At 35.3% G+C, this 60948-nt stretch overlaps 3 protein-coding genes and 2 pseudogenes across 3 annotated transcripts; 2 read left to right on the plus strand and 3 right to left on the minus strand.

Moving 5' to 3' along the window:
• Positions 1-891: 891 nt before the first annotated feature.
• LOC120158426 (proline-rich protein 1-like) lies at positions 892-1528 on the minus strand. The gene is made up of 2 exons (XM_039169268.1): positions 1330-1528; positions 892-1235 (listed from the first exon to the last, which is right to left on the minus strand). Exons 1-2 carry the CDS (start codon positions 1526-1528, stop codon positions 892-894), a joined length of 543 nt encoding a protein of 180 aa, XP_039025199.1.
• Positions 1529-3957: 2429 nt separating this feature from the next.
• Positions 3958-6428, plus strand: LOC120158346 (60S ribosomal protein L19-3-like). Its single transcript, XM_039169215.1, has 5 exons — positions 3958-4144; positions 4907-5029; positions 5426-5739; positions 5938-6002; positions 6088-6428. The coding sequence occupies exons 1-5, from the start codon at positions 4033-4035 to the stop codon at positions 6110-6112; spliced, it is 639 nt and encodes a 212-aa protein (XP_039025146.1). The 5' UTR covers positions 3958-4032; the 3' UTR covers positions 6113-6428.
• A 13275-nt stretch (positions 6429-19703) lies between these two features.
• Positions 19704-23450, minus strand: LOC120158458 (probable ethylene response sensor 1). Its single transcript, XM_039169286.1, has 6 exons — positions 23206-23450; positions 21635-22564; positions 21034-21402; positions 20687-20953; positions 20281-20402; positions 19704-20133 (listed from the first exon to the last, which is right to left on the minus strand). The coding sequence occupies exons 2-6, from the start codon at positions 22541-22543 to the stop codon at positions 19893-19895; spliced, it is 1908 nt and encodes a 635-aa protein (XP_039025217.1). The 5' UTR covers positions 22544-22564; positions 23206-23450; the 3' UTR covers positions 19704-19892.
• Positions 23451-31598: 8148 nt separating this feature from the next.
• Positions 31599-32619, plus strand: LOC120158427 (annotated as a pseudogene).
• A 295-nt stretch (positions 32620-32914) lies between these two features.
• Positions 32915-60596, minus strand: LOC120158428 (annotated as a pseudogene).
• Between the last annotated feature and the right edge of the window lie 352 nt (positions 60597-60948).

A 60948-nucleotide genomic window follows, 5' to 3' on the forward strand; every position in this document is an offset into this window, starting at 1 on the left:
TTAATGACGGAGCAACCAAAAAGTTTGATTTATAAGTTCAATGAGCAAATTAAAAATTTTAAAAGTACGGTGAGTAAAATAGGAATCATGTGAAAGTTCAGCTATCAAATTATTAATTTAACCTTACTAAATTTATAATTTACTCATAAATTATTGTTCCTCTTCAATGTACCCCGCTCTACCAGTACTTTTCTAACATCTGGTTTCTTGAGGATAGAAGAACTTACAGACGAAGATGAAATTGCAAGATTTGAGATGATGAAATCGCAATGTAATAGAGGATAAAAAGAATTTTAAAATTTCTAGAGATTAATCACAGTTTTGGTATGGATTTTAATCATTTATTTCAACGAGGAGTAGATAACTAGATGTAGCGGCGATCAATTGAAATCAAGTTGGATTGACGAGAGCGAATGAACTCGAAATATGGAGAACTGAAAGCATGGAATCAATATTGGATAGATTCCAGCAAATGGAGGAGTCTCACTTATTGACACTAATAAAATCCAAATATAGAACCACCAAGAAACTTCATCAAATAAAACCCAAGGTCAGTGCAGTTCAAGAAATTCTTGGAAAAATCGAAAAAGATGGATACCGATTTATAGACAAGCTTAAAGCAAACAATGGAATCAAAAGCTACAAACATTTTTGGAAATTATCAAAAATATTCAAACTTAAGGAAATGGAAGCTGAAATAAACAAGCTTGCTTGTTCAGATCTCCAATATAAATAATATGTATGAGGTATTGAGATTACACTTCAATCAGTTACAGTTTGGCAGATCTCTTCATGTTTCTTGATACGTTTAAGCTAGCCGATGATTCCCAATTTTCATGTTCAAAAGTTAACAACTTAAACAAAAACGATTATTTCCTTGTATCATTTATTTCAATATCCATCGGGGATTGATTTAGCCTCTTGCCGTGGAACGAAGAAGAAAGGCCCAACAGTAAACAGCTTGATGTTCTTATCATGCAGGCGACTGAAGGTACCAATAGGAGCACCAGAAATGCCTTTGTTGACATCGGTCGGAACACCGCAAGCCTCCGAGGGAGAGAGTTCAAGGAAAACCCTGCAATTTCTAAGCCTTCGGTTATGATCTTCGAGTTCGTAAGGAGATATTGTTGCAAAGAAATAGCCCTTTTCATCTGTTGCAGAACTCAGGATCGAAAATGACTCGGTTTCATACCCGTACTCATCGACGCCTTCGCAGGTTATCCTCGTCACAGCACCTACACTCGTAAAACAGATACTAACATGAATCTCAGCAAAATTTTAAACGGTAAATATGCAGCTTTTGTTACATGATTAGGTAATCAAGTTTACCTCCGAGCGGGGCGAGTTTCTTTCCTGATCTGCAATAAACCATGCCTTGAATGCCAATCACGGTGGAGAGAAGCCTTTCTTTTTCAAGATTTGGCTTCTCATCGTTATTATACTCAGCATCACTAGCCAAAACAGCAGCGGCCCAAGGTGACAAAAGAAGCAGAAAAAATGCAGAAAATAGGATATTCTTAAGAACCATTTTTAATATTTCTGAATCGAGCTATAGTTGCTCGGGGGGAGGGGTATAGGGATAGGGGCTTATATAGCTTTCTAAAGAAAAGGGACAGACAATCTTGTTATCCATTAGTATATGAAAATGATATCACTAATGGAAAGAATTGTCAGTCCAGCTCAGTTGGTAAGAGCGCAAGGCTCTTAACCTTGTAGTCGTGGAATCGAGTCCTACGGTGAGCAATTCATAATTCTGATTGTCAGAGGTCTTTCACGGAAACTGTTCTCAACCTGGCGTTGGGGACAGCCTACTATCCTACCTCCCCTTAACCCATTACATATGGGAATAAGGTCAGCTAATTTATATCAGTAATGGGAAAGCCCAGCTAATATTTCATTTAGAAAATTGTACTAATTTAACAAGTATTTGTTTTTACTGATTCATGAATGTTAAAACGTTTTATGTAGACAAGAAAATAGAGGCTTCTTCCCTTTCTCCATCAGCTCGTGAGCTCTTGAACATTTGTCGTAGCTATGTAATTCTTTTACAAGATGCCCACCACTCCGGTTTTTAATTTATTTTATATTATTGTTAGCCTAAGTTAAACCCACAAGATATCTCACTAACTATAATTTTTAATGGTTTGTTTATGAAATTGAGAAGTTGGTTACTTTCATTTTAATTTATCAAAATTTGATCATTATACTTTGTAAATATTAAAACGTTATTTCAAATATTGATAAATACATAAATTTCAACCGTAATTTTAGATTAATTTATTGCATATATTTATTGAAGCAGAACATGAAATTGACTTCCAAAACTGATAATTAAGAATTTTTTCCATAGATTTATTTTTTTTTCCCGTAGAATTAATTGTGTTGGAGCTTGACTAGTCGGCCTTGAGTTTTTTTTCCCCTTCTCTCTCCTTCGTTTTAACACGAGTTACATTATTTATTTATTTATTTAATTTTCTTTTTTATGAATATGGTGGATGATTTATATACTCTTATAGTACTACTTCTTTGTCTTCTTTTATAGCACATCTTTTCTTTGCTTTTTTTCTTTTAGAGTTGAATTTGATGTCGACTTTTTAGATCCAAACTTTGTTCATTTAGTTGTTTGCTTATTTATTTCCGTTTTGAAATTTAAAGTTAGATATTAACAGGCGCTCGTAATCATTAAATATAGATCACGATTAAGGTATATATTGTATGGTGTGTTAATTTATTTATTTTAGGTAATATGGGATCTGAGGGACTTGAAGCCCTTGCACTTTAAAAAAAACCAATGTGGTTCTCTACTTTTTTTTATACCCAATGTGGTCCTCCAAGTTAGAAAAAAACTCAATGTGGTTCTTTGACTAATGTTTTTCGTCGTTGACCAACTGCTCTATTATTTTGGTTGACATGGCACGTTAAGCTGGCCAACATCATATTTTTTTCGCTCAATCTGGTCGTCCTATTTTTTCTCTTCTATTTTGGTCACTAAACTTTAAAAGTTGTCAATTTAATCACTCAACTTTTGAATTACTCATGTTTTAATCATCATGATTTATTTTTTTAATATTTATGCGTGATGTGGCATTTTTTCTTTTCAACCAAAGATTTCTTCTTCTTTTTTCTTTCATTACCAGATTCAGTGAACCAAGATTGAACTTGTAAAAAAAATTGAAAAACAAACTACGGATAAGATATTTGACCGTGTAATGAAAGAAAAAAAAACAAATCTTTTGTTGAAAGTGAAGAAAAATGAAACGATAGGATAAAGGAGGAGTGTGGAGATTTGGAAATATATAAAGCATAGAGAATATTTTTTTAATTTAATTAATATTATTTTAATCATATATTAGTAAAACAAGAATAATAAATGCCACATCATATATAAATATTAATAAAATAAATCATGATGATTAAAACATGAGTAATTCAAAAGTTGAATGATTAAATTGAAAACTTTTAAAGTTTTGTGACCAAAATTGAAGAGAAAAAAAGTGGGCCAGATTAAGTTATTTTCTTGAGTTGGAGGGCCAGATTGAGAGAGAAAATATGATGTGGTCTGCTTAATGTGTCACGTCAGCACAAATAACGGAGTCGTTTGTCAATGACGAAAAACGTTGGTCAAATCATCAATGGTAAATGAATTGTTTCCTTAAAGTTTTGAATTCTAGTATTAAGAATGTCAAGAATGTGAGCGTTCAATATCAAATTGTTAAGAGTTATCTTTAAACATATATTATCTTGTATTTATCACATATTAATAAAAATAATAATTGACTATTTAGTTCAGCAAGATAAGCCCAATGAGTTCATTTCTTAACTAAAATTAGGCCCACAAAATAATTGTTTTAGGCTTAGGCTCATAGTCTCAGGTTCCATTAAAAGTGCAATTAAAAAAACCGACTTCTAACGCGGTCCAAACAAAAGTACCAGGCGACTGCAAACCCTAGGGTTAAAGCGGAGCTCATATAAATTGGCGCTATCATTTATTTCTTATCCTTCTCCGCTACCCAAGAGAAAGATAGGGAGAAAATGGTTTCTCTTAAGCTGCAGAAGCGACTATCAGCCAGCGTTCTAAAGTGTGGAAAAGGAAAGGTTTGGCTCGATCCAAATGAAGTCAACGAAATCTCCATGGCCAACTCCCGTACGTATTTGTCTTCTCTTTATCACTGTTTTAACACTTCTTCATTATCATTATCATAGGTTTTATGTTTAGATATATTTGATCTTGTTTTAGTTTCGGGTTGCCAAATATATGGTGGAACTGAAGCTCAGAGCACGTATATATATATATACATAAAATCAGCTACTAGGAAAATGAAAGCTAAAGCTTCAATTTCCAGGAATGGAGTTTGAAATTTAAATCTCAGTTTGAATCGCGTTCTTTGGAATTGTAATTTCTAATGGCAAGGTTTCGTGTAACAAGCGCATATGAGCCTTAGGATATGTAGGCTAAGTTTGTGATTATGCAATTCTTAATTTGTTTGCAATATTTGTTGGAAAAAAGATGACACTTTTAGCTAAAATACGTTCTCTGGTGAATACAACAATTAACTTAATGGATTACTGAGAAAAGAATTACTTTTATGTGTAATCGTTGTATACAGGGGAGTAATAACTGTCACCGAAGCAGTCTCACGTTAGTCATTCTCCAAATGAAAATTAGTTTGATTGAACAAAGGATTAATTCCTAGTTCCCTCTACTGATATACATGTACATTTATTTATAATACAACTCTGAAATGATTGATTGTAAGTTCAAGGTGATACAATCATCTGCTCATAAGAGAATATAATCAAGGTTGTATCAGGGGTATTTTGTTTGTACTTGAGCAAAACAAAAGGGTTCTATATATTTTCAATTTCTTATTTTTCTTCATTTTTGTACTTGAACCGGAAACTGCAGGCCAGAACATAAGGAAGTTGGTTAAAGATGGTTTTATCATCAGGAAGCCAACCAAGATTCACTCTCGATCTCGGGCTCGTCGCATGAAGGAGGCCAAGAGAAAGGGACGTCACTCTGGTTATGGTATGTTATCTAATTATGATCATGGGATCAAATGGACTCAGCGTTGTTTATAGATGCCGAGTACACGGTTGAAACTGTTGACCTAGTTACGTACTTGCACAGTTGCACATTAATTCCATGTTGGCACCAGAGCATATTCTTGATTGAAATAGACAGCTTTACATACTCGCACATTAAGTACCATGTTGAAATCACAGCATACTCTTGACTACTCATCATGTTTTTAGAGTTAGGATGTCCAAAATCATGAGGAAATAATCAATTAAAGTATCATTGAAATTTTTATACTGGTGGGAATCTTTTGCTAGCAATCTTAAAGTTGTGATGAATATTGTGTAAAATTATGTATTGAATTTAATTTGATTAGTTGGGTCTCAACTCATATTCTGATTCTAGGTAAGCGCAAGGGTACAAGGGAGGCAAGGTTGCCTACAAAGATCTTGTGGATGAGGAGGATGCGTGTTCTCAGGCGCTTGCTTCGTAAGTACAGGGAATCAAAGAAGATTGACAAGCATATGTACCATGACATGTACATGAAAGTCAAGGGTAATGTGTTTAAGAACAAGAGAGTACTCATGGAGAGCATCCACAAATCTAAGGCTGAGAAGGCCAGAGAGAAGACTTTGGCTGACCAGTTTGAAGCTAAGAGAGCTAAGAATAAGGCAAGCAGGGAAAGAAAATTTGCTAGGAGGGAGGAACGTCTGGCACAGGTAAAATTTTTGTATCGTCATAGTGTTCCTTGCTTTGAAGTTCTCTTATCGTTCTCTGTAGTCCTTGCCTTTTTTTATACTTTTTAATGATTCGTTATCTGCATGCTATTGTCAATTATGTTGAATAGATTCATACTCATTCTTTTTAATCTCATGTTAAAATGTGGGGTTTCATTTTATTTTTCTTAATCTCCTCAGGGGCCTGGAGAAAGAGATAAGCCAGCTGCAGCACCTCCTGCTGCCGCTGCTGCTCAACCAGTTGGGTAAGTATATTTCTGAGATTTTATTTATTTTCCGAAAATGATCGGTGTTCAAATGATGCATTTTTACCTTCTGTTTATTATTCAGTGGTTCAAAGAAGTCCAAGAAGTAAGGTGGCCTCCGGAAGATCAGTGAAGAACTTTTGAGCCATGAATTTAGATTTGAACCTGTCTAAGTAGTTTCTTGTCGAGCTGTTTTTTGATTAATATGAACTTGTTTAAGTTGGATCAAGGTTTATGATTTTGTTCTCACTTTCCCGGCTCTTTTGTTTTCCTATTTTTGACGTTTATTTTATTTTGGCAATGGTTTTATAGCTTAAATCACTCGTCCATAAATGCACCTGTAAAACATTCGTTGTCTTTCTGACTTTGAGGTGTTTATGGATTTAATCATATTAGTATTCTATAATAATTGCTCTATGTTTGGTATGGGTTGGCTAGCATTGATACATATTGGCATGGGATAAGTTACAAATTTTATCACTCAACGTTTTCTTACTAGTCACTCTTATTTTATTCTCACTCTTGTTGTAATCGTTAAGGTTTAAATTTTTTTATTTTAATCATTAAATTTTCAATGTGTTTAAATAGTTAATGATGTTATGAAATAATAGATGGCAGTATGCCCTTTTGAATAAGCGAATTTATACTATAATGATGTATTGGGACTATATAAAAAAATTCTTTTCCTTTTTGTTCTTATCTTTTCTCTTCATCTACTTGGATTTTGGCCATTGTTTGATGTGATTTATTCTATTGGTTATCGTCGGTGATGGTTAATGGTGATGAAATCTAAAGTTCTCTATCAAATTCGTTTCATCTTCTAAAATGTACTATATTTTATCTTCGTTTAATTGAAAAATATTTTAAATTTAAAAAATTTAACATAAGATTTGGTGTATGGTAAAAAAATTATGTCCACCAAGGGTCTTGCAGTAGAAGATAGATTTGGTGTTTCGATAGGATAATTAGGGCCTCTCCTCTGAAGGAAGGGGTTTTTGTAAAGTCCTTGGTTACGTGATGAGTGTGTAGGAGGAGAGACATTGACGTCAAAGGCGAACAATGCAATCCCAGTTTCCTCATTGATTCCAGATGCGAAAGTCAAAACTAAGGTATGGGTGGTGAGAACGTTCGATTTGAACACTGGGATCGGGGAATGTGGCTCTAGTGATGTTACAATGATTGTAGCAGATAAGGAGAATCCTATTCAAAGGGCAGAAAATGCAAAGAGATAGAGAAGTGTTCCAGTTGTTACGTCTGTTGTTGGGGTACCTGAATCTGGAAATGATGTTATATCAGCAGGCATGTGTTCTCAAGCAAGCCGGTCACAATAAAACTCTTAAGATGGAATGTCCGGGGGTTGGGGATGACCTGGACCGTTCGTTGTCTCCGCCAAACGTTGAGAGACAAATCCTTCCATTGTTTTCTTTATAGAAACAAAGTCGCGTATGGAGAAAGACCGTAAGTCATGTGGTTTATGCATGGAATAGAGGTTGGCACGTAAGGATCAAGAGGTCGTCTTTGTTTCGCATGGAAGCAAACGAGTGATGTAATGTTGAGATCATATTCTTGTTCGCAGATTTATGTTTTAATTGTAACAGGTGAGAATGGAATGCAGTGGCGGTGTACTGGGTTCTATGGTGCACCGAAGGAGAATTGTCGTTGGGAGTCGTGGGACCTTCTTTGACAGTTTGATAATAGTCCGAATGTCCCTTGATTAATAATTGGTGATTTTAATGAAATTCTATTTTCTTTAGAAAAAGGTGGACTTGTGTGTAATGAGCGTCAGATGGCTATTCTCCGAGAGGTGATTGATAACTGTAGTTTGATGGATATTGGTTATACGGGCACTTGGTTTACTTGGGAACGAGGTCGTATTACAGCAAATAATATAAGAGAATGGCTTGATCTGGGTTTAACAAACAGTTCGTGGAAATCTTTATTACCACATTGCTCTTTGAAGCACCTTACTCGTGCGTTTTTCGACCATTGCCCGTTGCTTTTGTACACGTCTTTTCACTATACAATTGTTCGTCGGTGGCATTTCAGATTTGAAGCTTCATGGTTGCTGGAAAGCTCAAAAGTGCAACGGTTATGGAATGAATCGACAGGATTACTTCCAGACAAACTTAATTATGTTAGTCATTGACTTGATGAGTGGTTTAAAGACATTTGTAGGACAAAGCATTTTTCTGTTACGGAATTAAAAAAGTAGCTGGCGAATTTAGTGGAATTACAGTCGACCGATGAGGTTTTGGGAAAAATCATTGACACAAAGTTGCAACTCAACTTTGAGAAGGATAAATCAAAGTTGTATTGGTGTTAGCTTTATCGATCAACCGAAATATGCCAAGAGAGAGTGAATTAGCCTTTAAAAATTTTGTGGCAGAAGCAATTGAAATTAAAACTTTTGCACGAGAAATTTATAATTGTTTGACTTCTTAACCAAGTTCACATCCACTACCTTAGCATCCACACTAAAGATTTTTCAAATCACTAAACTTGCTAACCTTTGAGAATAAGGTGTAACCTTACAACCATTTACAAAGTTTATACTCCGAAACCTTGTTTACACTCTTTCCACAATAGGAATTACAAATAAAGCAAACAAAAAGAAAATCTCACAAGACAAATGTGTTTGTAATAATTAAACACTCACTCAATTCACACTTGACCAAAATAAACAATGTAGTTCACGAATGTGTTATAATGAAAATATTGAAAATTAAAGCACAAAACACTTCTTTGATATTGGTATATTTGATCAATATGGTTCTTGCTCACCTTAGGATGTTTTGATTTTCAATTTATACCTTCTCTATCAATTCTAGTCATTGGGGATCATTATAGTTGTTACCTACAATCAAAAACAACATTTAAGGCACAAGAGATCAATCATTTAGTGAAAGAGATCGATCATTTTTTAAATAATTCGACCATTGCAAGAAAATGATAGATCCTCTAGGGAAGGTATTGATACTTTTGGTCGAGGGGTCAATCTTTTTATGAAGGGACCGACCCTTTTCCTCGAGGGATCGATCCTTTTGTGAAAGGATCGATCCAAAACCTACTGGAATCTAAGGGATCCATCCTTTTTCAAGGGGATTGATCCTTTTTCAAGGGGATTGATCATTTTGTTAAGGGATCAATCCTTTGAACCAAAAATGCTTGGAAACTCGACTTGGAAACGATCGAGTATGTTTTTGAAAATGTTTGACTAAATTAAAAAACATTTTAAAACATATTTTTTTCAATTTAGTTTAGACTTTGGATTATTTTTGATAAATTTTTGACAAATTTGATTAAGTCCAAAATTAATTTTACAAATTATTATTATATCAAAATCTTAATTCAATAATTACGAACAAAGGGCTCGTGCAAACTGTTAAAGCACAATAACACCGCCTTTTTTATCACTTCGCTTCCAATAGACAACGAAAAAATAAAATCTTGGAGTTAGAATCTGATGATGGTTCGGTTGTTGACACTGTTGTGGATCTAGAGGTAGTTGCCAGAAGTTATTTTTAGAATTTATTTACTTCTAATGTTATTCCACTCAATAAGAAAATCCAATTGATAAAATGGGTATGATAGAGTGGAATGGAGTTTTGTGTGGGAAGTAATGGAGAAAATGGGTTTTCGGCTAAATGGATCCAATTGATAAAATATTGCATTTGTTCAGTTTTTTACTCGGTTGTCATTAATGGTGTGACAGGTACTTCGTTTACTCCCCAAAGAGGACTAAGATAAGGCGATTCTCTTAGCTCGTATTTGTTTTTGATTTGCAGCGAATGACTTTCTTCTTTGGTTTGCTCATCCATTGATGCGGGAGTCTTGCATGGTATTCGGATAAATACATGTCCTCCATCGATTTCACTCCTCTTTTCTATCTTCGGGATGCAATGGCTAGTGTGGCAATCCAGATAAAATAGATCCTTCAGCTATATGGAGAGTACTCGTGTTAAGAAATTAATTTTGATGAATCTAGTCTATTTTTTAGTTCGACTGTTATTGATGATAATCGCACAGATGAATGGTGTGTTTTGAGAATCTCGAACGTCTCTAACCCGGAGAAATATTTGGGTTTACCATCATTGTGGGAAGAAATAAGAAAAAGGCCTTTGCGTATCTTCAGGACAAATTTCACAGCCGAGTACGGGGCTGGTATATTCAAGCCCTTTCATAAGGTAGTAAGGAAGTCTTTATCAGGTTCGTTCTTTGTTGCAGCTATGAATAACAATGAAGATGAATCACCTAGATGAGTCACCTACGTTCCATGAAATTAGGGGAAGGTTGTTATTCATATGTTGTTAGTATTGATGAGCTGTCATCATTGAGCTGTCAGTTTGTTAGATTAGTCTAGAATGATGATTGTATGTGGAGTCTTATAAATAGCATATTGTAGTATTGCAGGAAGGCATGAAGGAAATACATTTCTGTTTTTCATTTTTGTTTTACTGTTATATTAAGTTTGTTAACATGGTATCAGTCGCTTGTGCCCGGGAATCTGTGGGAATTTAGTTGTTTTCCTTATGGCCACTCCTTCTGCTGATTCCACCGGTGGCTCCTCTGAGTCTCTCGGTGGTAAGGTCTTTACCAACAAAAAGATTAGCATTGTTCTTGACGAATTCAATTTTTTACTCTGGAAGCAGCAGGTTCTCTTAGCAGCAAGGAGTCATAGGCTTGAGAAGCTTCTCACCGGTGCTCTCCAGCCTCCACCTGCTACGATTCTTGGGGATGATGAACAGGAAGTTGAGAATGAAGAATATGAAGTGTTCATAGCTCAAGACAGTGCCTTGGCGTCCTGGTTGCTCTCCACCATCAGCCCTTCCTTACTTCCTCAACTTGTTGGAGCTGAGACTGCCGCTAATGTTTGGCAAACTGTGAATCGATTCTTTGCCAGCAAGTCTACCACCACGCTTATGAATCTCCATTACAAGCTAAAGACAATCAAGAAAGGCGATCTGGGAATGCGAGCTTACATTTCTCAAGTTAAAGAAGTCACTGATGCTTTAGCTGCTTGTGGAAGTCCCATTTCTGAATTTGAGAAGATTGCCACTCTCCTTAACGGTCTTCCACCAGAATACCGTCCATTCATTGCAGTCATCACTGCCAGCCGAGAACCATTTACCCTTGAATGAGTCGTTTCAGTTTTGATCGATGCTGAAACTCAACAAAAAAAATTTGATCATTATGATACTGTTCATATGAGTGCTAATCTTGCTCGTGTTTCCCTTCAGTCCACGAATGATGATCAACTGGATACAAATTCCACTTTCAGAAGCTATGGTAGAACTCAAAACATTAATCCTGGTCGCGGTCGAGGTCGCTCTAGACTTCAGTGTCAGCTGTGTAGTAAAATTGGTCATCTAGTTGACCGTTGTTGGTATAGGTTTGATAAAACCTTCAATGGTGTTTCCTCTCAAAGCCGCAAAGATCGCTCGCCTGATAAGTCTCCATCAGCCAATATGTGTCACTACAAGGACACTCGTGAATGTGGATGTGTCAATCATGCTGCTGTGCAATCTCTTGGAACTGCTGGACGGGGTCGTGCATCTCTGAATACTGACTCAGGCACTTGGCTTGTTGACTCAGGTGCTACTCACCATGTCACTGCTGATGAGACTGTTGTTAATGATGGAGCAGATTATGTTGGTCATGGTAAGTTAATGATTGGGGATGGTAAATTTCTTTAAATTTCAAAAACTGGTTATTCTTCTCTACCCACCTCCTCTCGTTCTTTGACATTATTTGATGTGCTTCATGTTCCTTCTATAACTAAAAATCTTGTGTCGGTCTCAAAGCTTGCTAGAGATAATCGAGTCTTCTTGGAATTTCATGCTCGAGATTGTGTGGTACGTGATGAAGATTCTGGTGCTGTTTTGTTGCGAGGGAAGGAGGTTAATGGATTATATGAATTTCAGTCTAGTTCTCCATTGCATAAAGATCCTAGTCCAAAAGTGCTTGTTTCAAAAGGAGTAGGCGTTGATTACAGTACATGGCATGATCGTCTTGGTCATCCCTCTCATGCTATTTTGATAGACTTGAGTAATACATGTACTGATGTTAATATCTTTGGTTTAAATAAAACTCCTTCTTATTTATGTGTTGCTTGTCAAATTGGAAAAGGGCATGCTTTATCGTTTCCAAAATCTCTTACAGTCTATGATCGACCATTTCAATTGGTGTTTACTGATCTATGGGGTCCTGCACCCACTCCCTCCAATGGGTTTAAGTACTACATTGCATTTGTTGATGCATATTCAAGACATACTTGGTTGTATTTACTTCGAGATAAGGGTCAGGCACTGCACTGTTTTAAGTTGTTCAAGTAACTTGTTTATACACAGTTTACAGCTAATATACTTGCTGTTCAGAGTGATTGGGGCGGGGAGTATCGTCCATTCACTAATCTTCTTTCTCAAGAGGGCATTCAACATCGGCTTACTTGTCCTCACACTTCCCAGCAAAATGCTGTTGTTGAAAGGAAACACCGACATGTTATTGAAATGGCCCTTACCTTGTTAGCTCGTGCTTCTTTACTAATGAAGTTTTGGTCCTATGCTGCTGTCACTGCTGTTCATTTGATCAATAGACTTCCAACTAAGGTTCTTAATGGTGTCTCTCCATTTGAACGTTTGTTTGGGAAGAAGCCTGAATATGCTCACTTACGAGTATTTGGCTGTCGTTGTTTTCCATACACACGACCATTTCACTCTACTAAACTTGCTTTCAGGTCTGAACCATGCATTGTTCTGGGCTATAGTCCTCAGCATCGAGGCTATCAATGTTTGGCAAAAGATGGCAGGGTGTATATTTCTCGACATGTAAATTTTGATGAATATGTGTTTCCATATGTGGATATCGACATAAAAAGCGATACATTCTAGAATCCTTCAAGTTCGAGCAGTTCCCTACTTGTTATTCCTGGTGCTAATCGTCTTGGCAAAGCATCTGTTTCATCCTTCTCTGAGTATCAACCTCAAAATAATCTTACTACATCTAGTCAAAGGAACTGTGCTACTGGACCCGATGCATCATATCCTGTTGAAGATGAGAATAGTAGTTCTCACACTAGTTTGGCTTCTGATTCTTCAAATTCCCCGCTGATTCTAAATTCACACCCGATGATAACACGCAACAAAGCGGGTATTTTTAAGCCAAAGGTGTTTTTCTCTACATCTGACCATAGTAATTCTGCCAATGAACCAACGTCGGTTTATGAAGCTTTGCAGTCAATTGAATGGAAGCAAGCTGTTCTTGATGAGTATAATGCATTAGTTCGAAACAACACTTGGATGCTTGAACCACTACCTCCTGGTCGATCTACTGTAGGTTGTAAGTGGTTATTTAAAACCAAGCGACATGTGGATGGATCAATAGCTCGGCACAAAGCTCGTTTAGTAGCTAAAGGATTTTCCCAAACACCGGGTTGTGATTTTGATAACACCTTCAGTCCCGTAGTAAAAACTGCTACAATCAATGTGGTTTTTTCTATTGCTACTGCTCGTGGATGGCCTCTACGACATGTGGATTTCAACAACGCTTTTTTAAATGGTGATCTTGATAATGAGGTGTTTATGACTCAACCTCCTGGCTTTGAACAGAATGGTGTTAATGGAGAAGTATTAGTTTGTCGATTGAAAAAGGCTTTATATGGTCTAAAGCAGGCCCCTCGTATGTGGTATGGAACACTGCGTCAGGTTTTTCTTGATTTGCAATTTCAAGAATCAGTTGTTGATGTGTCTTTATTCATATGATGTGTGAATGAAAGCCGAGTGTTCATGCTTGTTTATGTTGATGATATTGTCATCACTGGGAATTCATCTTCTGCTATTGAATCAGTTATTCATCAACTTGGTAAGAAATTATCACTTAAAGATCTTGGTTCTCTAAGTTACTTTCTGGGCATTGAAGTTACAAGATATAGTGATAAGCTTGTATTAAAACAACAAAAGTTTATTAAAGAGCTTCTCGAAAGATCAACCATGACAGGAGCTAAAGCAGTTCCTACTCCAATGATCTTATCATCGACACTTAAGAAGGATGCAGGTGGACCTCTTAGTGATGGTAAGCAGTTTCGGAGTATTGTTGGTGGCTTATTATACCTCACTCGCACCAGGCCAGATATTACATTCAGTGTGCATCGTGTAGCTCAATATATGCACAATCCATGTGAAGAACATTGGATAGCTGTTAAGCGAATACTTCGGTATTTGGCTGGAACAATTAACTATGGTATTGTTTTCCATGCTAATAGCTCAACAAATGATATTGTTGCTTTTGCGGATGCTGATTGGGCAAGCAATCCAGATGACCGTAGATCAATATCAGGCCAATGTGTATTTCTTGGTAAAAATTTAGTTTCATGGAGCTCAAAGAAACAAAAAACAGTGGCTCGTTCTACCACAGAAGCAGAATATCGAAGTATTGCAGACACGGTTGCTGAAGTGGTTTGGATTCAATCTTTACTGCGAGACATGGGTGTAAAACAAGAAGAAGTTCCTATTATATGGAGTGATAATACTAGTGCAGTAGCAATGAGTGTCAACCCTGTATTTCATGCTAAATCAAAGCATATAGAACTATATATGTGCTTTGTGCGAGAGAAGGTAGCAAATAAGGAACTAAGTGTTAACTATGTTCCTGCATGTCATCAACTTGCTGATGGGTTGACAAAACCATTAGCAAATTCAGCCTTTGCTTTGTTTCGTGAAAAAGTTAAAGTCGTTGGTGAAGAAGCATCAGTAAAGTTGGGAGAATGCAGCAACCATGAAAAAAAATCAGAAAGATGATGGAGAACAGAGAAGTTGGAAGGATGTTGCAGCTATGAATAACAATGAAGACGAATCACCTAGATGAGTCACCTACGTTCCATGAAATTAGGGGAAGGCTGTTATTCATATGCTGTTAGTATTGATGAGTTGTCATCATTGAGCTGTCAGTTTGTTAGATTAGTCTAGAATGATGATTGTATGTGGAGTCTTATAAATAGCATATTGTAGTATTGCAGGAAGGCATGAAGGAAATACATTTCTGTTTTTCATTTTTGTTTTACTGTTATATTAAGTTTGTTAACATTCTTCAAGTGATTTTTTTGTTCGCCATGTCTTGTTTTTTATTGCCAAAAAGCTTATGTACAGAGCTTGAGGATATCACGGCACGCTTTTGGTGGCAAAAGTCGGAAAAGAAAAGAGGCATTCACTGGTGTCAATGGAAAATGTTGTCCTAAAGAAAACGGGGCTCTCGATTTTTTAGATTTGGTGAAATTTAATATCAAAACAAGATTGGCGTCTGTTCAACAATCCATCATCTTTGGTAGCTCGGCTTTTGAAGGCAAAATATTTTTCTGCAGGGGAGTTCTTATCACCTTGTCATTTCACTTTCTTATTTTAATCAGCATGACTGCAAGTGCAAATTTTGGAGTGGCGAGAAATCGACTATTATTAGTAGAGGGTTTCGTTTCGCCAGCAACGTCAGTCGTGTTTAAACACATTTGGGCTAGTTCGTGTCAAAGAAAAATCAAATTGCAGGAATGGCGATTCATTCATAATTTTATTGTCTTTACAACATTTGTATGTAAAGCATATTGTAAATAACACCACATGTCCGAGATGTAATACAAGTGCTGAAAATGGAGTACATATAGTAAGAGATTGTATGTTGGAGCAGTTAGTATCTAAGAAGCACAGTGACGGCAAAGGAGCCCCGTTTCAAGTACTCGATACGTTTTCGGCACAAAGACGGTTAGGTTACGTACCGAGGACGTGTCACGGTGGCAGAATACGTCTGACCGAATTCGAGGACGGTCAAAACTTATCCAGGTACATTTCGGGGACATCCCCAAAGGTAATTTTGGTGATGTTCCTCGGCTCGTCGTGGAGTCTCGACGCTCATCGACGGCGAAGTCATGGTTGTTCATTCCCACGAATCCATCTCCTCTTGCTCTGTTCTTGTTTCTCTTCTTGGCAACCTTGTGCCAGTATTTTAGAGACTTGGCCGTTTGCTCCTCGAATATTGATTTCTTCATGTAATTCTGCAACACGACCCACGACAACGACGGATGAGAGCCAAAGCTCGCGGGTTTCCTATCAACACAATCTCACGTCGATTACGAGGGTTGGGGTTTACAATATGGAAGCTTTTGGACGATGACCGACAACCTACATACCTTAGATTAGTAAGAATGACGGCGACTCGACGATTGTGGATGAGCGTTTGTGGAACAACAAAGGAAGAAGGGAAAACAAAGGAAGGGGAGGAAAAGAAATAGGGGAGGCGCGTCTGAATGTTAGAATAAAACCATGGATTTGTGATTATAATAAAAAATGGCATAATCGCAGAGTTAATCCTAAAATATTTTAGGGTTTACTAAACAAGTTACATAATTTATAATAATAATAAAAATAATAATAATTTTGTGACGGAAATAATTTAGGGATTTAGGCCAAAATTCTCAAATCTTAAAGTTTCAATTTTTTATTAAATATGGAATTTATGAATTTTATTTTCTAATATTATAATTTATTTATAGATTTTATTTTTAATTTTCTGTGAAATATTAACTTTATTTATGATTTTTTATATCTATTTATAATTTAATTTTTTTTATATGTCGCACTCTTACTCTCCTCATAGCATATAATTTTAGGAATTATCATTTTTCGTCCCGTTGTAGTATGGTCAGAAATACAATACTCATGGTCATGAATCAATTTATCCACCGATTTTATGGTCTGGTTAGATTGGTTGTTTAATCATCACCCAAATAACAAGCATGCAAAGATTTTAGTGGTGATATGGGCCTTAAGGTACGAGAGAAACACACAGTATCATCAAGGCAAAGTGCTCAGAAAGAGGAAGTAATTACCCTTATCAAGACCCAATGCACCGATTACATAAAGGATAACACGATCATTTATGGTCCGCAGAAACCCATTTCGGTCCGATGGAAAGCTCTTAGTCCACCGGCAGTGGAGATTAACTTTGATGTGTGTTTTATTCATGCCCAACAACATGCATGGACAGTACTAGTAATTAGGAATAATTACGGATTCATAATGAGAGCAAGTAGGCGATGGATTCAAAGGATTACCTCTGTGTTCATGGTCGAGGCTACTGCTGCTCTCCACGCTGTATCGTTCGCTGCAGATTTAGGCTTATCCGATATCATTATTGAGGGTGATTCAAAAGCGGTCATCGAAAAACTGAAATCGTCGGTGTCTGATCTCTCCGAAACCAGTGCATTAATCTGGGTGGTTAAAGGTAGGGGGACTTATTTTCGCTCGTGCTCATTCTGTTTTACCCCTCACACGGCGGCGCATCTCCTTGCTGCAGAGACATCGTTGGTAATGAATAACTTGTTCTGGATTGAAGAAGCTCCCCGTCAGGGCCGACCCCAATACCTGTGCCACTTGGACCTTATCCCAGGGCAGTTATATTTGAGGGCATCAGTTTTGCACATATATTTGGTCATATTCTTGACTCCACAAAAGAGCCTTGTCTTGCAGCACTGAACTCTATAAAAGATTACCCACATCCAGGTTTTCTTCACTCTTTCTAGTTTTAAATTTTTTTTTTTAAACATAATAGTTGAATTTTCGTTAGAGTTTTTGGACAAAATGAGTTAATAGGTATTCTTTGGATGGTATTATTAGCCTGAAAAAAAAAGTTGCATTTTTTTTAAATGGATGAAAAGTATTGAGATTACACCAATATGGGTTATTTGCATGGTTTTCAGAATCGGACCGGTTAGCGAACCGACCATGCTATCAGTTCATTGGTTCAACCGGTCCGACCGGTCGGAAGAGCAGGACGACATCATAATTATTTAAAAAAATTAAATAAAATATCAAAAATATTTAATAAAAAATAATTTTTTATATCACAAGTTATATTCAAAGCAAGCCATAACATATATAAGTTAAAAATCATAAAATCAAGTGAAATAAAATGATTCAAATTAACTACAACATAATATTTAAGGTAAAACATATTAAATAATAAATATAATTATATAACTATAATTAAAAAATTAATTTGGGGCTAAAAAATCATAACAAAATGATATTGTTTGGTTTAATTTTTTTTTAAAAACAATCTCACATGGCTAAGAAACATAGAAGAGCATCCCAAAAGTCTAAAGAGTAAAAATATGAGAACAAAATAATCTTACATGGCTAAGAAACATAGAAGAGCATCCCAACTAACTTCTATAAATAATAGAGGTAATTTGACATTTAAAATCATAGAGCCTTTTGGTGAGCATTGAGTGAACTATTCTTTCACTTCAATCAAGCTCGAATTTTAGGTTTCAATCGAGCTTCTAAATTTTTTTCGAGTTCAAGTTTCAATATTATATTTCGAGTTCGAGTTGAACTTTATAATTTTTAGCTCGTGAGTTTGAGTCGAGTTGAGCTTACTTTTAAAGTTTTCAAGTTCGAGTCGAGCTCAGCAATACTCGAGTTCGACTTGGCTCGTTTAACAAACGACGTCGTTTGGTTTAATTTTTTAAAAAAAACCAAAATTGGCAGTTTTTTTCAATTTTCAGTCAGTCCGGTTCGAACGGTTCAGCGGTTTCGATCGGTTCACTAGTAGCGATTCAACCGGTGTAGATTGAACCGGAATAGGCAGCGGTCCCGGTTGAACCGGACGGTCCGGTCTGATTTTTAAAACACTGGTTATTTGGGTGATGGGTTTTTCTTTTTGAATATTCGAAAGCATGCCTCTTTTGTTTTCTTTATTTACATCTGATTTCTATTTGCATTTCTTTATTCAGGTAAGTTAAGGTAAAATATAAATGGGTTTTCTACAATGTAGTTTTAGTTGTAGAAAAAACCTAAAACTTAGGCATAAAATGTATTAAGTTCCCATTTCATCTCGAATCAAAGCTTTATGAGTTTAGTTCACTTTGTTTAACAAATCTAGTGCTGATAGTTTGATTGTTTGAATTTTGATTGTGTAGTGATAAACTTAGATTGATGAAAAGAAAAAAAACAGTGTCTAAATATTTTCGTTCAAGACATTTTTTAGAGTGATTCTTTCTGATTATTTTGATTTCATCATTAATTTTTCAGATCAATTGATTGTGTGAAAGAACAAGTGAGAAAAAACAAGTCAATAGCATAAACTTCGATCATCGGTCAGGTTGTATCTTTCGTTGCTAATATATCTGTTTTATTATTTATTGGCTACTATATTTTTTATTGATTACTTTTAAATATGTTACTTCAAAAACAACCATCGAGTGCCCAAAATAGAAAACAAAAAAAAAACAAAAACAAGAAATACAGTATAAGTATAGGGGCATAAAATTATTATCTCGTCCAGAGTATTAAAATTTATTGGACCGGTCCTGCTCCCGTTGCGTGGAAGATCAAGCATCGGAAGATCATCGTTTCATATGCTTTAGCAAGGAATCTGAAACGTCAACCTTCGCTTCTTTTCTTTTTGATTTTTGTTTTATTTCAATTTGTTGGCTCTATTATTGTGGAACAACTAGCGTTCATTTTCATCAATCTAAGTTTATCACTACACAAAGGGTTGGCAGTTTCTTTTGTTAAAAAAATTTGCTTAAACTTAATTTATATTCTGAATGTATAAGTTTATTTTTTTGTTCTAAAAATTGAAGGGAACTTCTCTACGTATCAGTACCAACCAAGGTCAATTCAAACCATGTGAAGAACAACTTAGGGAAACAAGTGAAAATAAAACACAAGGAATGGCGCTTCAAACTCGCTACTTTCACTATATAACTCTAACAAATAACAGTGAGGCTATGTAATAAAAGTTTAGTTTAAAAGCAGCAATCTTCACCTCAAACAGTATGAAAACGGAAAATAATACAAGTCAAACTTTTTCTCATAGCAAACATTAGCTAGCTACCACTGCCACCTAAAGACTTCGTTGGTATCGTGCATTGGGATTAGCAGTACCACGAAGATCTCTTAACATCGGTTTTTGTCCACTCATTTCTGCACTTCCATGGTATGCTCTAATGTTCGGTGAAGCTTGATGGATTGCCGAATCATTCGGATTGCTGCCAATCCCCAGCTTCACAAGGAATGTTGCAGAGCAACCTTTGTCATGGCCCTCGCTCTCGATCCATATGTGGCCTCCCATCAAATTTACAAACCTGGTTCAAACATTTGAGAACAAAGGTCATGTGATGACTACAACAAGTTGGCAGCCTCATTTCGATGCCTATTTGGATGGTCCCTTTATAATATGATTAACAAGCAAATGTTTCTTATGCAAAGGAATTCAGTATTCCTAATTTTACCTTCTACAAATAGCAAGTCCAAGTCCAGCTCCACCGTTAACGGATCCACTTCGAGGATGTGCAAATTTGGTAAAGAGATTTGGTATATCTTGTGGGAGAACACCACAACCAGAATCCTTAACCTGCAAGAATAGATGATAGGATCAACAAGGGCATCCAGACAATCTACACAAGGAGACCACTTGGATGTAATTCATAAACAAAAGCCAGCTTTAATGTATATATATCCTAAATGGAATGAGTCGAAAGGATATTTAAAACATTTTATAGCAATAGACGATCAATAGATGCCTTAATAACAAAAATCGTCTTTAAATTACTATTAGGTGACTCAGATCATATGGTCAAAAAATCTAAACAGAAGTAAACTGAAATGAAAATAAAGTTAAATGAAGCAATTAAGAACCTGCACTCGTAAATAGAAATGGCCTTCGATTGACACGGGGTAAAATTCTGGAGGCCGCCAGTCTCTTAAAGACTCTGGTTTTGCAACAGCAACTATAATTGAAACATAACCCTCCTTTGTGAACTTAACAGCATTACCCACGACATTTAAAATAGTTTGCATAAGTCGTTTCTCATCACCAACAGCAAACATTGGCAAATCAGGTGCCAGAATCATAGTCATAGATAGCTTCTTTACAGATGTGATTGGCTTTATCAGATTAATGACCTAAAATGAAAAAAATATCAACATTAATACAGTTTTTTCCCATTTCTTTCATAATATATATATAATATCCAATTAACTACCTCTTTGAAGATTCCATGAAGATCAAACATTCCAATTTCTAGTTCTAGGTTATTATCTTCAAGTCTTGAAAGATCCAAAACATCATTGATTAGTGTTGCCAAAAGATTGCTACTCTTTAGCACTGTCTCTATCATAACTCTTTGCTCTGGAGTTAGCTCAGTCTCGAGAAGAAGGGAACACAATGCAATGATTGCATGCATTGGCGTTCGCATTTCATGGTTCATTACAGCAAGGAAATCATTCCGTGCGTGAATTGCCCTCTCGGCCTCTCGGCGAGCCAAATCTAAATCACCATTTTGTTCCATGAGCTGATCACGGGCCCTCATAGATTCCTCCAGAATCGCAGCATGAGAGAGAGCAACAGCAACCTGTACAAATACTACCACACGTTCAGCGCTGGAGTCATGTTAAGAACCAAAGGCTCATAAATCATAATAACTAAATTACATTGTCTAACTAGGAGAAGACAAAATCCAATCATTAAAGCTTTTTAAAAGTAAATTCATAAATTTACAACCAAGTACACAATCAAAACAGAATGTGAGCATATCATTAAGACGTTATAAAAGCAGCCAACAAATGAAAGCACATAAAGATTACCTGGTCTGCCACAACTTCGACAAGTTCCAATTCATGATCTCGCCATTTTCTGGCACTATCAGTGGGGAGAATAAGGACCATGACCGCATAGCTTTTGGTGGAGAGATCAGGCCAGTCATTAATTTGGAAATTTGAGAGATGTAAAAGTGGTACCCGAACAGCAACAACCTCTGGGGGCACGTATCTTCCAACTAAAGGTCTGATCCTAGCTAAAGGGCAGGTATAGGGTATACGCACTGCTCGAGCACTATTGAATACTTCGTTGACAACTGGAAGATTTATTTGCACAGTTGATCCAACTTGTATTTGGTAGTTTAGAGTATGGGAAAGTTGCAGATCCATACCGGTCCTTGATGGCATCCACAATGCACATTCCTCCAGGCCCAATGTCCTACCTAATTCAACAAGGGTGGTCTTCAATATCGTATGCCTGTCGAGTGTGCTCCTAATTTCATGAGTTAGCATCCTTACATGCCTTCCAGTTTCTTCTTGAGTGAGAATAAGGCCCATCTCCCTGTCTAGTTGTTCCGCCTTGTTCCTCAGAAATAACTCACGAGTTTTAACACTCAACAAATCGGGAATAATGTGTACAAGCATCAAAGCAGTTACACATGATACAAGAGCACAAGAAACCTTCGCAATTGTCATCACCACAGCAACGGCTTTAGTGTGCATAGCGAATGTCCACAAGTTTATAAAGTGGGTTGCTCCACAAAGAATGATGAAAGCACCGAATTGCATAAGCACCCATCGATACGGGAAGAATGCAGACTTTTTAACAAAATAGATAAGTTCCAGAGGAATTGAGAAATAAGCCAAGGCGATTAAGACGTCCGATATATATTGATACTTAACCAGAAGCTCATCGGGTGGCCACTGAGAGTCAATACAGTAACAAGCCTCCATCATGTGACAATAACAGCTCTAAATCTGAAAAGAAAAGAAAAGATTATATAACTTACAATTCAATAAAGGAAATGAAAAATTCCTTCTGCTCACATATATCCTGAAAGATCTGCTTAATTTTAGGATTTCCCTCCAAATTCATATAGCCGTATTTAGATGGAATATCGTGCCACATTAGTGAGAAAAACTCAATACAATGATAGGATTCATTAAGTCACTCTTAAAATTATCCTACAAGAACATTGGTATAAGATTCAATTACAACTTTTTATATATGAAAAGAACATTAATATGTTTTCTCCATAAATATTCACCGTCGTCTTCCACATCCTTATACATTTGAAAATAATAAAAATAGAAGGAAAAAATTTCCTGAAAAGGTTTACATAGCTAATCAGTAATCGGCTAATCGCATCACTAAGTTAATGATATGGAATCAAAATTAATTTTCTAGAGAGATAAGCTATTCTTCCTTTTTTTCAAATGAAACTAACTTCTCTAAGCATCAAACACAGTTTAAGAAACGAAACTACGAAAAAAAGCATACAAAGCCTGAAACTCGTTAATCAGGATACATAGTTCATCTTAAAAATAACAGTAAATGGATCTCAAAAACTAAATCTAAAGATAGATAAAGATTAAAAAGGGAAAGATGAATAGATTACCAAGATAGGGAAGAGAGAAAAGGAGATCGGATGGCCAGAGATTAGTAGCAGATACGAGGAGCTTGATCCAAGCCGTCCATTTTTTGAGATAGCGGCATCCCTTTCCCTTCCGAGCTTCTTTCTTTGATGTTATTAAAGTTGCAACTCGCAACTTGCCAGAGAAAGAAGAAGGAAGGTAGGAGGGGAAGGTGGGAAAAATGAGTAAAGTGGAAGAGAGAAGGGGGGACCAAAGCCAAAGGCTTTCACGGTCACGGACAGTGAAGACGGCGCAGTATTCAAAGGGAGGTTTTGCACGTGCAGGAACTGATTTGGATTTTATTTATTTTTTTAAAAGTTTTCTGCTACGTGCGAATCCATTTCGGTGATAAAGGTGTCCATATTGGATGGATCCGTGTATAAAAATTTAAAAATAAAATAAAAACAGCAAATTTCTTACTGTTAATGTGTTGTTGTAAGAAGTCTGCCAAGTGAAAGCTGTTCCAGGGGCGTGGTTGTGATATGCAAAGTGTGCGATCGCGTAGGTTTCAAAAAATAAGATTTTAAAATTGAGTATATTTATCGATTGTTATCGTTAAGAAACCTCAAAAAATAAGAGTCTCGAAATCGAGTATATCTATTAGTTGTTACCATTAATAAGCTCAAAAAATAGGGGCCCAAAAATAAATTCGAGATCTAAGGGCCCTTTAATAAAAATTTGTATAGGATCTCTAACAATCTAACCACGACCCTGAGTTGTTGTACGATCTCACAAAATTAGGATATTAAAATTAATATGAATTCAAATTGTTTCAACTTTTGGATAAATAATTCTCCAAAAGTTAAACTGGGTAAAATATTTTTTTATCAACAACTAGTTAGTTTAGTAAGATGAGATACTAAGTCATTTAAGTAAGGTCAAAAATTTGAATCATGATATTTATGAATGGAATAAACTAGATTGGGAGGGTCACCATCGCTTCTGCAGTACCCGAACTGGATTGGGAGGGTCACCCTCGCTTCTGCAGTACCCAAACTGGATTAGTCAGTCAATAGATTGGATATCAGTGATTAATTAAAAAAATGGGTAAAATATTTTTTTATTTTTTAAAAGTTGATAAAATTAAAATGATGGTGTTAAAAAAACATATTATGCACGATCATGAGTTATTCGATGACATGAGTAACATGTTGCGGAATACGGTTATAGGATAGAGTAAAATCGCAACTGATAATTTGAGAAAATAAAGATGAAGGTAAAGAATACAAAAAATTTACGTGGAAAACCCCTAAATAATATAGGGTAAAAAAAACCACAGGCAAAAGTAGAAGAATTTCAATGAGAAAATAGGAATTACAACTTCTTTCGATCTAATAAGGAGAAAACAATGACAATTCTCTCTTGATAAAAAGGAGAAAACAACTCTCAAGAAACTCTCTAAATTCTCTAGTATTTGGAGAAAGCTAGAATGATTTGGAATGGTTTTGAAGCTAAATGGGTTAGAGTATTTATAGTTGAAGCTTAAGGACTAATCTTGTAAATACCCTAAAGTACATGGACTAAAAGAGCAATTTTACATACCATTTTTCAACCAAAACATGATGCCTAACTTGGACTAAACTAGCCACCGGCTGCCAAAATATTGAATTAGTCCATTGATTTTGACTTTTCAACAATCTCTCACTTGAAGATTTGATTGGAACAATCATATCTTCACACCATTCTTTCTACCTTGTACCTCTTTGTTGTATTCCAATGCTCTTTGCCTGGATTTGCCATGTACCGACTAACCACTCTCACTACTTGTGCAATGTCTGGTCTTGTGCATATCATAACAAACATTAAACTTCCCACTGCCGATGCATACGGTACTTGAGACATCTTCATCCTCTCTTATTCACTGCTAGGACTCATACTGTAGGATAATTTGAAGTTAATAGGAAGATGGTAGAAATTGGCTCATAATCTTGCATGTTGAATCATGACAAGATCTTCTTCAAATAAATCTTTAATAAAAGCCAAATCTTCCTAATACTTCTGTCTCGGTGAATTTGCATCCCTAGAATCTTGTTTGTTGGTCTCAAGTCCTTCATTTCAAATTCCCTAGTCAGTCGTGCCTTCAATTCTTCAATATGATCATTGTTGGGTCCTGCAACCAACATGTAATCCATATACAACAATAATATAACAAAATTGTTATCACCAAACCTCTTGAAGTAAGTACAAGGGTCTGCATTAAGTCTGTTGTATCCAAGGACATAATGAAGGAATCAAATCTCTTATACCAACACCTTGGTGTCTGCTTTAGACCATACAGAGATTTGTTCAACCTGCAAACCAAGTTCTTCTTTTCTTTTTCTTCAAAACCTTCAGGCTGAAGCATGTAAATCTCTTCTTCAAGATCTCCATGAAGAAAAGTTGTTTTAACATCTAGCTATTCTCGATGTAAGTTCAATGTAGCACACATTGTCAAGACTACTCGAACTGTTGTTAGTCGAACCACAGAAGAAAAGATTTCATTGAAATCAATACCTTCTTTTTGAGCATATCCTTTGACCACCAGTCTTGCACGATACCTCTCCACTTGATCATTACCATTTCGCTTGATTTTGAAGACCCATTTGTTACCAATTGGCTTCCTTTCTTGTGGTAGTGACACAAGGTCTTATGTATTATTTTTATGAAGGGCTTCAATTTCTTCTTGCATCGCCATCATCCAAAGTAAAGCATCTGAATTGTTTATTGCCTTTTGGAATGTTGATGGCTCACCGTCCTCTGTTAAAAGGCAGTATGTAATATTTCCTTCTATAACATAATTTGAGTACCAATTGGGACGTCTTCTCACATGATCTGATTGACAACTTGTTGCAGCTTCAGAACTCTCTGGTTCTTGTTCATCATGTGCTGGTTCTACTTCAAAAGAATCTCCTTATTCAAACTCCTTTTCCTCATGTATATGTGTGGTCTCTGACTTTTCATCGCTATCATCATCTTCTTTTCTTTGTAGTTTATCTTCTACAAAGATAACATCCCTGCTGATGATCACTTTGTGAGCATTAGAATCCCACAAGCGATACCCGTTACTTCATCAGCATACCCCAAAAATTTGCATTTCCTGGATTTTGGATCCAACTTTGAAATTTCTTGTGAGTTATACATCACATATACAATACTTCCAAATACATAGAGGTTTGAATAATCAGCTGGTTTACCAGTCCACATTTTCATTGGTGTCTTCAGCTCTATTGCAGTTGATGGAGCTCGATTCACCAAATAACATGTGGTATTGACTGCTTCTGCCCAAAATGATTTTTCTAGCCCTGTAGCTCTCAACATTGCTCTTGTTCTTTCTAACAAGGTTTTGTTCATCCGCTCTGCCACTCCATTTTGTTGAGGAGTGTTCGTCATTGTGAACTGCCTTTTGATGCCTTCTTTCCTGCAAAAGTCATCAAATTCTTCACTTGTGTATTCTCATCCATTATCTGTTCTAAAACATTTGATCTTATTTCCAGAATCAAGTTCCACCCGCGCATTGAAGTTTTTGAAAGTTGAAAACACATCTACCTTCTTCTTAATAAGGTACACCCAACATCTCCTAGAGTAGTCATTAATAAATGAGAGAAAGTATTTTTCTCCGCCTAGGGATGTAACTGGTGCTTGCCATACGTCAGAATGAACTAATTCTATAACACTTTTGTCTCTAAAACTTGGCGTGTTGAATTTCAACCGGTGCAACTTACTTGTTATGCAATGCTCACACAAAGTAAATGATACCTTTGTTAAGCCTGGAAGTATCTTTTACTCCACAAGGACTTTCATTCCTTGTTCTAACATTTGTCCAAGTTTTTGATGTCATAGCATTGCATAATCTGAACTACATGAGGCAACAGAGGCTTCTGCTTCTAGCAAAGTCTCTCTCTTCAGTATGTACAAGTTTGTTGCTATCTTTTCGTCTTTCATCACCATAAGCGCTCCACGGAACACCTTCATGATTCCTTTCCGTGTTTAAATCTTGCTTGCATTTTTATCCAACAATCTGTAGGATAATAATTATTTTTCAGGCCTTTCACGTGTCGCACATCTCGAGCAACTTTAATTGTTCCATTATACATCTTTAATTTAATGGTTTCAACGCTAATGATATCTAAGGCATGATCATTGTAACTATACACAGATCCTCCTGAGACAGGTTCATAATGATGGAACCATTCTCTTCTTGAGATCATGTGATATGTTGCTCCTAAATCAATGACCCATATATCTGTAAATCTTTTTCTACCTTCCACGGTGGTTGGCGCTTCACAACATATAACATCTCCATCATCTGAAGTGTTTGCGGTATTGCCTTGTGGATTGGAGTTTTTATTTAGACTCCAACAATCCTTCTTCAAGTGACCATTTTTTTCACAGTTGTAGCACTTTAAATTATTTTTGCTTCTCAACTTTGATCTACCATGTTTGTGACTGATATTTTTGCCACGTTCTGTTAATCTCCCTTTCATCGTTGTCAACGCTTCTGCTTGTTGCAGATTTACTTGTCTATCTTCCTTGTTCTTGCGTCGATTTTCTTCTTGTAGAACAGCAGCTGCAACGTCATCGAAGACTAGACTGGTGACATTACTGTTTGTCAAGTTGATGATGAGTTGATCATACGAATCATGTAGACTTTGAAGTAGAAGTTCAACACGTTATTGTTCTCCTATTGTACATTTTAAGGATGTAAGCTGAGAAAATAAAGTGTTCAATGTGTATAAGTGCTCCGTCACTGAAGTAGATTATGACATCCGGAGAGTGTACAATTTCCTCTTAAGGAAAATTTTATTGTGCAACAATGTGGCCTCGTACAGTTTGGTGAGATGATCTTTCATCTCATTAGTTATCTTTTTCTCCTCGATGCTTGACAATACTTCATCTGCTAATGCTAGATGAAAGTTTGCCATAGCATTCCCGTCCATTTCGATCCATTTGTTATCATCTGTAAAATCTACCGGCCTTTCACTGATAGCTGCTAGACAACCATATTTCCTCATGATGACCTTCATCTTCAATTTCTACAATGAGAAATTTCTCTCATTGAACTTTTCAATATCAAATTTCGTTGCCTTAGCTTCTATTACGGATAACTCTCACTATTTCACTATCGTGAATAGTTCTCTAGAACCTTCAAAGAATGGGTAATACCTTCTTACTTTCTTATGTTGGAGGATCCACCTTTTGGTAGCAACCACAAAGACAATAAGTAGATATTACACACTCTGATCTGGCTCTTGATACCAATTGTTGCGAAATACGACTATCAGATAGAGCAAAATCGCAACCATTTAAAATACAGTTGAATTAGCCCATTGATTTTGACTCTTCAACATAACACATGTGTAAGTTTTAATGTTAATCGCTTAATAAATATAAATTATAAATTCACGTGTAAACATTTTAAAAAAGCAATGATCAATCAATATGAAATACTATTTATTTTTATTACATATAATTAAAAATGATAACCATTTCTATTTACCAGCTTTCTTGCTTCTTAAAAATCAAACCCTGGTTTACATACAATATGTAAAATGCCCCCATCTTGACGTTCAACAAACAATGTTTATCTAAGATTATTGAACTCTTAAATAAAATTATTTTATCATATTATTAATGTGTTGTATTGTTGAATGTGTTGTATTGTTGACAGTGGCGGAACATAGTGGGATTAAGGAGAGTCTTGGCTCTGTCAAATATTTTTTTAAAATATTAATTAATATATATATATATATATATATATTTAAAAATAAATAAAAACTTACCAGCCCCTCAATTAGAAAAAACTGTACTAATTGAAAATAAAAGTTTTTTTAACTTCGCTATAATAAATTCTTCCTTGCTATTAGTAGATATAAATGAAAAATTATAATGTCATATATCGAGAGTGAATATATAGATTCGGATGGGTAAAATTCAATAGAGAGAAGAAAAAAAATAAAGTCGCTAACCTAGCACCCACCAGAGGGTTAAGATTGAAAGCGACTTGTTTTAGCTACGTGAAATGAACATACGTCGCACGCCTTTCACAGGGGCTTATCCCATTCATAATCTTACAAGGAATTCATAAATTTAAAAATGAGGATTTAAATTTAAATTTTCTTTTTTGAATGAGTATACAAAAGTTATAATTTTTTTAATATATTAAATTAAATTTAATCACTTTTAAAAAAAAATAGGAATGTACTTAACTCCTATGAGGGCTTAGTATATTCGTTTACAAGTACATTTTTATATTAGGTGTGACATTAGGTGTGACATTTGATTTAATAAATCTTTGATTTTTAGTCGTTGCCTATATTAATGATTCGAGACATTTGATTTCAGGATAATTTTTTAATATCAATTGATTAAAAATATTTAAAATAGATATTAATTTGATATATGATATTTGTCTGCTTCGTACGTCCAAATGCTTGGCCTCGTCAATTGTGGCATGGGTTTTTTAACCATACCATCCATCATAATCCATGATTGTCCTACTAATTAACCTCAATTGGCACATATGAATCCCATATTAGGACCAGATACATTCTTGTTTGCTTCATGTGGAGCCCAATTAACCTGAAACGTTCTAGTTTCAAATTGGGTATTCATCTTTTATCATTTAAATTAAACGAATATGATAATGAATATTAAATAATATAGTTAAGAACTATTATAATTATGTTAGTAAATAAATAAATAAAAATAAACATATTTTTCATTTTTAGAAATAAAATGATTAAAATTTTATGTTAATACTTTAATAATGCAAATAAACATTCAAATAATAGCAGTATTAATCATACTAAACAATAATTGAAAAATATTCTAGCCTTAAACCAACTTTAAATGGTTTACTAAAATGTTTAAATTGAACATAAATGAGATTAAATTAAATGAACTTGACATATATTACTCGCATTTAGTCTATTTAATATACTAACCTTGAAATTTTATTCATCTTTATCTATTGGGTATGATAAAATAAATATTAACGAGTAAATATCAAATTGTCCATGAACTATTAATCAAAGGCTTATATTATATTCCTATAAGAAAAAAAAAAGATTATATTATATTGTTTAGTGGGAAGAGGCACTAAATCCCTTAAGTAATGTTAGAGATTCGAATCTTGGCGTTTGTGAATGGAGCAAACTGGATTGGGAGGAACGCCTTCGTCTCTGCAATACCCGATCTGGATTAGTCGGTCAATAGATCGGATATCAGTGATTAATTAAAAAAAGACTTATATTATATTCCTATAAAAAAAGCTTATATTATATATAAAGTATATCATTTTTTTATTTAAGTACCTAAAGTATTTTTTTATCAAAATAAGTATTTAAAGTCATTTTTGGGTCAAAATAGGTACTTAAAGTATTTTATTGTCAAAAAAGTATCTAAAATATTCAATTTTTTCATCCAAGTACCTAAAGTATTCTTTAATTAATGTAGCATGTCACCTTTTTTAGAACTTAGGTGGAAAGTTTGAATACTTTTGATACTTATTTAGTTACTTTTTTTTTTTTTACCAATTTCAAATGGTTTACTAAAATGTTTAAATTGAACATAAATGAGATTGTTAATGAAATTATGACATATTATTCGCATTTAGTCTATTTAATATACCAACCTTGAAATCTTCTTCATCTTTATTTATTTTGTATGATAAAATAAATATTAACCAGTAAATATCAAATTGTCCATGAACTATTTATCAAACACCAATTTACACCTATGGAGTAACTTAAAGAATGATTTTAAGGTTTTTCTTATCTTGTGTCTGTTTTTATGGTTTATATTCGAAAGTGATAATTATTTCCTTCAACGATTTTATCTCTAAAATCTGAATCTAAATCATCTTTTCGGAAGTAAAAACATAAGTTATAGATTAATCCAACTAAAGGAGAATGAAGTTCCATTTCAAGAAAAAAGGGGTATTTTCATACGATATCGAAAGGCCAACTAAATATTTCGAATACCTGAAGTAGTAGTGTTTGACCATTATTTATTGATTAGAAATGATGGGATGCTGAATGGGCTGGCGCCCTGTCTGACAAATCTACTTAACCATGACAATCACCGGCTACAACTACAAATCCATGGATTCAAGCTACTCCTTTCTCACATGTCTTTATCATCCATCTCCCGTGCAATTTGGTTGGAAATCACTGCTTTCACAACAGTGCATGAGTTCGACGTGTTTTTGGCAACATTGATGTTCAAGTTAATTAGGCCATCCTTTGCTGCAATGATGCGAAAAGTTATCTGACTGTAAACTCTATATTTGTAGCTAGTTACGTGCCAGAACTTGGCTTCCCGGCATCTATAAGCAGAACGTCCCTTTGCCTAGCTATGACACTCATCATTCTCCAATAATCCACATCTCAATCCAGAAATGTCAAGCTTGTTCTTGAGGTCTTTGCTATTGCCTCTTATCTGTGTCTTGGCCTTAGCCCCTTGGTCACACGGGCTGAGCCAAGGGCAGCAGGAACCTTCTTCGTTATACGCTGAGTCCAACACGGTTCGATACCATGGAGGCCCTCTCCTGACCAACTCGAATGGAGTTAACGTTTATCTCATATGGTATGGTGGGTTTTCTCTGAAAGATAGAAGCTCCATAACTGATTTCTTCGCTTCTTTCGGGAGCCCCGGTTCACGTCAAGGAAACTCTGTTTCAACGTGGTGGAGAACAATCAGTACATACAAGGACAAAGCTGGGAGACCAGTTTCCAACACTGTTAGACTAGTGAAACAAGTTGGTGATGCATATTCTTCAGGGAAGAGCCTGAAGCACGACCAAATAGCCAACTTTGTGAAAAGCAAGATAGAAAAATCTTTCCATTAGACACGAATGGAATTTACTTAGTTTTGACTGCTAAAGATGTTACAGTAGAGAGGTTCTGCATGGGATCATGCGGCTTCCATGACAGTATATCAATAGGGGCAATATCTCAAGTGGTGTTCGGGCACGTTGGAGACCCTAAGGTCCAATGCCCCGGTCTTTGTGCTTGGCCTTATGCTCTGCCTGCTTATGGCCCTCCGGGACAAGCCTAAGTGGCACCTAACGGCATTGGAACCGATGGCATGATCATAAACATTGCTACCCTACTTGCAGGGGCTGCCAGTAACCCCTTCAAGACCGGTTATTTTCAAGGGGATGCTTTGGCACCATTGGAAGCTGTCACAGCCTGTCCCCGAATATTTGGTAGCGGAGCATATCTTGGGTAATCTGGAGCTTTGTCGGTAGCTAAAACGAGCAAAGCGAGTTATAATGCATATGGTGCTAATGGTAGAAAATTTCTTCTTCCTGCCATCTGGGACGTTATTAGCTTGACTTGCAAAGTAATCACTTAGTTTCCTTGGTATAAACTCTACCCTAAATTTATGTCAACACTGTTAAAGCTGGGATTAAATCCTGTAGAACCCTGTATTAGTTTTTGAAGCTTTTGAATCATTCTGGATCTCCTAATGAATTCTCTTCTTCTTCTTTTTCAAGGAAAAAAATACACATCTTTTGTACTACTAGGTATGGAAATAAAATGATCAATATACCATGAAGAACAAAACGTGCGAGGATATTGAAAATTGGAACTGAAATGGGCTTTTGAATTGACGATTCTTTAAAAATTTAACCAATTATCAAATAAAACAACCATTGCAATACTATAGGAGCTGTCTTCACACACACACAAAAAACCAAGAAAGCACTAGCAGGACGTATGTACACAACTTTCCTTTGAAACAAAAAAAAAAACAAAGCAACTGGGATTATCGCTGCATTTTAACTATACCATCAAAATTAGAACGATATATATATATATAGATATATATATATCCCTCTCTAAAAGACGTGAAAAGAACAAAGAGAAGGAAAGAAAAAAAATCATAAATCACTCAAACGTGGTAATTATGGCGTATATAAACTTGTTATTTTCTACTTCCAGTTTTGAGTTTACCATCAGCAGTGGTTGGTTGCCTACCGTTTCGGTTCAATTGCTGGCCAACTCCATTTGCAAGTTTCCTAGAGGGTGATGGCCCTGACATAGGATATAAACTTTTGCTGCAAAAAATTTACCAGCTCTTTTAGTTACATGGAAAAAGCTTACGATGAATGTACACAATATTCGAGATCATGAGAATATTGTTATTGCCTTACCTTAGTTCGGGACTCCTTACAGTTTTTAAAGTAGGTTTCCTTGGTATTTGATTCCATCCCATTGGTTATGCTGCTAAGCTTGGAACGATTGTCGTAACCGGCTTTCGTCCGGGCACGAAATATTATACTTGGCGGGGAAATTGATGTGAATAAATAGTTTTGAAAATAATTTGGGAGTCGCCATCGGCCTTTTGGATCAGGTAGGTCGAATACCTAAAAATTATTTTCTTTAAAAGAGTTTTAAGAAAACATCAATTAAAAAATGAACTGATCTGCGTTTATAATCAAAAATTCGTTCTTTTTAATAATAAAAAGGGATTCGTGGTCGGTTACGTTTAGGGAAGGATTAGCACCCCTACAACGCCCAAAATTGGTACTTTTTAATTATAAATTGTCTCTATTATTAAAAATATTAAAAATTTAAAATATATTTAATTTATAATCCTATTATTTCAAAATTATAAAAATATTTATTTAAAAAATATCAGAAAAGGACTTCTAGGTGCCTTAAGACAGCTCTTTTCTTTGATATTGATTAATTTACATAAAATTAAATAATAATTTTTTTTATAATATTTAATTTTAAAATACCAGAATAGGACATCCAGTTGTATTAGTCCTTTTCTTCGATATTGAAAAATAAATATTAAAATAATTTATTTGAAATAAATATTTATTTATTATATATATATTTATGACTATAAAAATATTTAAATAAATAAACAAGTAAAATTAAAACAATAAAAATACAACTAGAACGATATATTTAAAATAAATGAAAACATTTAAAATAAATGACTAAATTATAGTAAAAATAAAATTAAAAACCAAATTCATAATTAATCAAAATATTAGGGATTAAACATGCTATTTCTTTATTTTATTTATTTAGTGACTAAAATAAAATTATCTAAAATTCGGATATTATAATAAAATAAATTAAAAATATAAACTAGGGATTAAAATATTATTTATTAAAATTAAGGGATTAATTCTGTTATTTATCCTAAATATATTATTTTAATCAAAAGGACTAAAATAAATAAAATTAAAATTTCGAGATCAAATTAAAAGTATTATGAATTCGATTTAATGACTAAAATGTAAAGTTTACAAGTTCGGAGGATGGCAGAAAGGATTTAACTATTTTTTAATTACGCGCATAGTCCTTCCCGAAACGACGTCGTTCGGGAAGGCCTATAAAAGGTCCAAAACGGCTGGCCCAAAGGGCCAGCCTTCATTTCATTTTTTTCTTTCTCTCTCAAGCAGAGATAGCTCTGGCCTCTCTCTAGCTTCCCTCATCGGAGGGAAGCCGGTCACCTGACGGCAACCGTCTGCCGCCGTGACCGTCACCGCCGGCCACCGCATCCGGTGGCCGGAAAATTTTATTTTTATACTATTGGGTAGATCGGACCGTCCTAAGGACGGTTCCGGTGTTATTTTCTCCTAAATAGCTCCCAATCGGAGCAAATCCAAAGAAATATCTTCGGTATTTTCGAAGGTTTTGGTGAGATCCGGTGGTCGGGCTTCCTCGGTGAGTTTCTCTTCTTCCTTTTTCTTTCTTTTCTGTTTCTTTGCTGCGTTGTTGTTGAGATCGTTGGTAGTGTTTTGTTTTTTTGTATTTCTCTTCTCTCTGTGTATTTTCTGTCTCTCTTTTCTCTGTCTCCGTCTTTTTTTTTTCTTGCAGGTTCGGGTGGTGGCTTTTATAGCCACCACCGGTGTGGTCATCGGACCGGTCCGAAGAGTGGGTTTCGGTGAGTCACCGGACTACCAGTGGTGACTCACCCCTTAGCCATGGCGTGGACGGCTGGCGTTGGAGCTTCTGGAGCCTTCGGTTGGGACGTGGCAGCGGTGGAGGCGGCGAGAGCAGCAGCGGCGGTGTAACACCCCAACCCGTACCCGACCTGGATACAAGTCCGAGATGTCACATTGACATTTTCAAAACCTTTATTATTGTAAAATAACTGAACATTTGAATTTATATTAAGAAAATACAATCATGTATTATTCAATTATGTTTGGTAGAAAATTTTGAGATAAAAAAACGTGTTTATGAACGGTGAAATACGATATGAACAGTAATATAGTAACCTGCTACAGTGGTTTTTCGTAAATTGTACATAACACTCGTAAAAATTTAAACAGTTCATTCCTTTGCATTTGTACTTATATATATATATGTTTAAAAGATTACAAAACTCGATCAGAGCATAATCCTAATTTACCTACTTTAATTACATGCCAACCTATTTATCATAATAATACCTACTGTGTAATTTACTTCTGATTTGGTCTTTGGGAAAAGATATGTTGTTACTTTGAACTTTGCTTTAATCCTTCTGCTTCTCAGTACCTACGTGTAAATCACTTACACGCTAAGTCATAGACTTAGTGAAGCAAAAACATAATAACAATAATGCATTTTTCATAAATATAAACATTCAATCTATGAATTCAATCGAGTCTCATATAATTCAGTATACATGATAACATGAGATAATACAAGTACTTTTAGTACCTTTTTATCGTATAAATACATATATCGAACATTTCTCTACATACCCTGGAACACATATACTACTTCACAACAAAACATACATAGTAGCAAATCAATTTATTTATTTACTCTCTGTAAAGACCATGTATTAGCCCATGTATACTTTTGAGAACTTAAGGTATGTGAGTACATTGAGGTTGTGCACCACTATGCTGTCACAACAGCTCGATCAATGTCCCGAAGGACCAGTCCATAGATTCCGAAGAACCTAGGTAATCAGTCCATATGTCCCGAAGAACATAGGTAAACAGTCCATATGTCCCGAAGAACATAGGTAAACAGTCCATATGTCCCGAAGAACATAGGTAAACAGTCCATATGTCCCGAAGAACATAGGTAAACAGTCCATATGTCCCGAAGAACATAGGTAACCCTCGACCCTTGGCATGCCAACTATACCCCTAGCTCTCATATCACATAACATGGGCATTATCATTTAAGACCGTTCACATTACCTATTCATATTCTTTCTCTTATAAACACATTTCTTTTCTTTTCAGTCACGTATCACATGTACGTGTAATCCTTGATCTCATAATCACATGTTCCTTCTCTTCTATCACATACCAAATGTATGTGTAAGCACATATCTAATATCATATGTTGCATTTCCATGTAAGCATGTAAATCATGTAACATACAAACATACATCCATTTCTATGTACTAATGCATCCATAGTAATCACATAACATTATATAAGTTACTTCTTACCATAGTAACTCTATCATTGACTCATCGCAAGCCAATGTTTGATCAATCACATAAGTACAATTTAAATTGCACTCACCATAGCCTTGCTTTGATTCGATTATAATCCTTTGATTATTCCGGAACTTGTTTAGGCTCAATATCTACATAAATATATCATTTCAAAATAACTATCAGAAGCCTAAACTTTAAACTTGATGTTAATAACTTAAACCGGTTTAATGAATCGAATTCTAGAATTTTCATTTAGGGGGGAATCGATACCCCCCAGGGGAATCGATACCCCCTGAACATTCTGGAATTTTTCGTTCAAGAGGGGGAATCGATTCCCATTCATAGGGTATCGGTTCCCTCTACCCAGAAATTGCATTCTAAGCTCGAAAATCATCAATTTTCAACTCAAACCTTCCTATTTTACTTCCTTTAATACTCCTAACTTTAATACACATACTTAACCTTATTTCTATTCCATAATCACTTCTTTAACTTCAAATCTAGTCATTCCTATGTAATTACAAAAATTCTACTAGTTTTGCAACATGTTCAAATTCCTATTCTAACACTTCCTATCCCTTAATTAACTTGATGACAAGTCAAATTCAACTTTCAATTCTCAATATAAACTATATTTCGATATTTCATTCAAAAACTCCAAATCTTTAAATCCTCATAAACTCTTCATTTTGTTGTTTTAAAGCAAATTAATCCTTCCTTAATCTTACTTAGCATCTAATAATCAAAACTAAACTTAAATTTCAGCACATAATCAGCTCAAAAGAAACTCACCTTTGCTTGGCTTCACACGTGGAGAAGAGAAAATGAAGAAGAAAAGAGAGAAGAGATTTTTCTGGAAATCTCCCATCCTTATCCATATATATATCATTTAATTATAATTTCAAGTCTAATGACCATTTTGCCCTTTAATTCTTTGGATAATTACTATAAACTTTTAGGAAATATTTCTGAACAAATCATTAAACTATTAAACTATTACACTTTAATCACCAAATTCTGAAATTTTACAATTTTGGTCACTAACCCGTATTTTGGGATGTTACAAATCTTTCCCCCTTAAGAAAATTCGTCCTCGAATTTTCATTGCACCAGGAGATAAGATATTGTCTACACATCTCCAATGCATTTTACTTTAACCTTTCTAAAATCCATATACTGTAACTCATTATAATATTGGTTTATTTCCAATCTTACTTCAAATTCATTGAATAACAATTCATCAATTTAGTAAGAAATTTAAATTCTCCGAATTATAATGGAACACTTTCAATATATCTTACTTATCCACACACTGTACCCTAATAAATTTGTCACTGTCATATTACTATGAATAATTTCTAACTGAATTCTCAATTCTTTCACCCATTTACTACTAATATATGAACAAACAAGCCTAAATCAATCATTATCATAATATATATATTTCACACTAGAAAGATACCTGCTATTATCTCCGGATCATCAAAATCTTCATTGGTATTAATATTATACATTCGAGCAGTGGAGCGTATTTCTTGTTGAGTAGAAGATTCAGATTGGCTCCTACCTCTTCCTCTCCTTCTCCCTCTCCCAGGTATCCTAACAGATCGTTCCGACTGTACTGGTTCTCCTTTCCCCAATGGGCAATCTCTCACAAAATGTCCCATTTCACCACATCGGAAACAAGCTCCGGATTCTACCCTACATATTCCACCATGATATTTTCCACAAGTCTGACAATGTCTTTGTTGGTTTCTGTCCTCACCAAACCCTACTGATTGGGTCTGTCTAGCTTGCATCTGATTTGATTCTCTAACGGAGGATTCTACCAATCCAGACCTTGCCTGAGACTGAGTACCAGAATCTCTACCCCTCTTGGGTGGTGCAGAACTCGAGAAAGCCCCGGTTCTTTTAGATGATTGGGTTCTTTGATCCCCAAACCTTTCATTCTGAGCTCTCTCTAGAGCTTTAGCACGATTTACTATTTCTTGAAACGAGGACAAGTTCAATACTATTAACATTTCTTTCAACCTTGGGCGCAAGCCCTCTACAAACCACTCACACACATCCTTCTCTGTTGGGATCAACTCAGCCGCAAAACGACTTAACTTATTAAACTCGCACTCGTACTCATACACTGTGCGATTCATCTGTTTCAGATTCAAAAATTCTTGCTTCATTTGCCTGATAAATTGGTCTCCTATATACTTATGCTTAAACTCTTCTAAGAACAAAGACCATGTCACTTGATCATTGGTCATTCTCAAAGTGACATTTGTCCACCAAATTCTCGCTTTCCCACGAAGCAAGGAGACCACTCCATCTAACTTCTCTACATTAGAACAGTGGAGTCCATCTAACATAATTTTTACATCATTAAGCCAAAGGTCCGCAGCAACAGGACCTTCTTCGGCTTCACCTTTAAACTCTGTAGCTCCTAAACCCTTCAACTCCTTTGCAACATTCATTCTTGGAGTTGAAGTAACAGGAGGTTGATAACGCGTCAATACCGCATCTAATGTTCTAAAGAACACATCTTGATCAGTTACAGGCACTCCAGAAGGTGTCTGTTCTTCACCTTGCCTGGCTAGGGCAGGTGAATTACTGCTCTCAGCGGGCCGATCATCTCCCGCTTGACTTCTATAACAATCATGTCCGGACATCTATTAAGAATAAACATATCGTTCTATTAGCAAAACAACATACTCATTACTATACCAGATCAGAAGTTTTCACTATTTTGTTGGCATGTATACATTATAAGACACCCTAGACTTTTGTTTATGCCGAGAATCGGCTAAACCGTAGCTCTGATACCATTAAATGTAACACCCCAACCCGTACCCGACCTGGATACAAGTCCGAGATGTCACATTGACATTTTCAAAACCTTTATTATTGTAAAATAACTGAACATTTGAATTTATATTAAGAAAATACAATCGTGTATTATTCAATTATGTTTAGTAGAAAATTTTGAGATAAAAAAACGTGTTTATGAACGGTGAAATACGATATGAACAGTAATATAGTAACCTGCTACAGTGGTTTTTCGTAAATTGTACATAACACTCGTAAAAATTTAAACAGTTCATTCCTTTGCATTTGTACTTATATATATATATGTTTAAAAGATTACAAAACTCGATCAGAGCATAATCCTAATTTACCTACTTTAATTACATGCCAACCTATTTATCATAATAATACCTACTGTGTAATTTACTTCTGATCTGGTCTTTGGGAAAAGATATGTTGTTACTTTGAACTTTGCTTTAATCCTTCTGCTTCTCAGTACCTACGTGTAAATCACTTACACGCTAAGTCATAGACTTAGTGAAGCAAAAACATAATAACAATAATGCATTTTTCATAAATATAAACATTCAATCTATGAATTCAATCGAGTCTCATATAATTCAGTATACATGATAACATGAGATAATACAAGTACTTTTAGTACCTTTTTATCGTATAAATACATATATCGAACATTTCTCTACATACCCTGGAACACATATACTACTTCACAACAAAACATACATAGTAGCAAATCAATTTATTTATTTACTCTCTGTAAAGACCATGTATTAGCCCAGTATACTTTTGAGAACTTAAGGTATGTGAGTACATTGAGGTTGTGCACCACTATGCTGTCACAACAGCTCGATCAATGTCCCGAAGGACCAGTCCATAGATTCCGAAGAACCTAGGTAATCAGTCCATATGTCCCGAAGAACATAGGTAAACAGTCTATATGTCCCGAAGAACATAGGTAAACAGTCCATATGTCCCGAAGAACATAGGTAAACAGTCCATATGTCCCGAAGAACATAGGTAAATAGTCCATATGTCCCGAAGAACATAGGTAACCCTCGACCCTTGGCATGCCAACTATACCCCTAGCTCTCATATCACATAACATGGGCATTATCATTTAAGACCGTTCACATTACCTATTCATATTCTTTCTCTTATAAACACATTTCTTTTCTTTTCAGTCACGTATCACATGTACGTGTAATCCTTGATCTCATAATCACATGTTCCTTCTCTTCTATCACATACCAAATGTATGTGTAAGCACATATCTAATATCATATGTTGCATTTCCATGTAAGCATGTAAATCATGTAACATACAAACATACATCCATTTCTATGTACTAATGCATCCATAGTAATCACATAACATTATATAAGTTACTTCTTACCATAGTAACTCTATCATTGACTCATCGCAAGCCAATGTTTGATCAATCACATAAGTACAATTTAAATTGCACTCACCTTAGCCTTGCTTTGATTCGATTATAATCCTTTGATTATTCCGGAACTTGTTTAGGCTCAATATCTACATAAATATATCATTTCAAAACAACTATCAGAAGCCTAAACTTTAAACTTGATGTTAATAACTTAAACCGGTTTAATGAATCGAATTCTAGAATTTTCATTTAGGGGGGAATCGATACCCCCCAGGGGAATCGATACCCCCTGAACATTCTGGAATTTTTCGTTCAAGAGGGGGAATCGATTCCCATTCATATGGTATCGGTTCCCTCTACCCAGAAATTGCATTCTAAGCTCGAAAATCATCAATTTTCAACTCAAACCTTCCTATTTTACTTCCTTTAATACTCCTAACTTTAATACACATACTTAACCTTATTTCTATTCCATAATCACTTCTTTAACTTCAAATCTAGTCATTCCTATGTAATTACAAAAATTCTACTAGTTTTGCAACATGTTCAAATTCCTATTCTAACACTTCCTATCCCTTAATTAACTTGATGACAAGTCAAATTCAACTTTCAATTCTCAATATAAACTATATTTCGATATTTCATTCAAAAACTCCAAATCTTTAAATCCTCATAAACTCTTCATTTTGTTGTTTTAAAGCAAATTAATCCTTCCTTAATCTTACTTAGCATCTAATAATCAAAACTAAACTTAAATTTCAGCACATAATCAGCTCAAAAGAAACTCACCTTTGCTTGGCTTCACACGTGGAGAAGAGAAAATGAAGAAGAAAAGAGAGAAGAGATTTTTCTGGAAATCTCCCATCCTTATCCATATATATATCATTTAATTATAATTTCAAGTCTAATGACCATTTTGCCCTTTAATTCTTTGGATAATTACTATAAACTTTTAGGAAATATTTCTGAACAAATCATTAAACTATTAAACTATTACACTTTAATCACCAAATTCTGAAATTTTACAATTTTGGTCACTAACCCGTATTTTGGGATGTTACAGGCGGCCGCGTGGCCCTAGGGTATCATACCCTAGGGTTTGTATCTGGAGCCATCTGGACCGTTGGATCTTGCCAGATCCAACGGCAGCAAGCTGAGGCGGCTGGGAAGATGGAAACCCTAATCTGTTAGGGTTTGATAAGCCATTTGTAATTGGGCCGGTTGATTGGGCTTGTATATTTTTTATTATTATTTATATATGTATTTAATAATAATAATAATAATAATAATATTTATAATAATTATAATAATAATTATTATAATTATAATAATAAATAAAATAATATGGGTAAAAAATTAGTATCTTCAGCTGCCCCTCTTTGCTCATTCTTGTGTTAACAAGAATAGGGCAAAGATGAAAAGATAATAAATTTTTTTATCCATTTGGCTTCACTTGATCATAAAGGAGATATTGAATAAATTCTTCTCTTTCTTTCAAATGAGTTCTTCTCATTATGAACTTTCCGCTGGGGATGATGTTGACCTCTTTCTTTCTGTGATAGAGTCATTCAAAAGGTTGAATAAGCTCTTGATGAGTTCTTCTCATTATAAACTTTATCTAGAAAGGCTGATGCTAATCTATCTCCTTCTGTGATAGAATTATGCAAAAAGTTGAACAAGTTCTTCTTATTATGAACTTCTTCTTCCTTCTTCAGATGAGTTCTTCTTATTATGAACTTTTCTGGAAATGTTGATCCATCAATTGATGAATTCATGTAAAAGGTTGAACAAGTTCTTCTCATTATGAACTTCTTCTTCCTTCTTCAGATGAGTTCTTCTCATTATGAACCTTCTCTGGCAAGGCTAATTCATCAAGTGATGGATTTGAGCAAAAGGTTGAACAAATTCTTCTCATTATGAATTTCTTCTTCCTTCTTCAAATGAGTTCTTCTCATTATGAACCTTCTCTGGCAAAAATAATCCATCAAGTGATGAATTCAAGCAAAAGGTTGAACAAATTCTTCTCATTATGAACTTCTTCTTCCTTCTTCAGATGAGTTCTTCTCATTATGAACCTTCTCTGGAAAAAATAATCCATCAAGTGATGAATTCAAGCAAAAGGTTGAACAAATTCTTCTCATTATGAACTTCTTCTTCCTTCTTCAGATGAGTTCTTCTCATTATGAACCTTCTCTGGCAAAAATAATCCATCAAATGATAGATTTGAATCTTTGCTAAAATCTTTGAAATTCCTGTTAAAAATTCAACAAAAAATGAATGAAAATGCATCTATTTTTGCAAATGCCTAAATATGATGCATGAATGTTAAGTTGTTTGATTTCAGATTGGTGAATTGAGTATTTCTTCAATTGTAAAAACCCAGTAGATCTTTCTTCTTCAAAACAAAGAATCTATCATCTTTAACAAATGTAGATGTAGATATAATGTCACAAAACCTCTTGAGAATAAAACTCAATAGTATAGGCTCTTGAAAAGCTTGCATTCAGGCAACATGTTGATTCTGATAACAATTCATCTGATTATGAAGTGTCCTTTCAAGATGATTTCACAGATATCGATAGTTCTTCTAATACTGAGAAATCTTGAATTCTGATTCTGATGAGGAGAATAAACTGTTATACTTGACAAAAATGGGATTCTCAGGGGCTGAAACTTCAATAGCCATGTAGAGACGTGGTCCAGATTCATCAATTGCAAAATTGATATATTTTATATGTGCTGTTCAAATGACTAAAGATGCTGACGCACTTCTTCCGATAAAAGATGGGAAGCCATTATGCAATGATCCCAGTTATAAGCAAAGACGAAACTTGTGCTATGATTTTTGGGAAAGGAATAAGCAAAAGAAGCTTGAAAAGAAACTTCTTAATGAAGACGATCATGCAGTTCATCTTTTAATTCCAATGATTGGTTCAGTAGTTCTTACCAAACCAGATCAGATAACTCAAAGAACACTTCCAGAAGATGCTATGAGCACATTCATCTTTTAAATTCAATGATTGGTTCTGCCAAACCAGATCAGATAACTCAAAGAACACTTCCAGAAGATGCTATTGGCAAATTCATCTTTCAAATTCAATGATTGGTTCTGCCAAACCAGATCAGATAACTCAAAGAACACTTCCAGAAGATGCTATTGGCAAATTCATCTTTCAAATTCAATGATTGGTTCTGCCAAACCAGATCAGATAACTCAAAGAACACTTCCAGAAGATGCTATTGGCAAATTCATCTTTTAAATTCAATGATTGGTTCTGTCCAACCAAATCAGATAACTCAAAGAACACTTCCAGAAGATGCTATGAGCACATTCATCTTCCAGTTAATGTTTGGATTAGGATATCACAATGCTTATTTGATGTAGAGCCAGAATTTGTAGATTCGAAGCATTTCCATGCTACTACACTGAAAAGGGCTATATTCATAATTCTGCCAATTAAGAACAGATTTTCTCTTATTCTGCTTCCTCCATGTGCTGATGCTTTTCCATTGACAAAGACATGATGGCTTTCATGGGATCCAAGAACAAAGTTGAATTGTTTATAAACATGTACAGGAAGTGCCAAATTGACAGAAAGTATCTGTAAGGCTCTTGAAGCTTATGACAATGAGCCACCTTCGAGTATCCAGAAGTATGTTCTTGATGAGTGCTGAAAATGGAATCTAGTATGGGTTGGAAGGAATAAAGTTGCTTCACTTGAACCTGATGAGGTGGAAATGCTTCTAAGTTTCCTTAAAAACCATACACAAGGATCTGTATAGAGACATGTTTCCCAGTGATATCAATGTCTTGTTTCTTTTTGCTGGAATCAGTGCTGCAAAGATCGCCTTCTACTGTCTTAGTATATCTTTGAAAACAGAGGTGCAAGAACTGAATGGTGATCAGTTGGAGCAATTGATGAGTAGATTTGGCGGATTCGACCTTGCTGCCGGTAGCATCCCGTGTAACAATCTTAATGTTCATGACTTTAAGATGGTGATGATTTGCTTACTTTGTATTCCATGTATTTAAAAGTATTAACATAAAGTGATATTCAGAAATCTTTAAATTATTTCAAAATTATGTTAATTCATATAAAAGAATAAATTGAATTTTCAAAAATAAATTGAATCTCAAATAAAATGAACTTGAAATAGATAGAATTGTATTCAAAGTTATGGCAAGCATAAGAATGATAAAAATTCAAATGTCTCAACAAATTATAAGCATAAGTATTTCTAAATTAATCACATTGACACAATTTAGAGAAATGATGTAAGCTTTTGTCTGGAAGATCTCAAACGTTGTCGAAATGCTTGTAGATGTGAAGTTTCTTCCAAACTGTCAAAATCTTAAGAGGGTTCAATTGCCAGATGCCTAATATCAACCTGCATTTGAGCCGCCTTTTCAGGTTTTCAACTCAAATCCTTCCTTTGGTTACAAGATGCCCTTTGCGGGTTTTCACCTTGACCCCCCTTTTTTCTTTTTTTTTTCTTTTTTTTTTCTTCTTTTTTTTCTTCAAGCATAATATTTCTTGACAGAATCCGAGTTTATTGGATTTCTCAGAATTTTTCCATCCATTTCTGCTAAGATCAATGCTCTTCCGGAAAAGGCCTTTTTTACAACGTATGGTCTTTCCCAATTAGGCATCCATTTCCCACGGAAATCTTTATGTATAGGCAAGATTTTTTTTAGTACTAGATCACCCTCTTGGAATTCTCTTGGATATACTTTTTTGTCATGAGACTTCATCATCCGTTTTTGATACATCTGTCCATGGCAAATAGCTTTCAATCTTTTCTCCTCAATAAGGTTCAATTGATCAAATCTAGCTTGGATCCATTCAGATTCATCCAATTTTATTTCTCTCAATATTCGAAGCGATGGAATCTCAACTTCAATTGGTAAGACTGCTTCCATTCCGTAGACTAAAGAAAAAGGCGTTGCCCCAGTAGATGTTCGAACAGTAGTTCGGTATGCATATAGAGCAAAATGTAACTTCTCGTGCCAATCTTTGTAAGTTTCAGTGGTCTTTGTAATGATTCTTTTGATGTTCTTATTTGCTGCTTCAACTGCCCCATTCATCTTTGGACGATATGCCACTGAGTTTGCATGTTTGATCTTAAACTGCGCACAAAGTTCGGTCATCATTTTATTGTTCAGGTTCAGAGCATTATCTGTAATGATCCTTTCTGGTAGGCCATACCGGCAAACTATCTCTTTCTTTATGAATTTGCAGACTGTGGACCTCTTAATATTGGTATATGAAGCAGCTTCAACCCATTTGGTAAAATAATCAATTGCCACCAGAATGAAACAATGTCCATTCGATGCTTTTGGTGTGATTGCACCAATGACATCTATTCCCCACATAGAAAATGGCCAGGGTGCTGTCATTACATGTAAAGGAGATGGGGGTACATGAATCTTGTCTGTATATATCTGGCATTTATGACATTTCTTTGCATAATCAATGCAATCTGTGTACATGGTAGCCCAATAGTATCCATATCTCATTATTTTTTCTGGCCATGGAAAGACCATTTGCATGTGTTCCACATATTCCACTGTGTACTTCTTCAATGACGTTTCGAGCTTCGCTGGTATTTAAACATCTCAATAGCATTTGATCATTGCTTCTTCTATACATAATCTCTCCATCAAGAAAATATCCAGCAGCCATTCTTCTCAAGGTTCTTTTATCAATTTCTGATGCATTTGGTGGATAACTTTGATTTTTGATATATTGCAGAATATCATGATACCATGGTTTACCATCTACCTCTTCTTCTACACTATAACAATGTGCAAGAATTTTATAAACTTGCATTTTGATTGGCATCATATCAACTTTCTTAGTTGCTTGAAACATAGCAGCTAATGTAGCCAAAGCATCTGCCATTTGATTTTCTTCTCGAGGGAGATAATTGAAGGTAACTCTCTCAAATTCTTTCACTAATTCGAGGGTAAAATTTCGGTATTCCAACAATTTGGGATCTTTTGTTTCCCATTCTCTTCGCAATTGATACACTACTAAAGATGAATCTCTATATATCTTGAGACATTTGATTTTTCTTTCTATAGCTGCTTTCAATCCCATGACACAAGCTTCATATTCCGCCATATTATTGGTGCAAAAGAACTCCAGTCTACTTGTAAAGGGATAATAAACATTTTCGGGAGAAATTAACACTGCTCCGATTCCTCGTCCCAAAGCATTGGATGCTCCGTCAAAGTAAAGCTTCCAAGTTGCAAATGCATCATTTGTTTTGACTTCTTCATTCATGGATATGCACAACAAATCTTCATCGGGAAAATTGAAGTTCAAAGGCTGATAATCATTTGATACACGACTGGCCAGAAAATTAGCTATTACACTTCCTTTTATTGCTTTTTGGTTGACATATACAATATCAAACTCAGATAATAACATCTGCCATCTAGCCATTCTGCCTGTCAAAGCTGGTGATTCCATTAAGAATTTCAAAGGATCAAGTTTTGATATCAACCAAGTAGTATGGTATAACATATATTGTCTGAGTCTTCGAGTAGCCCATACCAAGGCACAACATAATTTTTGTATTGGTGGATATCGAATTTCACAATCAGTAAATTTCTTGCTCAGATAATAAATAGCTTTTTCTTTTCTTCCAGATTCATCATGTTGTCCTAGTACACATCCCATCGAATTTTCGAAGACAGTCAAGTAAAGAATTAATGGTCTATCAGGCATTGGTGATACTAAAATTGGGGCATTGGATAAATATTTCTTAATAATATCCAAAGTTTCCTGACATTCTTCATTCCAGACTTCAGTATTGTTCTTTCGAAGTAATTTGAACACTGGATCACATTTGTCAGTTAATTGAGAAATAAACCGAGATATATAATTTAATCTTCCCAAAAAGCCTCAAACTTCTTTTTTTGTATTGGGTGGTGGAAGATCTTGAATTGCTTTTACTTTATCTGGATCGATCTCGATTCCTTTTTTGCTGACCACAAATCCCAAAAGTTTTCCAGAAGTTACCCCGAAAGTGCATTTTACGGGGTTGAGCTTTAATTGATATTTCCTCAATCTCTGGAAAAGCTTTCTCAGATTTTGAATATGTTCTTCTTCAGTTCGGGATTTGGCAATCATGTCATCTACATATACTTCAATCTCTTTGTGCATCATGTCATGAAACAAAGTTACCATGACTTTTTAATACGTTGCCCCTGCATTTTTCAATCCAAATGGCATCACTTTATAACAGAATGTGCCCCACATGGTTATAAATGTTGTTTTTTCCATGTCTTCAGGATTCATTTTTATCTGATTATATCCTGAAAAGCCATCCATAAATGAAAACCATGCGTGTCCTGCAGTATTGTCTACCAATGTGTCTATGTGGGGTAATGGAAAGCTATCTTTCGGACTAGCTTTGTTGAGATCTCTGTAATCCACACACATTCGAACTTTTCCATTTTTCTTCGGTACGGGAACAATGTTGGCTACCCATTCTGGGTATTTAGCTGCCTGGAGGAAACCTGCATTGATCTGTTTCATCACTTCCTCTTTGATTTGCAACAACATTTCTGGCCTCATTCGTCTGAGCTTTTATTGGACCGGTTTATATTCTGGATTGATTGTAAGCTTGTGTATCACTATATCTGTGCTTAAACCAGGCATATCTTGATAAGACCAGGCAAAGATATCTTTGAACTCTTGAAGGAGATTTATCAATTCTTGTTTTATCTGGATTGTCAGAGTAGTACCAATTTTCACCTCTTTTATTTCTTCATCTGTTCCCAAATTCACAGTCTCAATCTCTTCTTTGTGGGGTAGAATTTGTTTGTCTTCTTTTTCTACCAATCTTAATAGTTCAGTAGGAACATCACATTCCAGTTCATCCTCACACCCATTGATTTCTTCCAGACATATAGGCTGCTCTAAATTTATCACTAGATTAAATTTAGGAATAAACATGCTATTAACACGGTGACACCTGCAAATTTAAGTCGGACATATTTCCGAAAGAATATAGTAAATTTATGAAATAAATGTAAAAATGTAAGAAAATGTAAAGAATGATTGCCATCTGAAAATTTTAAAGAGAATTTCTTATATTTAACATAATTTCCTTTACAAGATAACAAAAAGTTTTCATATTTTTGAGCTAAACATAAAGATTAGTTCTGAATATTACTCTGCGTTAATATTAAAAACTATAGGAAGATCTTCAGTGGTCCAATTGGTGAGTGTTTCTCCAGGAAAACATGGGCGAATTCTATCCAAGTATTTGCCAGTCTTGTTGTCATTCATGATCATGTTGATAAATAATCCATTCATAGCTTCTTCAACTATGTCTTGATCTTTCATCAACTTTTCTTCTTTAAAAGCTTCAACAAGCTGCTGTTCTACATTAATTGTTCCCCCTGATCTGAATGTAGTCTTCAACTATGGGAAAAACATGTGTTCCCAAAGGATTTCTTTCCCTTTCAACCTTGCCTTTCTGTCTTCACATCTTCTTTTCATCTCTTTGTTCTTTTGCTGAAAATTGGGCTTAAATCCAAGCCCAAAACGATCTTTCTTCATCTTTATTTTGACAGGAACTGAAATCCCTTGAAGATTCTTTCCTAGACCTTTCCTAGCTTTAGCTCCGATGCCTAAAGTTTGTCGTACCGTCATCTTGGTGCAATCAGACAATCTGGGATATGGAATTTTGCTTCCTTCTGCAATAAAGGTTGCATTTACAAATTCAAGAGCTCGAAAAGAGCATTCAAGAGCATCATCATTGGTGTCGATATATGGAACATCACTTGTTACCGACGCAATGATTTCTTCTTCAGCTCCTACGCATATTAGTTGTCCATCAACAACAAATTTCAATTTCTGATGTAATGAAGAAGGAACGGCTCCTGCTGAATGAATCCATGGCCTCCCTAATAGACAATTATATGTAGGGTGGATGTCCATCACCACAAAGTCAATATTGTACACGACTGGTCCAATTAACAACGGTATTTCCATTTTCCCAAGCACCTTTTTTTTAGTACCATCAAATGCTCGTACTACATTCTGATAACTCTTCATGTGTGATTGATCCACATGCATTCTTTGAAGTGTGACTAAAGGCATCAAGTTGAGAGAGGATCCATTGTCAATCAATACTCCTGGCAACACATGACCATGACAATGTGTCGTGATGTTCAAAGCTTTTACTGACCCCATTCCGCCTTCTGGTATTTCATCATCCGTGAACGTTATGTAATTGTCAGCGGCTATATGTCCCACAATTCTGTCAAGTTTATTGAGGGATATATCTTCAGGGATGAATGTTTGATTGAGAATTTTCATCAAAGCATTTCTATGTGCTTCGGAATTCATTAATAGATCAAGAATAGAAATTCTCGCTTGTTGTTTGTGTAATTGTTCAACCACACTATACTCACTATGTTTCAGGAATTTCAAAAATTCTTGAGCTTGTTTTTCTGTCACAGGCTCATTGAATGCTGGAGGGGATTCATCATCAAATACCTTCTGAGGTATTGCCATGGCTTTTCCTTTTGCTTTCACTTGTTCTGAAGCATTGGATGTTTCGGGAGAGTAACATCTCCCGCTTCTTATAAAGAAACCGACTTCACTTATTGCTTCAGACGTCGATGTTGTACCCAAACTCTGTATTTTCTCTTCTGTTTTTTCTAGAGAAACAGATCCTCCTACCATTGAAACATTGGTAGTATAATTCCAAGGTACCCTGCGGGTATCTTTGTATGGAAATGGTAGAGGAGTGGTGATAACTACTTCGGCTTTATTGGTGCAGGAATCACCGTATATGATTTCACATTAATGATCACAGGATCATTTATTCTTTGACTCGGTTTAGAATCCTCTGATGAGCAAACATCATCTTCTTTTTTCCCTGGTTCTTCTTCAAAGAATTCTATTTCTCTGTTGTTCATCAATTTTTGTACCAAATCCTTAAACTCAGGACATAGTTGAATTTTATGCCCTTTCTCCTGATGATATTCACAATAATTTTTGCCTTCATTCTGCTTTGGCCTGAATTGTTGTGGAATTATACCGGCTAAAGAGAGTTGTTGGAATACCCAAACAAACGGAGATTTAATTTCAGAAATGTCAGTTTTTGCTTTCTTTCTGTTCTCTTCCTGAATTGCATTCACGTTTTTATCTCCATGATTTGGCAATGGATGATTTGATGCAGATGGTGTATTGAATTCCAACTTCCCAGTGTTGATCAAATTTTGAACCACCCTTTTGAATGCCAAACAGTTTTCAATAGAATGACCCGTGATTCCTTCATGATAAACACAGTGTGCCTTTGTATCATACCAAGGAGGGAATGGTGGTTGCATGGGAACCAAAGGATAGGGCCGTATGACATCTGCTTTTAACAGTGAATCATAGATCTCAGCATATGGTACTGATAAAGGTGTAAAAGACAACCTTTCATTTTCCTTTCGAGATCCTCTAGAATCTGCTCGATTAGTGTTTATTTCCTCTTTCTTAACCCTTGGCTGGGTTATTGTAATACTTTTCGATGAATCCTTGTTGTAAGAATTTGCATTGTTGACTTCATTCTCTTTTTTCCGGTACATAGGTCTTTTGGAACTAGACCCCTCATTTGATTCAATTTTACCACTTTTCAAGACATTTTCAATGAGTTCTCCAGAAATGACCAAATCTGCAAAATTTCTGGTTGCATTCCCCATTAGATGATTTAAATAAGGAGCTTTCAATGTATGGACAAATATTACTGTGGCCTCTTTTTCTGACAAAGGTGGTTGAACTTGGGCTGCTGTGTCACGCCATCTCTGAGCATACTGTCTGAACGTTTCGTTATTCTTTTTCTCCAAATTTTGGAGAGTCCATCTATCAGGAACCATGTCTGTTACGTGGCGATACTGCTCTAAGAATGCTTTAGCCAGATCTTTCCAAGATCTAATGTTGGCTTTGGTCAATTGAGTATACCATTTTAAAGCCGGTCCTGTCAAACTATCCTGAAAGCAGTGAATTAACAATTTCTCGTCCTTCACATATCCTGCCATTCTTCGACAAAACATAGTAATGTGGGATGAAGGGCATGTAGTACCATCATATTTATCAAATTCAGGAGCTTTGAATTTGATGGGGAGGATTAAATCTGGAACCAAACTCAACTCACTAGCATCAAACCCATAGAATGATTCAGTTATTTCCACGGATTTCATTTGTTCTTCTAAGCTCTTGATCTGTCTGGTCAGTTCTTCATTTACTTTTTGTTTCTCATTCAGCTCATTCAAATCTGGGATCAAATGATCAGTATTAAGATCCCCTATTTTCACATCTGATATAAGCGGATTTTTGCTTGAAGATGCAGGATTCACTTGTTGATCTTCATGTGGTTTGGCTTCTTGTAATGCAGATGTACGAGCATTGATTTGTATAGGTGTAGTACCAGAGTGATAAATTGGTTCTGGTGGAAAACCTAGAGGATACATAGATTCTTGATCAAAAGATACAGGATTTTCAGGCATTTTTCCAATGATAGCCTGCCTTTTAAACATGTCCTCTATTTTCTGCATCATTCTATCTTGTGAATTTGCAATACTGGCTTCAATTTTTTTCCAACTTCATTCTCATTTCTTCTTGTTCTTTATGATGTTGTTCCTCAATACGCTGTATTTTATCCTCCATAATTCTCTTAGTAGCTTGTCTAGTACCGTAGTGATGTTGTATTTCTCTTTTGGCCAGAATAACTGCGATTGAAAAATCTTTTAATATTATTTTTTCAAATTTTAATTAATGAATTTTATCTTAATAAAATAATTCATAAAGAAAATTATGAAAAGAATGATGAATGTATGCAAAATGTATGTATGCAAAAAAGGTATTGATCCCAAAAAGTTAACTGTCATAGAACAACTTTCATCGGCATACAAAAGTTTCTTTATAATAGTTCATAACTACAGATAAGGCGTAGCTTTCCTATTAAGCTCTATAATTTCTTTCATTAACCATGACACCTTCTTTCCGCACTTAGAAACTGGATCAACGTGATGCTCAATTATTTTGGCTTCAACAGCTAGTTCCCCAACATATCTAGCAACTTCGCTCATTTGTACCATGGCCTCGAACACCATGTTACTTCTTTCTTCACTTCTTTCAACATAGAAATCATTTGACTTTTGCCATTGTTCATTCGTTCCTTCAAGAGTTTACTCTAACTCAGTGATTCTGACTTGACAATTGTGCAGAATTTTTTCAAGATCTCTAATGCGTCTTCGCAGTGAAGCACTTTCCTCATTACTTTCTTTGAGATCATTAGGCCCTAGACGAACCTTTTCTTGAAACAATGATTCTTCAAGTTGCAAAATGTAAGCATTAAACTCTGAGTTTTTATTTCTAGACTGATCCAGATCTTCTTCGAGTTTTGTTCGTGCTTCTTGCGTTCTTTGATTAAGCTTCTGGATTTGAACATCCTTGTTTTTGCATCTTTGCATCCAATTGCTAGCCACTTCCTGCTCTACCTCAAGTCTGGTGTTGAAATTTTTTCTTTCCAGCTCCCATTTTTCTTTTTCAACATTGGATTCTTCCATCTTTTGGCCTCTGATTTCAAGTTCAGCAATCAACTGGTTCATTTCAGATTCAAATCCCTTGAACATGATATTTTTCTCACCTTCAAATTTATTAAAGATGTCATTCTTCATTTCTTCTAAATCTTTGGTTCGATCTCTTTCTCTTTGCATTTCATTCATGATCTCGCGGTGTTCAGCCTTGCTTTTTATAATTCGCTCTCTTTTGTCAACCTCAAAATCTTCCATTTTTTGCTTTCCTTTCTCAAGGCTTTTGAGTAGACGGCTATTTTTTCCTTTCAGATCTTCAACTCGTCTTTTCTCGATGTTCAATTCTCTGGTCATCTGTACCGTTGATTGGCTTGGTCTTGATGCTTTCCGGGATTTATATAACTCCTGGTAATTTTTCTGTAATGCTCTGAATTCATCATCAACTTTTTCTTTATCTTTTCTCAACATTGCACATTGTGATGAATGAAAGTCAATGTCCACACCCAAAATAGCTTTATCTTGTCTCATTTGCTCTAATTCTTTCGACCAGCCTTCTCTTTCTGCTTTAAACTCAGCTCTCAGGATTTCAATCTCTGATGGAACCACCTTAATGCGATCTTCCATAGAGATATCCTCTTTTTGATCTGGTAGAGAAATATTTTCATTTTTCCTGACAGATCTCCATTCTTCATAATCAGGAGTTAGCATTTCTTTTGCTTCTTTAGCTCGGATGCAAAAAGTTGTTTTCCAAGCTGTAATGGCTTCCATGATGCTTCTTTTATAATTTTTGCTATGGAATGCGAACTCAGAGGACTGTAATCCAGCAGTGACAGGTACAAATTGACGACCTTCATACTGTCTTATGACCAAAAGTGGTGCATACCCAATTCCTCCCCATAATCCGAGCAGCATTATCCAGTTGTAATCTCCACATTTGTAAAAGAATTCCCTTTGTATTTGCCACGGGGCTCGCCAAACAACGTCATTGCTTTGCAGATTTCGAAAGGCATTAATCCACATATCTTTCTTAATTTCTTTCGGCCATTCCTGCTCCAGAAATTCTTTTAATGGTGAGTAATCCGTATTAAAACGTCGGTATGAAACCTTTTCTGTCCTCCAGAAATGACTACGGATCCAAACATATAACAAGTGGGTACACCCTGAGAATCGTCCACCTCCTAGCCTTCTACAAGCATTTAACGATCTGAAGGTCTCTGCTAGGATTGCAGAAACATGATTAATCTTTTTCGGTAGCTGTTCAAACAAATCTACCACTGCAGCTTCAACATATCCCAACACTTTTGGGAAGATGACCATACCATACATACCCAGAGCAAATAAATCGAATCGTACTTTAATATCTGGATGACTCTGAATAAGTTCTTTAATGTTGGTCCAAGCAATGCCTTCGCTTTCACCTTTTTGTTTTGTACGGGATGCTACCCATTCTTCTCATACCCCGGCAATCTTTGCTAATTTAACTCGAAAGGGTTGAGTTTTAATTGACTTTGAATAGATTCGATTCTCCAAAACCCCTTCGATATGTAGCAAAGTTGTGTACTCTTCAATAGTAGGAACCAAGTCCTCCTTATTGAGAGTGAAGCAATTATACCCTGGATTCCAGAATTGAATTAGGGCTATGAGTAATTCATCATCAACTTCGACATAGAGCAAATATGGGATGTCTCCGTAAATCTGATAAAACTGCAATTTTTTGTTTGAATCCCAACTTTCCCAAATGCTTCGCAAATCTTGCATATCATTTCTTTTTAGCGAAACTGGAGCATAACTGGCCAAGTCAGATACATAATCATCCTGCAGACTGTCTCCTTCTTGTCTTTGTAAGTCCTCAGCCCACTGTCTTACTTCTGAGTTTAGAATTACTTGATTTGAACACTTTTTATCCATAGATGAAGGCTTTCCAATGAGACAATTAACACTAGGATCAATTCCTTTTATCCTGTATGATGCTATGCAAACAGAAAAAATAAAAAAACACACAAAAAGAAATGAATTAGTTTACATAAAAATTTAATAATAACATTTACCTAAATATTTTATTTAAACATGCTTTTTCTAAATTTAAATAATTTAAATATACATGTAATTTAATCATTAAAGAAAATAAATAAATAAGAAAGTTAGAATTCATTTCTCCTGTGTGTACACCTATTTTGGACAAAATTTTAGCATGACTTCGGATCGGAAGAGTTTCTAGGGTTTTTTATATGCAAGGTTTCAGATCTAAGAATAAAGGTACCCAAATTGTCCTTGTTAGTGCCCCCTTGGGTTGCTAACCCTCAACCCTAGTCCATCACAGACTAAAGTGGATCGAGTTCAATTTGAGGGGATACATTTCTCTATGCCTGACACAGAGAATAAATTCTCACGAAGACATAGAGCATATGAACCCCGAAAGTTACTTGCTAGGTCTGACACGGAGAATAAATTCTCACGAAGACGTCGCTTTCACTCCCACTTAAAAGGGACAACTCAATTATAAAGCTTTATGTGATGCAATGCAAGTGTTGTGTGTGAGGAGAAATGTTTATACCTCTGACAGAAAAATAAATAATGAAATAAAATACTTACAAATAGAATGAAATATTAATAATATATATAAATACTATAAAAATAATATGTATATATATAAAAAAATTATAAATTAAATATATGAAATTTTAATTTATAATTAATAGAGACAATTTATAATTGATTTTTAAAAGTTTGACCAGTCCCCAGCAGAGTCGCCAAGCTGTCATAACCGGCTTTCGTCTGGGCACGAAATATTATACTTGGCGGGGAAATTGATGTGAATAAATAGTTTTGAAAATAATTTGGGAGTCGCCATCGGCCTTTTGGATCAGGTAGGTCGAATACCTAAAAAATTATTTTCTTTAAAAGAGTTTTAAGAAAACATCAATTAAAAAATGAACTGATCTGCGTTTATAATCAAAAATTCGTTCTTTTTAATAATAAAAAAGGGATTCGTGGTCGGTTACGTTTAGGGAAGGATTAGCACCCCTACAACGCCCAAAATTGGTACTTTTTAATTATAAATTGTCTCTATTATTAAAAATATTAAAAATTTAAAATATATTTAATTTATAATCCTATTATTTCAAAATTATAAAAATATTTATTTAAAAAATATCAGAAAAGGACTTCTAGGTGCCTTAAGACAGCTCTTTTCTTTGATATTGATTAATTTACATAAAATTAAATAATAATTTTTTTTATAATATTTAATTTTAAAATACCAGAATAGGACATCCAGTTGTATTAAGACTGTCATTTTCTTCGATATTGAAAAATAAATATTAAAATAATTTATTTGAAATAAATATTTATTTATTATATATATATTTATGACTATAAAAATATTTAAATAAATAAACAAGTAAAATTAAAACAATAAAAATACAACTAGAACGATATATTTAAAATAAATGAAAACATTTAAAATAAATGACTAAATTATAGTAAAAATAAAATTAAAAACCAAATTCATAATTAATCAAAATATTAGGGATTAAACATGCTATTTCTTTATTTTATTTATTTAGTGACTAAAATAAAATTATCTAAAATTCGGATATTATAATAAAATAAATTAAAAATATAAACTAGGGATTAAAATATTATTTATTAAAATTAAGGGATTAATTCTGTTATTTATCCTAAATATATTATTTTAATCAAAAGGACTAAAATAAATAAAATTAAAATTTCGAGATCAAATTAAAAGTATTATGAATTCGATTTAATGACTAAAATGTAAAGTTTACAAGTTCAGAGGACGGCGGAAAGGATTTAACAATTTTTTAATTACGCGCATAGTCCTTCCCGAAGGGCCAGCCTTCATTTCATTTTTTTTTCTTTCTCTCTCAAGCAGAGATAGCTCTGGCCTCTCTCTAGCTTCCCTCATCGGAGGGAAGCCGATCACCTGACGGCAACCGTCTGCCGCCGTGACCGTCACCGCCGGCCACCGCATCCGGTGGCCGGAAAATTTTATTTTTATACTATTGGGTAGATCGGACCGTCTTAAGGACGGTTCCGGCGTTATTTTCTCCTAAATAGCTCCCAATCGGAGCAAATCCAAAGAAATACCTTCGGTATTTTCGAAGGTTTTGGTGAGATCCGGTGGTCGGGCTTCCTCGGTGAGTTTCTCTTCTTCCTTTTTCTTTCTTTTCTGTTTCTTTGCTGCGTTGTTGTTGAGATCGTTGGTAGTGTTTTGTTTTTTTGTATTTCTCTTCTCTCTGTGTATTTTCTGTCTCTCTTTTCTCTGTCTCCGTCTTTTTTTTTTTTCTTGCAGGTTCGGGTGGTGGCTTTTATAGCCACCACCGGTGTGGTCATCGGACCGGTCCGAAGAGTGGGTTTCGGTGAGTCACCGGACTACCAGTGGTGACTCACCCCTTAGCCATGGCGTGGACGGCTGGCGTTGGAGCTTCTGGAGCCTTCGGTTGGGACGTGGCAGCGGTGGAGGCGGCGAGAGCAGCAGCGGCGGCCGCGTGGCCCTAGGGTATCATACCCTAGGGTTTGTATCTGGAGCCATCTGGACCGTTGGATCTTGCCAGATCCAACGGCAGCAAGCTGAGGCGGCTGGGAAGATGGAAACCCTAATCTGTTAGGGTTTGATGGGCCATTTGTAATTGGGCCGGTTGATTGGGCTTGTATATTTTTTATTATTATTTATATATGTATTTAATAATAATAATAATAATAATAATAATAATAATAATATTTATAATAATTATAATAATAATAATTATAATTATAATAATAAATAAAATAATATGGGTAAAAAATTAGTATCTTCAGATTGAATTCCCAAAGCAAATCTGTCTCAGATGAGTCAGTGGTGGTAGCAGCATCATCATCATCTATGTCATAAGAACAAGCCATGTTGAACCTGTTACTCCCCCTGAACATATTATACGATTGTTCTGGGTACATCCTTGAAGAGTCTAGTAGATATTTCTGGTAAAGGGAATCAGATAAATTACCATTTTCGGCTTCCCAACATCCTAGGGAGTTTCGTACTCTGTTAATGGCAGCTTGCTTGTTCACCATAACCTTATCCACCCACTCACCCGAGCCAGATTCTTGCTCATCTTTCCTAAAATTTTGGGCAGGACTCTTAACAGGAGGCCAAGGAGGTGAATTTGCTAATAGCTCATCAAGATCAAAGCATTGTCTTTTGCCTCGATTTAGAGTTGGTACACACCTGAAAAGGCAGAGAATGTAATCAAATTTAAACTTAAGAGAGAAAATATGTATGTATGCGTGCATGTAAATGTGTCAACTAGCAGAATGTATGATGATATTAATAGCCAAGCTTTCTAGAGCTTGTCGAGCGAAGCCGATACATTGAATTACTTATAATTATTCATAAAATTTGGCAAGAAAATTCAGAAGATAACTGACTGGAGAATGTCCCATATCCAACCAACTTTAACTGAAAGAAAGAGCAAAATAGAAAGAAATGCACATGTCAATTCGTATTAGGCCATGATCCTCACTTTCAATCATTCGAATGCATATTTCCATAAAAAAATTATTTTATTGAAGCCGCCAACAATATTCATATCATCTTCAAAGTATGAGGAAGCGTTTTGACTTGTGACTGATGGCATCTAATATGATTAAAGAAATTAAAACCTTCATGTAAAACAAGTACCTCAATGTTGCCCACATCACCCATGGGTTGCCTAGCCCCTAACACATCTCCAGCCCGGTTATTAGGCGTAAAGGGCTATAAGTCACTAGCCTTTGTTCGAAAATTTTCAGAGCTGTTAAATACATAATGCTGACTCTGCTCTAATTCTCCCTCTTTCCTTGCCAATGCTACCTTAAGGCTAACAATCTAAAAAGATGACTCCAATAAGTTACTAAAGGGAACAATATCACATTTTCCAACTATGTCAAGATAACAATCTCAATCAATATGAATAGGTAATCAAAAGTAGAATAACCTGTTCTTTGAGTTCTTTAACATCAGCAGTATCTCTGTTCACTCGGGCTGCTCCAAGTTCAACAGTAGCCACACGCTCTGCAAATTTGAGAGTGCTTATTGTTTCACCTATGGCATCAGGCTCGGGGCTAATGTGAACAAACATTAGTGTCTTGGCTTGCCCTCCTGAAGATACATTTTCAGAGCTGTTAAAACATTTGGAAAGAAAAAATGATGCAGTAAAATTAACTCCTAAATGGAACTGAACAATTGTTTTGGCAGTTTAAACTTACCCAGTGAATCCTGAAGAAGTTGAGTGAGTTTGTTGTTTCTGTAAGGGACATGTGGATTCTTTTGAGCAAGGGAAGCAATCACATCTCCCAAAGCTGATAGAGATTTGTTTATGTGTTGTGCCTCTTTTAGTCGATCTCCTGTTACTTCGGACTTGTTTACTCTCTCGCTTCCTGCAAGATCAACAAGATTCATGTAGCCACGGAGAATAGTTCCATATGTTAAATCTCTTACTTGAACATGGACTGTCAAGCAACTGCAAAGTGATAAAAATTGAACTTAGCTTTAGAATGAAGATTGTAACACCCTAATCCTGTTATACCCGAAGATTCATGGATTACAATATTACACGGGACTATTGAAATAATGACCCAAAATTTTCATTTAAAACTGCTTGTAAATCTCTAAAATTTAAACATTCATAATGTAATATAAAAACATGATAATAAACTGAGTTTACAAATAATGGGAGCTCCCAAAATACATCCACAAAATAATACAAAATATTGGGTTTCAAAAGAGTTACGACTGAATACATAACAAGTTCCATAATAATACATGCCCTCTAAAGATAACTCAAGACGTACTCTGAGAGGTCTCTGGAAATCTGCTATGTTGCACTAGAATATATGATGACGATAGCTCCCCACAATCTACCCCTAAGAACCTATGCACGGAAACACATTCCGAACTCTGAGCTTACAAAATTGTACTATACTATATGTATTCACTACATGAAATGGAACATGACACAGGTCTGAGTATACAACTACTGGACTGCTAATCTGTGGTTGGCATCATGGTGCGGTTAAGGGATTCTACATCTCGGAGCTCACGCACCCCTCTACACTGCTGAAGCACCACCGACTTACTCCGTCGAGTCTTGGGGCATCTGTGCCCAGTCGACTGATATAGTGTCGTTGCACTGACTTGGATCCACTGATTGTCGTATTTCTGCTAAAAGGAACTCAGGTGTCATGATTGTTTCTCGTGCGTCAACCAAGACTAGTTTTATGTAAACATGGCTATTTATATTTCTACTATTATGATATTAATTATTGTTCTTGCTTGAAGTCTTATTTGAAGATATACTGAAGTGTTGGGGTACCTCGATGTCTGATTCTCTTAAAAACTGGCTTTTTTTGTCCAAAACAGACTGAAAGTATTGATATTATCCCAAGAGTATCAGTACTCCTTCAAAATTTTGATATTTTATATAAGTATTGATACTTTTAAACATTCTGTCTAGCCTAGTTTCAAAACTATAACCGAAAGTATCGATACTCTTGCTCTTGCCAGAAACTCACGAGTTTGCCCGAGAAGAAGAATAA

The sequence above is a fragment of the Hibiscus syriacus genome, unplaced genomic scaffold (assembly GCF_006381635.1).
Source record: "Hibiscus syriacus cultivar Baekdansim isolate YM2019G1 unplaced genomic scaffold, ASM638163v2 tig00111311_pilon, whole genome shotgun sequence".
Taxonomy (NCBI): Eukaryota; Viridiplantae; Streptophyta; class Magnoliopsida; order Malvales; family Malvaceae; genus Hibiscus; species Hibiscus syriacus.

Bases quoted from the DNA above. Each gene is read 5' to 3' on its own strand.
- LOC120158426 (XM_039169268.1), bottom strand. From the start codon at position 1,528: ATGGTTCTTAAGAATATCCTATTTTCTGCATTTTTTCTGCTTCTTTTG. The intron at 1,236-1,329 runs GTAAACTTGATT...TTACGAGTGTAG, and splicing joins GAAACTCGCCCCGCTCGGAG to GTGCTGTGACGAGGATAACC.
- LOC120158346 (XM_039169215.1), top strand. From the start codon at position 4,033: ATGGTTTCTCTTAAGCTGCAGAAGCGACTATCAGCCAGCGTTCTAAAG. The intron at 5,030-5,425 runs GTATGTTATCTA...TTCTGATTCTAG, and splicing joins GGGACGTCACTCTGGTTATG to GTAAGCGCAAGGGTACAAGG. The intron at 6,003-6,087 runs GTAAGTATATTT...TTTATTATTCAG, and splicing joins GCTGCTGCTCAACCAGTTGG to TGGTTCAAAGAAGTCCAAGA.
- LOC120158458 (XM_039169286.1), bottom strand. From the start codon at position 22,543: ATGATGGAGGCTTGTTACTGTATTGACTCTCAGTGGCCACCCGATGAG. The intron at 21,403-21,634 runs GTAATCTTTATG...GTATTTGTACAG, and splicing joins TCGAAGTTGTGGCAGACCAG to GTTGCTGTTGCTCTCTCTCA. The intron at 20,403-20,686 runs GTTCTTAATTGC...CTATTCTTGCAG, and splicing joins ATTTCTATTTACGAGTGCAG to GTTAAGGATTCTGGTTGTGG.